The sequence below is a fragment of the Vicia villosa genome, unplaced genomic scaffold (assembly GCF_029867415.1).
Source record: "Vicia villosa cultivar HV-30 ecotype Madison, WI unplaced genomic scaffold, Vvil1.0 ctg.000175F_1_1, whole genome shotgun sequence".
Lineage (NCBI taxonomy): Eukaryota > Viridiplantae > Streptophyta > Magnoliopsida > Fabales > Fabaceae > Vicia > Vicia villosa.
The window spans coordinates 990,954-1,063,042 of NW_026705050.1; the positions used below are offsets into that span (position 1 = coordinate 990,954).

The window sequence follows — 72,089 nt, forward strand, 5'->3', positions numbered from 1 at the left end:
TATTATTTCTCTATTTCAATGAGTCACTTCTTATTTTTTCAGTGTATAAACATCCAAATACTATGTGACACTTTTAAAAAATGTTGGACTTTATACCTTTGTCAAAAAATATAGAGAACGACTAGTACTTAAGCTAGTGGGGGCTAAGCTGGATTTCGTTTTCCTAGCGCTGTCTTGCTTTGGACAAGGGATTCCTAGACTGTGATGCTTCGGTGTTGCTTGTCTTGCTTTTTGTTTTGGCAACAATATGTCTGCAGATTCTGTGTTTGTCGACACTCGGGTCATGGTTCGGTGGTTGGGTGGTAGAAGCTTTTTCTAGTGCAGAGGTGTATTATTTTGCTGGTTTTGACAGCCAGTGTTTTGTATTATTGTTCCTCATCTGCTTCAAAATTCTGTTTATTTTCTTCTTAACGCAGCTTGCGTGACTTCTTCGTTTAATATATTCCTTCTAGACAAATTCTAGTACTGAGGGCCAATATTTTTAAAATGGTTGAAACTTCAATAGCAAAACTGTTTTTTTTTTTTTTTTTTCCATCTAAGATGTGGAGGATCATGATTCATGAACTATTATTTTTGAAGAATATCGTGAGCCGTGAAAATTGGATCCATTATAGAACACCAAATACTTTAATTATAATTTAATAAGTATTTATTTGAGATTTTACAATGTGTAATTACTAAAAGTTTTGGTCACACTATAAAGGGCAATATTTAATGAATTCACAAAAGTTTTTAGAGAAATGCCACAAAAAATCTCTTTTCAACACTCTCTCAAATATTCTATTTCTTATTGATTGAAATATACTAGATTGTTGGCCCGTGCGATGCACGGGTATTTTAAAATTTAAATTTATAATATTAATATTTATTTTATTATTATAATATATTTATTATAATATATTAAACTATTTAATTAAAATATTATTCTGTTATATAAGGTTATTTTTTATTTATCATAAAAATTAAAATACTCATAATTCTATTAATTTAATAACACAATTTTAAATAAATATTTTATTAATATTAAAGTTAGTCTTATACTGCTATATATTGTAGAATTAGTACAATTTTATTAATATAAGAATTAGTATAATTTTATTCATAATAATATTAATATGATAACATGTGTGATTGAGAGAAGTAAAATAATATTAAAAAAATTCACAAAAAAATTAATAATAGGAAAAAATTCAAAAGACAATATAATAAAACATGATTATATTTGTACACAATTAAATCTTTGACAATTACTTTTTATATTTTACACTGAGTTTATAAATTTCAATTATCACTATTAAGTTGTCTATTTATTTGTAAGTTATCTAAAAGACTTAAATTTACCTTCTTATTTTGTTATCTATTTATTAAATTTTCTTAAATATGAAAATAAGCATAAATAAATGTAACATAAATATAATTATAAAATATATGAAATGATAAAAATAATTTAGGCTTATGTAGATTGAATTTTAAATATATTTTTATAAAAAATTTAACTAATTATTCAAATAAAAATAAAAATAAAAATTTATTAACTCTACTTCATCTTGGTTTTGTTAACTTTATTAATAATTCAAATAAAAATAAAAATAAAAATAAAAATTTATGTTTATAATTTTAGTTAAACTGTTCAAAAAATTATAAATAAATTTTATATCAAATGTAAATATTTTTACATATTCAAAATGATATTTTAGTCTTATACTAATTCTTTCTATATACAAATAAATGAATATTCTATATTACATTTTATTGTATTGATTTAATTAAAAAATAATAAGATATTTTTATTATTAACACATTGCAAAGAAAGTGGTAATAGTTTATAAATAAATAAATATTATCATAAATAATTATCTCTATTCTGTGAAATACAAATTATAAAAAAAAAGTTTGTGTCTAAAATTACAAACAAACAATGTTCTAAAAGTCCCACTAAATATACTATATTTTAAAATTGATGGTAGATGCTACCTCCCACTTAAATTTTTCGCTTGTTAATTTTTTTATATACCTCATATAAAATGAACCACCATGTCATCTGCATTTTTACAAAATGTGTATAAACCACCCTGCCTTATGCATTCATTCAAAATACCCTGCCATGCAGTCATTCAAAATGCCTATAATTAATGTAGCATATTATAAAATATATATAAAAAAATTAATAGAATATTATCACCATTGTAGTGAAGAAAAAACAACATACTAATAAAATAAAGAAAATATAACAAATAAAACTTATTCTATGATATGTAAAACTATTATTTTATTATAGCTTGTACCTCATGCTTAAATGGTATTCATAGTCTTCACTTCTAATATTTTATTCTTCTTGTATTTGAAGAAAACAGAGGCCACACTAAATTACAAAAGTTTGAGAAGTAATTGTCTTTGAGATTTCATTCTTATTAAATGGAATATTTATGAGGTGTATATTTATAACTAATTTATACAGTCGTTTTTTAATCTTATTTATGGTAAAATTGAAACGTCGAGAGTAAGTTTATAAATATACGTTAAAAAATGATAATTTACGTACATTAAATATATAATTGATGGTATAATTCAATGTAGATTTTTAATTCATTATTTAATTGGGAATTCAATTGATTATTTAATTTGGAGGTTGGGCTGATCCACTTTTCCGTTTTTCTTCTTTTCCGATTTTTTATTTTGATTATATACTGAATTAAACATAAAATTGACTATTTAATCCTAAAATGTAATATATATATATATATATATATATATATATATATATATATATATATATATATATATATATATATATATATATATATATATATATATATATATATATATATATTGAGGTTTTCCTATTATTCGTAGGAGTATTCTTAAACCTTAAATTTTAAATACTTATTTTAAAAATATATTCCAAAAATTTAAATACTTATTTTTTGAAGTTTTTCTATTATTCGTAGGAGTATTCTTAAATCTTAAATTTGAAATACTTATTTTATAAATATATTTTAAAATTATATATATAATTTAAATACTAATTTTTTGAGGTTTTTATATTATTATAAGTATTATTAATATTTATTTTAATATATAGAGTTTGTATAATTTGGATTTGTATTTAGAATTGTTATCAAGTGACATGTGGCTAGTATTATTTTAATTATTTTAATATAGAGTTTGTATCATTAAGGTTTGTATTTAGAATTATTATATTATTAATTAAATATTATTAAGTTGTGGTATTATTATTATTATTATTATTAATAATAGTGGTTATATATTATATTATTGTTATTCTTAATAGTATTATTATTACTATGATATTAGATATTATATTATATTATTATTATTATTATTATTAATAGTGATGGTTTAGTTTTATTATTATTATAATTATAATTATTTCATTATTTATTTTAATTATTTTAATATAGAGTTTGTGTAATTAGGATTTGTATTTAAAATTATTAGCAAATGATGACACGTGGCGAAGATGGTTACTAAGATGACATGTGGCTAGGGTTGCCATCATGACTTCTTTACATTTAGATTAAGTAGATGTGGGTAGGGATGTCAATGGGGCGGGGCGGGGGCGGGGGATACATTCCCATCACAATCCCCGCCCTCGAATTTATTCCCCATCCCCACTTCGGGTCCCCGCTACGGGGGAATTTTCTTCCCCATCTCCGTCCTCGCGGATCCCCGCGGGTCCCCACGGATCCCCGCGGTTCATACGGAGATCCATAAACATGATTTTTTATTTATTATTTTAAATCAAATTAATAGTAAAAGCTTCAAAAACTAACCCCAAAAAATTTAGAAATTATTCCTTTATAATAAATATATTGTTTTAACAATATTTAATCTATAATATTGAGTGTCATGACCACCAAAATTTCAAAAAAAAATTGAAATAATCATTTAGATCCCACTCTTTTACAAACAATACATATGTATTTTTAATTTTTGTATAAGATTAATCATATGAAATGAAAAGTAAACTTACATAATAATTTAAAATTAAACATAAATTCAGGACATTATGCTATTTTAGGCGGGGCGGGGATTCCACGGGGCGGGGGATATTTACGCCACCTCCGTCCCCGAAGTGTCTTCGGGGAGACTTTGTTCCCCATCCCCGTCCCCATGGGGAAAAAATTCCCCGTCTTTGGGGCCCCAAATGGGGAATCCCCACGGGGATCCCCGCTGACGGAGGCAAGTTGACATCCCTATATGTGGGTCCTATCACTTTATGTGGGACCTATTTTTAAAGTGACGGATCCACACATATTTCAACCAAATAAAAAATAAGTGTTTGAGAGAGTGTTATTTCTTATTGATTGAAATATATGTGGGTCCTATCACTTTATGTGTGACCTATTTTCAAAGTGACGGATCCACACATATTTCAACCAAATAAAAAATAAGTGTTTGAGAGAGTGTTAAAAAAAAGTGTTATTTGCACTCCTCAAATTTTTATATATTAAAATAATGAAAAGATTCACAAAATTTATCAAGAACACATAGATGAGATAACATGGTTTTCTTTCAGTTTAATCAGATGTCTTAAGTTAGAATTCAGTCATTAATAAGTAACAATGTTAAATCTTTTAAGGAGAGTTTGCCGTATATTAAAATCCTAAAAAAATAAAAAAAAGATGATATGTACTATTGCCACCAATGTTTTAAAAGTCCAAACTGTATGACTTAACTGTTCTCTATAACAAAATTATATATTTATTAAATCGGTCAAATCAGATAATCGTGTGTCTACAAAATATAAAAATACTTATAAAATTTCAAAATATAATAATTTCACATGTTTATTCTTTAAATTCAAATTCTAAATATAATCATCACTCACAACAAAATAATACAAAATACAAATTTAAATTAATTTTAAACCAAATTTAATTGCAAATAAGAGAAAGTTATTCCAAATAAGTTTTGAATAAAATCTTATTATATTTTAAAAAAAAATATCAAAACGACGCCGTTTTGTTTGAGAAAAAAATATAAATTTGAACCACAGGTGTACTAGTTTTGACCGATTTCCACTAATTAAATAACATATTCAATTCAACAATCACACCAGCCAGTAACCCCTATAATTTCCAATTCGACCGGTCAATTCAATCCTGTTATCAAAATACTTATTGACATAAATAATTTTACACAACTTCTGATTAGAATGTAGTACGAGGACTTGACAAAAAAAGTAAAATAAGATAATTATTTTAAAAGAGGATTATAAAATAGATTTTTTGTTTTTTGAATAAAGGTGTAATATAGATCTACATCTACATGGTAATTCATGAATGTATTATGAGATACTTATTTTAAAAGACAATTATAAAATAGATTTACATGATAAAATGATAAATTTCTATTTGAATAATTGTATAAATCATTTTAGATCATCAATGTCAGTTATACTAAAAATATAAATTAATTACTTATCAAATTTTATATATATATATATATATATATATGAGAATGCTATCTTTATATGAGAATGTGAGAATGACTCTGAACCATTGAATTTTAAAATAAATGGTGGAGATTATGAGTGAATTTTTTTTCTCTCCTACATCATTTATTTCAAAATGTAGGAGGGGGCATATCATATGAGAATGCCTTCTTTATATGAGAATGTAAGTATGAATCTGAACCATTGGATTTTAAAATAAATGGTGGAGATTATGTGTGAATATTTTTTTCTCTCTCCTCCATCATTAAAATAAGAGATTGAAGAGAGATAAAAAAAATTCACCCATAATCTTATTTTAAAATCCAATGGTTCATATTAATATAAAGATAGCATTCTCATATGATATGCCATATATATATATATATATATATATATATATATATATATATATATATATATATATATATATATATATGCATGTTGCTGGAAGATGTAAAGACAAGCTAAATTTCATAATAAATGAAGGTTCTATGATGGAATTGAAATTGGCTAATTTGAACAATGATCTTATTTCAACAACTATAGATGAAGTAGAGGATTTTATTGGTTCCAATGTCCCTAAGGAAATTCAAGTTCTTCCCCTTGAACCTTCAAATACTAAAGGATGTGGAAAACAAATTAAAGGCGGAAAAGAGATGGCAATGGAACAACAACAAAAGAAAACAAGACTTTGTAGAGTTTGTAAGCAATATGCATACCACGACAGTCGAAATTGTCCCACAAAAATCTCTTCCTGATTTTATTGGTAAAATGCATTATAATTTCTTTCTTTTTATTGGGAGATTTACAATCATATCATTTGACTTTGTGATGTTCTTATTCATATAAGATTTAATTGACTGTAGAATTTTGTTGAAGACAAATATGAAGCTTTTACAAATTATTTATGCTAAAGGGTTGATTCATATCCCTATTCGGAAAGGTAATTATGTTCTACTTATGTAACTTTGTCTATGACAAACAAAACTAAGCCACAATTTCTTTATTTTTTTAATGTCATTTATGGTGCAGGTTTGGAAGGGAATAATAGACTGGCTCAGAATCTCAGTTCCTAATGCATCTGATTCGATTAATGGCTGCCTTCAGCAATTCAAATGCAGTCTATTTCGATCGGTAAGTTAGAATTTTCCCTCTTTGTTCTGGTTATATCTTTGCTGGAGTGTGTGGATAACTAGGAACATGTTCAATAATAGGAAGAAGAGGGTGAGAGATGTTATTACTCTAGTCAAAACTTTTGGCTTGGGACTGATTAGCTATTAATTTTAGAGGTATAGGATGTTTAGATTAGGAGGTGTGAATTATCAATCCCTTATTCTTTGTGAGTTAAGGGTGGCTTGGTGTGTTGTTCGTTTTTTGCGGAGCTATTATGTAGCGAAGGTGGCGTGAAATTGTAGTTGATCTGTTAAATTCTTCTTGATGTTGAGGAAATAACAGTGATGCGTTGTCGAATTTGTCTTTCTCCTCGTTACAACAACATCACTATAGTTTCAGAAGCGGTTTGAGCATTTACCGGCGGCGAAAATAAATTATCAGTGCGTTTAAAATGAGTGAATTTTAAAGTTCGAGAAGAAAATTCATGGAAAGAAGATTGGAAAATTGGGGCTGGTTTCAATTGCGGCTTGAGATTCAAGGGAGAATAAGATTCATGGAAAAAGATTGAAAATTGGGACTGAGTTCAATTTATGCTTTCGATTCAGGGAGCAAGAAGATTCATGGAAGAAAATTGAAAATTAGGGTTTGGTTTAACGATGATACCGTAGCTCAGTTAGTTTTCCAACTAGGAATTAACAAAATTAAAAGTCACGTGATTCATTTAATCCATGTTATAATCCTAACCATTCATTTTAATCTAAAGGTTAAAATTACATCCTCTCACTCTCACATAAAAAGTGTCTTTCTCACTAGATACATTGCATGCTACTCCGTACGGAAACTCCAAAACGACAATGTTCATGTCGTTTTCATCTTTTCCATTTCACCTTCTCTCTTTTTAACCTAGGTTTCTAAACTTTGCTTCAACCTAACTCAAATTGGGTCGGAAACATAACCCAGACCCATAACAAATGACCAAAAACTAAATAAAACTAATCCTGCAACTTCAAACGAAATTCTGGAAAATATTAGCTCCAAATCTGACTTCGACTCCAACTTAAAAGTTGTAGCTCTTTCTCTTAGCTTTCCGGCGATTATTAGAACGCATCAATCTGATTCCTAGAGCTCCAGTTATGATCGTTTTAGTGCAGACTGCTAAAGCTAAAAAATAAGTACGAAAATCAAATAACAATAAAGATAAAATCAAATATAAAAACATAATAAAATAGAAAAATAAACAAACCAAACCATAGAAATGCCTAAGTACAAACATAAAGGAACGTGCATCAAAATGCACTGATCAACGGCCAAAAGAAGATTTGGTAACAAGTCTCAAGAAGCGTGGAAAGCAAGTTTATCCAAGATAACACGCAAGCATGAAAGGCTAAGCTAGCCTATTATCCAGCATAGGACGAAATCTTCAAAACGCTATAAATAAGAAGATCATTTGAAGAAGAAAAATGCAACCACACGAGAGAGCTCATACATGATATAAACAACTCAAGCAAGATACAAAGTTAGCACGCTCAAAAAGAAAATATCTCATACTTGAACACTTATACTGAGAGAGAATATTATTATTCAAATTATCAGTTCAAAGTTCATCTTCATTGTACTAAACTTAGTGAAAAATCACAGTTGTGATACAACTTAGATTAAGAAGCACTTAAGATCACTTGTTTGAAATTCTGTCTGTAATTGTTTCTTGAGTAAACCAAGTTGTGGTTAGGATTCTCAAGAAGTCAAGTTTGTATTCCTTGAGTAACCAAGATGTGGTTAAGATTCTCAAGAAGACGTTGGCTGTTGCCTTTGTGGATTGTTGTAATCAATTTTTGATTAGTAGATTAAGTCCTCGACTGAGAGAGGCGAAATCACATTGGCGGGTGGACTGGAGTAGTTAAGTTAGAACGAATCAGTATAAAAATATCGTGTCATTTTTATATTGCAAAAAGAAATCACTTATTCAACCCCCTTTCTAAATGTTTTCATAACCTTCAAGAAAGAACGAACATTGGGTAATGAAAGAGAAGATATTGGATCCTCTCTATGTGTGGTTTAACAATTCATCCAATTAATTCTCTTTTATTTTAATAAAAGAAAAACCAAGTGTCATGGTAGGATTGGTTTGGAGTAATATTTTGAAAAGTAGAAAAAAAACTCTCCCCGTTGAAGCATTAGCAGCGCCTCCTACTTCCTATTTCTTTTCATTTTACTCTATTTCTTTTTATTTCTTTGTCTATTTATTTAGACTTAGGTTATTGTGGATAACTTGATTTGGGCTTTTTAATCACGTCTTGCTTTTCAACCTACACCCCTTTAATCTTGTATCATTTTTTTTTTTTTCATTTAAGTTAGTTTTAACTTGTTAATTCTCAATTATAGAAAACACAAAAATATCTTAATATGTTAGATTTATTGGATCTTGCTCTTCTATTAAAAATATAAAAAATATGTTGTTTATTTTAATTCTCCTTTAGAATTTAATATGGTTTATATTTTATATTTTTTTATTATTTCTTATTTGTTTATATTTTTCCATTATTCATATATCATCTTATACATTGTTATTTTGCTAACATTTTCTTGTTTATGTGAGGTACTACCATCTTTGAGGCACTGGACTCTTTCTTATGGACATTTGCAATTTTAATTAATTTTATATATATTAATTTTCTTTTTTAGCTTTAATTTTTTATAAGCTAAAGAAGCTATGACTGTGGATCATCCGACTACAACCTCCAAATGTTGTTTTCTAAGCTCTAACCTAAGAAAAATGAAGGTGATGACTTTGGGAAAAAATACCACAAAGCATAACCCTAAAAAATTTGATTTTTTCCTATTTAATGACTTTCCAAACCGCCCAGAACGCGCGTCGCGCGCTAAGCCCGCTTAGCGCTCTATACCAGAACTTGAAATCTTATTTTGGGCATAACTTGAGAATCGTAACTCCGATTTGCGCCCGGTACGAAGCATTGGAAATCTTATTAAATTTCCTATATAATAATGAATATATATCAACAAAATTGATGAATTTTTTCATATTTGTTTTAAGCCTTATCCTTTGACGAGTTGCTCAAACTCGCGCGTTTGAAGTCGTGTTTTCGACACTTTATTGCTCATGCTCCAAATACACATCAATACCTACAAAAAGACACAAAAACTATCAAATGGTATAAAAGTATATGAAAATACAAATATTCACAAAGTATACAAATTTACAAACAAAACGGAGAATTATTCAAGCGGTATTAACAAAAAGTATCGATAAGTGAAATAAATTATATACTTAAAATAGCGATATTTTTGCACTTATTAAGACCACAAACTAGGTTACCCAACATAGAAGTATTATCCTTTATTTCTTTCCAGATCTCAAGACCACCCATCTTTTTAGGCTTACTGATTTTATTTCAACCAACGAGTTGCACACCAGAGTTAGAATTAACTTTCTACAAAAAAATTCCTAGCCATCCTATCAATAAACTCACAAGTTGGTTGAGGTAGCCAAACCACTTGCATATAATAATTTGGGATAACGTTCAGGATAGACCTTACCACTGTCAAATGACCATCCTTGTTTAATAATTTATGTTGCCAAGATGCTAACCTCTTGTTGATTTTCTCCTCTAGAAACTCAAAATCCTTACTTTGAATACAATCATGCAACATAGGAATAACCAAGTACTTCTCTAGAGTAAGAGTTCGCTTTCTACATGAGTCGTTGACAATTAAATTCATTTTACTCCTCTTAATGGTAGCGGAGAAAAACAATTTTGATTTAGCAACATACACTTTTAGGCCAAAAAACATCGCAAAACAATTTAAGATATAGGAAATGATCCTTGCTCGGGAGTTAGAAACTTTCGCAAAAAGAAGAACATCATCAACAAAAAATAAATGCGATACATGAGTCTATTACGAGATAACCTGACATGTTTCCAATAGCCTTCATCAACCGCCCTAATGATAGTCTGCAACAAAGATTCCATACAAATAACGAAGATATAGGGTGAAAGGGGTCACATTGACGTAAACCTCTAGTCGGAACAAAATTCGGTAGTTGTCTCTCATTCCAATGAATATACATAGAGAAGTTAGTTACACAGTGCAGGATCAACTTTATAATGATGGATGAAAATATGTTTGGCTTCAAACAAAATTCTAAATAAAAGCGACAAAGATGGTTTTTATTATTTTCCATACTTTAAGCCTAATTTTTTTTAATTTTTTTGTTCTATTCTATGGTATTTGATGAAGATGAATTATTGAACCCAACCACCTTTCAAATGAGTCTGAGTATTTTTGTACATCCCTTTATTGGAATATGATTTTAAATGGAAATAATCTCGTTTCTAAAATATATAAGTGCCCCGGAATTCATATGATAAAGTAAAACTAATTTCAAAATTTTCAAAAATATATTCAAAATAATAAAGTAAAAAACCAAAACATTAATACATTACCAAGAAACTAATTTTTTAAAGCGTTAAAGTCCAAGAAAAAATTTAGTGTAAAAAAATTCGTATTCCTCTTATCTTATTTACTTTAGTACTTCGTTTAAGTTAAAAAAAAGTAGAACATATACACTTTTGATAAACAAACAATCAAAATGATGAACAACCAAAATTGTAAACTCAAATAAACAACCCACGTAACAATATTCAAATTACAACAAAAGAATTTTCTATTGGCCATCAATTTTTCTATATCAACTCCTTCAATATTCAAATTAATCCCGAATTTTAGAATTATGATATTTTGAACAACCTTCTCATATGACTCTCCGATCCTAGTTATCATTTCATCCATAAAAACCACGTTCTTTCCGGTCCCTTTCTAGAATCGACTCTTAATTAATAACGATTTTCACTTTATTTCTCTGTCGCAGTCGACTGGTTCTTCATAAATTCTTGACTATCTTTGAGAAAAGATATTTTATTCTTATTAATTTTAAGAGATGTCTCTTTAATATAGAGGAAGAGATATAATAAAAGAATGATTATATGATTATAGATAGAATTACAAACATAAAAGATAATGGAAAATATGTCAAATATCTTTAAATAATTGAGTCGAAGAGTCATATGCTAAAAAAATCCCTCAAATATGAATAAATAAATTCAAAAGAAAATTTAACATATAATAAATTTTCACTCATGAAAATTTTGTCTTCTTCCACTTCTTCAAAAGATAGCTACAAACTTTCAGAATCCATCCAAGTATTGAGAATAAAACAATATAATAGAAATGCATGTTATAATAAATTTTACTTAAATAATAAACACCTAATTAAAACAATCTTTTTATTATCATTAAAATCATAAAAGTATAAGAGAACTATCACAGTAGACAATACACTTTACCCATTTGATTTTCATGAGATTCCATAACAATATTTTAATTTAAGAAAAATGTTTGTAATTTTAATTTTTTTCAACTTTAACATAATTTCCACATATTTTATAAAACAATTTCTATTATGTTATGCGCCATAGACACTACTAGAGAAATGAATCCTACAAAATATAAGGACATAAAATAAGAAAATAACAAACATAAGAAATAGAAAGAGTTAATAAAGAATTCTAAACATAAGAATATAAACTCAACCTATTTATCTCTGATAAGAATTTCATGAATGAATTGTAGCAAAAACAAACCATAACAAAAGAAACATAATAAAAATTCCTTGTATATAACCTTGATAGCATAACAAACATAAATGGGTAAGAGCATAATAAATAATAATAGTGTACTAATATATGAAGTGAGTAAAAAAAACATGAATAAGATAAAAATCACTCATACAATTTGCACTTTATATAAAAAAAAAAATTAGATACTTTTAAACCAACTAAATTGATAATTATGCATGATCAGTAGTTCAAGTACAAATTACTGACGAATTCACGACATCTCAATATTTACCTTTAAAAATTTAGTCACTAAAATACTAAAAAAAATATTTAATTTGTCAATCTAATCTCTCTCATGTCGAAAACAATTGACCACAAAATAAAATGAAAAACGAAAACTAAAAAAAAACATTAAAAAATCGAAATACTAAAAAGTTCTCAAGTCAACAACTATTCAAGTTCTGGCCTGACCCGGCCCGGCCCATATAATAAATAATATCAAGCATTAAAAAAAAAAGAAATAATAAAAAAAAATGCATGAAACCAGTTTTAGCAATAAAGCTAGAACCTGACAAATAATGAAATGCAAGCAGCATTGTAACCAAAATCAGAAACTTCAACAAGCGCGTTTATGCGTGTAAGAATCACTTTCATTTCATCTTTCATTTCAACTTCATTTCAACTTCATTTCATTTTCGTTTCAGCATGACTTGAACCAACCCATTTCAAAATATCACAACCAACCAACCATGCTATTTTCACTCCACTCTCTTCTGCATGCTACTCCGTACGATAACTCCAAAACGACAATGTACACGTCGTTTTCATCTTTTCCATTTTCACCTTCTCTCTTTTCAACCTAGCTTTCTAAACTCTCTATCATATCATATCATAATCGTGAAATTTATAGTAAGTTTTTGTACTTTATACTAAGTTTTTGTTAATTTATTTTTGTGTTTTGTTTAATTTTTTTTTTTTTTTTTGATGTTTCAGGTTTTTGTTGAAATGCCACCTTCATCAAACCGTTGTTGTGAGGAAGAAGGTGTTTGTGATTTTAAGTGGGGGAATAGGAAGGGAATTGATGCTGGAAGCAAAGATACAGTGTTGTATGAATCGTTTGTTTACGACGGTGTTGAGTATTTTCTGTATGATTGTGTTTATTTTTACCACACTGATCATGTTGAGACTTCTATTGGTAAGCTGGTGAAGATGTTTGAGAGAGATGGGAGAAAGATGATTGATGTTGTTTGGTTTTTCCGGCCTATGGAAATTCGGAATTTCCATGGGAGTTATAAGCCTTTTTGGAATGAGTTGTTTTTGGCGTCCGGGAAGGGAATAGGTGTTTCCAATTGCAATTTATTGGTAATTTTTTAGTTCATTCTCTTGGTTTTTGTTGATTGTTGTGTGATTGTTGTCATTATGTGGTTTTTGTACTGTAGTTGAAGATTGAGTTTGTCTGGAATTTAGGTTTAATGTGGGGTCTCAATGTTTGTGATGAAAATGGATCGAATGCATGTAATAATGAGTAGTGAAATGAACATCTGAAAAGATTATGCATGTGATTTTAATTTTCAACTAGATAAATCAATTTTTTACTTACTGTTTTTGCTTAATTTTCATTTTGGAGGGAGTATAGTATGTCTTTGAATGCATGTTAGCTTTGTTGGTTTTGTTAAGCTGAGGATGGTGATCGAACCTTTGAACTCCTTATCATTTTAACTTGGTAGGTTGGAATTGGTTCTTGTGTAACTTTATGATACTAGCTGAAATAAATTTGCTATTCTGCATAATGACTTGGTTATTTGTAACTTCTATTCATCATAAGATAAGAAGCTATTTTTATAACATGGGAGATTAAACATTTGTTAAACAATTTGTATTTTTGAGAGCTGAAGAAATAAAATTATAGGAAATATCATGAACTATGTTATGTTATTGAAGATATCCATAAGTGTTTCTTTACATGCATTTAGATGGTTGGATTAGGGTGTTTATGCAAGTTGATGTAATTAGAATTTTAGCTAACAATTTTTGAATGCTCTGTTATGAAAAAATCAGACTTTATTGTTATGGGGATAGCTAATGCTTCTTCTCCTTAATGGTAGTATTGTAGAGCTAGTATGTCAGATTTTGAATAGTTGAAAAGTGAGTTTGTCATTTCACACAAAGTTAGTTTGATGGTACTATTTTGTCCTTTCAAAATTCTGTTTTCAGGAATCAATTATTGGAAAATGCAGTGTTGTTTGCACTTCAGAGGACAAGAGAAATCCTAAACTGTCTGAAATAGAGCGAAAGAAAGCAGATTTCTATTTCAAATGTACTTTCAATGTTGATAGGTGTGCTATCGAGGATAAATTTCCTGATACAATTAATGGAATTGAAGGTCAGTTATCAATGTCTTGCATTTTTTTGCCTGTAACTTCATTGATTAAATTGGACACACCTTATATAGTAACTATTTGACCTGTTCATATGGTGCATTTGATGGCCGTTTGTTGTTTCCATTAACTACCACTCCATGTTGGTGTTTTGCAGTGGAGCAGTTCTTTAATAAGAAAGGGGATAAAAAGACCAGTGATAATCTGCATCTCGAGACAAGTAACATTCCTAGAGTGATAAAGAAGATAAAGATAAAGAAGAGAATTTCTGTGAGTGTTAAAGAAAATAATGAAGTTATAGATGAGGCTAGAACCAAGAGTGCTCCTTCTGATATCTTGCATCGGAAAGTTGAAGATAAAGATGAATTGACAACTTCTAAGAATGTGTCGCACAAGATACTGATATCTGAGAATTTCAGCGATGAAAATGACGATAATATTAAGACTGCTCCTTCTGGTATCTTGCATCGGAAAGTTGAGGATAAAGATGAATTGAGAACTTCTAAGAATGTCTCGCCAAAGACACTGATAAGGACATCTGAGAATTTTAGAGAAGAAAACGATGTCAATATTAAGACTGCTCCTTGTGATATCTTGCATAGGAAAGTTGAAGATAAAGATGAATTGAGAACATCTGAGAATGTCCCTCCAAAGACAATGATGAGGACTTCTGATAATTTTAGAGATAAAAATGAAGCAAATATTAAGACTGCTCCTTCTGATATGTTGTGCAGGAAAATTGAAGTTAAAAATGAACTGAGAACTTCCGAGAATCTTAGAAATAGCAATGAAGCCAATTTTAAGACTGCTCCTTCTGATATGCTGTGTAGGAAAGTTGAAGATAAAGATGAATTGAGAACCTCTGAGAATGTCTCATCAAAGATAAAGATAACTTCCGAGAACTTTAGAGATAAAGATGGAGCTAAGATCAAGATTGTTCCTTCTGATAGCTTGCATAGGAAAGTTGAAGAAAAAGATCAATTGAGAACATCTGAGAATGTCCCACCAAAGATAAAGATAGGAGGTTCTAAAATTTTTAAAGATAAAGATGAGGTTAGGACTAAGATGGCTCCTTTTGATATGTTGCGTATGAAAGTTAAAGCTAAAGATGAAATGAGAATTTCGGAGAATGTCTCGTCAAAGATACTATTGGATTCTCATCCATCTAAAAAGAGGAAGTTCACAGAAGAGAAGTCAGTCTTTGGTCAAGTTAACAAATCCCAAAAGAAAGAGGTATTTGACAGGAAGGAAGAATTTAGACAGGATGGAAATGTCAACCCAAACAGGAAAGTTACTGAGGTGACCGAAAGGCCAAATGCAGTAAGTTTCAAAATCATTATACTTATAGTAATTGTAATTTTGCTTGGTTTCATTGTTTTTGTACAGAATTTATTTCTTTCACCAAACAATAATCCTAGTTTCCTTGATAAGATGAATGAATTAGATGCGTTAGAGTGTATCTGCAAGTTTTGGTGCATTTAGAAATTCATCAGAGCAAATATATTCATGATTTCAAATTTTTCTTTCTTCACTTGATATAAATGACTTAACTTTATAACATGAGTTCTTAAGCAAGATAAAAAGATTGGGAATGTTGGTGGTAGCAAAAAAACATTAGCAATTTTAACTTGTAAATGTGGTTTCAAATATAATATAGATATGATTCTAGCCACCACTCTAATCCTTAACTAACTCACATTTTTATTGTTGCAGGAGAAAAGAAAGTGGTTCAAGAAAATGGTGAGTTTTTATTTCTTTATTTTGATTGTGGACTCTTTGTTCAGGTTTTGATCAATAGCATGAATTTATTAGTAAATAATTTTTTTTGCTATTCGGACAAAAGAGAAAAGAGCTTGTAGCTGTACCAAAATTAATATAATGTGTAAATTGTGTTTGTAATGGAGGGTTTTTTTGGACACTCTGTAATTTTCTTGGTCTAGCATCTAAATAAATTAACTTTTTCTCTAAGCTTTTTAGTTTCATTTATATTTTACACGTGCCGTTGATTTTTTCTCTATTTGATGATTAAAACTAAGCTATATTAAGCAGGTTGTGTTTGTCTTAATCTATAACTATCATCTGCATTATTCCATGTGTTTTCTTGTTTTACAAGGCATAAGAATATTTTTACTTCTTTTACTGGATTTTGGTTGACATTATCAGGTGTTTTGCTACATGGAATTTCTGGCATATTATCTTTTGTGAGAAATTAATTTTCCATGTGAAATGCTTGGATCATTATTTTATTTAACCCTATTTGGATTTGAAATCAATGAGGAATTCTGTTTATGTATTGCATACAAGGAGGATATTGCATAACAAAACAAAATGAAGTTCTTGTTCAATGAACATTGTATTGATTCCTATGTTTATCTCTGCTTCCAACCATGTTTGCTCAAAGTAGAATGTTTATACATATGCATGAAGTGATTGTTATGCTTGTTTAATTTATGATAATTTTGTTTGTAGCCTTGGGAAGGTAGACTACAGAAAGCTCAAGAGTTGGATACCCTTGTTTTACTGAATAATCTGGATCCATCCTACACGTCCTTTGAAGTTGAGGTATGTAGGACTCAGCTTTTTCTCCTGGACAATTAGTTGAAGGCTGATATAGTCCATGTGCTAATATTAGTTCAGGAAGTACTTTTGATGCATTAGAAAATATGCAAAATGTTGCGTGGGATTGTGATATGTGTGAATTCTTATGTGTCTAACTGTCTGGTTTCTTATCTACTTTTTATTCACTGATTGTTAAGGATCTTGTTTGGCATGCACTCAAAGAAAAGGTTGAGGCAAGGATGATAGAGTCGACCCCGACTTCCAATACATACTATGGTAGTTATAGATGTCATGATTTATTTTTATTGTTGCTCTTTCATTGTCATGATAAAAAACATCACATTCACTATTATATAATAGTTTTTGTTAAATCATCAATTGATTTTGTTTTACCGACAGGTAGAGCTTTGGTTATTTTCAGAACAAAAGATGCAGCTTCAAATGCAATATTCGAATTGACCAGGAAATGCCTTGTTCTTGAAGATGGGAGGTATTTCATTTATTGCTTTGTTTTTCAAGCTGAGTTTCTTTTCTAATATACGCATTAATTGATCTTATGAACCATTTGAGATCGATCGACTAACTCATATTACACCTTCACTAAATAGCCTTTAAATAATCTTCCCCGTTAATTTGAGATTGGACTACCAAGATCAATAACCACATCACGCAGTTACTGTGTTGAATCTGAATCCACTGCCTCAAATATTGTATTACAAAGTTGAAAACCTAGCAAATATCATGAATGATAATTCAGCTTATTGATACTAGAGATTCATATCAATGTTAAGGTGTTATCCCATAGCCTTGTACTTAGCTTGTAAGCTTTATGGTTTTACCTTACTATTAATATTCTAATCACTGTTTCCAACTTCCAAGTCAGAGAATTTTAAGTATTAAGGTAGATGCAAACCACATAAGACATTCTATTTCAGATTTGAAGTCATCATGGAATAATAGTTCTGTAACTTCAATTTGATTTTTTCACAGATTGGTTTTAACCAAATAAAATCAAAAACAGTGATTTTGCACTTAGACCAAGTGTGTAACCATGCAACATTCTGTAGTTGATTATAGGGGAAGTATTGAATAACAAACCATATGTATTCTTCCTTTGGCAACGGAAAGAAAGTAACAACATCTAGTAAATATTAGACTGGCTCTAATTTTTTTACAGCATTTGAACATTGTGATACATTGTTCTACGTATATAATGTTTCGAAGTTTCCTGCAGGGTTGTGACTGCCAGGAAGGGAACTGTAAGAGATCCAGTCAAGCAAAGCACATTCACTGGCCATCTGACTCTTAGTAGAGCCGCGCTTCACAAGCAAAGCCGAGAGATGGTAATCTTACTCAACTTGCTGATCGATTTTTCTTTTACTACACACTAGAAATTACGATTTACAATGTGTTCTTTGCTTTTTATAGAGAAATGCTGTATCAACATCACATTGTTCACAGCCCAATACAATTGAATACGCAATGGCTATCGAATGGGCACATCAATATGACAAGTCCGAGGCATGTTGGAAGGCCTTAATTGAGGTATAGTATTTTTTTTTTGTGCTAATGAATCCTTCTCAATCTTATTGATCAAACTTTTTTTTTGATTTGTCTAGACGGTTTAACTAAACATGTTTATTTTTTTACAGAAACAAATGAAGGAGATAGAGGCGGTAAATAGTAAATTTAAAACAGACAGGATTTTTTTTGAAGACTCATAGTTAAACTATATTTGATGAGAAAGATGTATCAATTTACAAAATCTTGTCATCTTCAATTACACAGAAAATATTATATTTGTGTTTCTGTAGATAAAAGGAAGCCACGGAAACCACACATGTTGGTACATTTGAGACTTAGAAAAATGTTAGGACATAGTATTTTGAACAACTTGATTGTAAATGTATGCAGTATTTCAATACTAACATTTATTGAAATTGTCCTCAAACAATTGTCTTTCATTCCTCCTAATTTTTTTAGTGATATCATTCTAAATCTTACCGGGTCTTTAATCATTTTATAATTACTCATTTATCAAGTTTTTTTCATTTCTGCAACATTAATCGAATTTCTTTTCTTGACGTTTTAACCAGTGTTTTAAAAACCGGACCGGCCGGTCGGACCGGAACCGATCAGGTAACCGGTTTGAGGTTTGGTTCAATAGTCAGATCGGGTATGCCATCAAACCGGTGGGAACCGGTGAAAACCGGCGGTTTAATTGCTTTTTTTTTTAAACTTTTTTTTAAACTTTTTTTTAAAATTTTTTTTAAACTTTTTTTTAACATTTCTTTTAAACTTTTTTTTAATCTTTTTTTAAATATATTTAGTAGTCTATTATTTAAATAGCATTCTCACGTAGTTTTTTTCGTTAGTGACATTAAAAATTTTATTGTCTATTTGTTATCTTTGCTAATAAATTTTCTTAAATAGCATAAACATATTGAATTTTATTTGATTTTCTTTTTAGGAGATCCTATTTTGAATTAAATTTGGTACACATTGGAGTTATTTTGTTATAAACTATTCAATTAGATTATGTTGTACTTAGACTTTGTTTGCAATTAGACTTTGTAATTTTTTACTATTTTGTTATGTGTGATACCTTTGTTTAAAATTTGAATTTAAGTTATGAAATTGTGAATTTATGATATGATATTTTTAAAAAATTTAAAAGCTAGTTATATTTTTTTAGAGACTGAATCATCCGGTTCGACCGGTTTTATACCTATATAATGACAGGTCTATTCAACCGAGTTATCCGGTTTAACCCGGTTTGATCGTGCGGTTCGACCAGTGACCCAGTGGTTCGACCGATAAACCAGTGACCCAGTATCCTCACCGGTTCGATGACCGGCCCGGTTTTTAAAACACTGGTTTTAACAAAGTAACCCCAAATTTCTCTATTAATTAAAATTATAAGGTAACAATTAGTGAATTTAAGATTATGATTCAACATAAACGATCAAGAATACTCTTATAATTCTATTGCCTCTGCATATATCTTTAATAAAAGATACAAAGGGAACCTTCTCAGAGGTTAAAAAAACGGTAGTTTGGCATTCCAAGCTTGTTGTGTGCATGACCAAAGGAGCAAGAAAGGAAGACAGAGTTCCAAACAAGAGGATGAGAGCTAGCCAGTCCCATTGAAGAAAGCTCATCAATACATTGGTTATCCTCACTGAAAGACAGAGTTCCAAACAAGAGGATGAGAGCTAGCCAATCCCATTGAAGAAAGCTCATCAATACATTGGTTATCCTCACTGAGGGATCTCAACCCTAAACCTCCTTGATCATAAAGGCCTACAAAACTTTTTCCAAGCCATAATAATTAACTTGGTTTCTTTAATATCCCCTGACCAAATGAAATTCTTGCAACACTTCTCTAACTCCTTGATCAAGGACACATGTCGGGAATACATAGAGAAGCTATGCAAAAGCTTAGTTGAGATTGTTGATTTCACCAACTAGACCATACCAGCAGAGCTTAGGAAAGATGCTTCCCAAGAACGAAGTTTAGCTTTAATTTTGTCAATTATAGGCCTAAAAGAATCTTTGGGCTTACCTTTGAAGATCGGCACCCCAAAGTAAGAGAAAGGAATAGAGTCTATTTTGAAACCTAACATGTTGGAGATCTGATACAACCTAGATTCTGATACTGAGTCTGCAAATATAGTTGGCTTTGAAGGGTTTACACATTGGCTAGAAGCTATTGAAAATATAGCAAGTTCGAGTAGTGTGGGTAAAATAGTCTCACATTGGATATAAATGTAGTGACTTGAGTATTTATAAGTGGGAGAACCCACACACCTATCACTTTAAGATTTTAGGTGGACAAGTAGTGTGTTCTCACAAAAGTGTGTTGCTCAAAGAAAAGTTCTACAAAGCAAGAAAGGTCCTCGATCGATCTTCCCCCAATTGTTGCACTAACAAATGATACCAGGGCATTCTCTTTCGAGAAAGGGACCCACTTGTATCAAAAAATTTGATTAATTATAAATAGCCACATTAATGTATTAACATTCTCTCTCTTGATGGATCAATGATTGATATTTATTCCTCTCACATGAGAATGAATCTGAATCATTAGATTTTAAAATAAATTGTGAAGATTATGTTTTATTCTTTTTTTTCTCTCCTCTATAATTTATTTTAATAATTGAGAGAGAAAAAAAAACACATAATCGTCAAATTCAATGGTTCAGATTCATTCTCACGTCCTCATATAAAAATGACATTCTCATATAATACGTTATATATATATATATATATATATATATATATATATATATATATATATATATATATATATATATATATATATATATATATATATATATATATGACTCAATTTTAAGATTCTTTTATAAATGAATCTATCAAAGCACAAAAAAACATCCTACATGCTATATGGGATCCGTACAATATGATTTTATCATGGCTCACACATTTTTGTAGAACCCGATATTATCATGGCTGACGATATTAGTACAACATGATTTTATCACGAGTCACGCGTTTTGTAGAAATTGATATTGTTGGATTTACGGTTAAAACTAAAGAATAGATCTAAATAAGTTAGTTTCTAGGAGTTGATTTACTTAGATTTCCTAAAATTTATTTTTCTTATTTTTCTCTATTTCACTCACATTTAAATCGTAAGACTTTATAAAAGCTACTGCAGTCTTTTAATTGCAATATCGATATTTTACCTTTTAATTTCTATTCTATTTATTTTATAAAGTATACATTTTTTAGAGTTTATAATTTTTTTATATTTAAATTGGTGATTATAAAAATGGGTAAGAATATAAAAAGACATAATATTTTATGACGATTTTCATGTATTACTATGACCTATCATATTTTACTCGTTAATAAAAAATTGTAATAAATAAAGAGATGGAAAACGTGAAAAACTAAAAAGTGATAAGTGCTTATGGAATAAAAAAGAGATTGTTATATATTTATAATAATTCAATCAAAATATATTATTATTATTATTAGAATTTGAATAATATTAAAAATAAAAAATAAAATATAGAAATATTAGTATTTTTTCTAGAGTTATGTATTTTATATGTTGTCTTTATTATAAAAACTAGACATTAATCATTGATGCACAAGTATATTAGAATATTTTATTGTATATATAAAAGAAAGAGTGAACAAAAGAAATTAGGAATCTGCTAGTATTTTCTTTCAATTTTTAATCGCTGTCTCACTTTATTCAATTTGCATTTATTATGCAAAGTGGAAAATGAAATTTATAATAGAAACAATCAATTGTTTTTATTTTTACATTAGTAAACATGGGTTATGTTAGCTATGAAAAATAGAAATACTACAATAACGCGGGTGTAGTGGGTTATGTGGTGGGTTTAACCATTTAACGTTTTAAATTAATTAATGGGTTATGTGGTGGGTTTAATCATTTAACGTTTTAAATTAATTAATTAAGTTAAAAAAGATAGTAATGTAAAATTGAGCATTAATGAAGGAGGTGACTTTTTCGTAAGTGGCGGGTTAGTTTTTTTTTAATTAGTTAGTAAAATTAATATTATTGTAAAAGAAAAAATAATTAATATAAAAAGTTAGTAGAAGTTAGAAGTTAGTTTATAAAATAAATATATCAAAAATGACCACAATTTTGATGCCAAATTTTTTTTAAAGAGACTTAACAACTTTAATAATAAGATATTAAGATATGTAAATTATTTATATAAATATATTATTTTATTAGTCTATGTAGTGTTTATGATTTTACATAAATAAAAGTTATTAATTTTTTTTTGAAATAAAATTAAAATATAGGAATATTAGTATTTTTTTTAGAATTATGTATTTTGTATTTATTATGTTGTCTTTATTATAAGGATATGTAAACATATATATTATTCACATATGTATTTTATATCTGTCTATAAATTTTTTATTTTTCTTTAATAAAAATGAGGGGGAAAATAATTTTATATTATATTAGAAAATATTAGACTACAAGATATTAAAAATACTTTTTATTGTTTCTATATTTAAATTTATTTATGAATAACATTACAAATTATTTATATATAATATATTATTTGATTGATCTATGTAGTGTTTGTGATATTAAATAAATAAAACCCACTAAGTTTTTTTTAGGAACAAATATATCATATATTATAAAAATTTAACTCAAATAAAAACTACATCATTTTAAAGAAAAAGTATATTGTAAGAATTAAATTCTAAAAAATAGATTATTTTATAAAGTATACATTTTTTAGAGTTTATAATTTTTTTATATTTAAATTGGTGAAATAAATAAAATTTTAGGATATCAAAGAATTTTTAAAATTGCAAAATTTTATATTACTATTATAATATAATTATAAATTGAATATTCATATGATGCTGTAAAAGTTATAGGAACTTATATTTTTGTGTTCTTTTAATACGCCATCAAAGTAGGATTTAGACAATGATACACCAACATAAACATTCAAATAAAAATAAAAATAAAATTTTTGGTATGGACAAGTCGATGATCCATGCTCTCACAACCAAAAACAAAGTAGGCTTCATCAATGGATATATTGAAGCTCAAAAAAACCACCTTACATAATATGCTTTATAGAATCACTACAACATGATTTTATCATGGCTCACACATTTTTTTTTGAACTCGTACAACATAATTTTATCATGGCTCACACATTTTGTAGAACTCGATATTGTTGGATTTACGGTTAAAACTAAATAATAGGTCTAAATATGTTAGCTTCTAAGAGTTGATTTATTTAAGTTTGTTAGAATTTATTTTTCTCTATTTCAGTTACATTTAAATGGTAAGACTTTATAAAACCCACTATAGTCTTTTGAATAAAGTATCAATATTCTACCTTTTAAGGTATGTTCTATTTCTTTTATTTGATATCAGAGCTCGAAAGGGCCTGATAAGAGTGATATACAGATGGAGTGTGTGAAAGGAAAAACATTGAGAGAAAGTAAGGAAAGTCTGCAATAGTGTTTGAGAGGAAAAACACAGAAGAAAGGAAAAGTGGCAGCAGAAAGTTTCTCAACACCATGCATTCCGAAGTTGGATGTTGACTATGATCGATGGAGCTTACTTATGGAAAATCTCCTCCGCTCCAAGGAGTACTGGAGCGTCATCGAACCTGGGCTCGAAGGGTTTAAGGGGACCGAAGTCATAAGCGCGAAGACACTCGACAAAGTAAAACTCAAAGATCTCAAAGCAAATAACTATCTTTTCCAGTCTATAGACAAGAGCATCTTGAAAACCATACCCATAAGGAAACAACCAAACAATTGTGGGATTCAATGAAAGTAAAGTATCAGGGAAGTGCTAGAGAGAAGCGCCCAGAGCTGCAACGACTTCGCAGAACATTCGAAACCCTTGAAATGAAATTGGTAGAAGGTGTGTTTAGGTACTTCACAAGAGTCATGTCTACGGCCAGTGACATGAGGAAATTTGGAGAAGACATGAACGATGTCAAAATTGTTGAAAAAATACTTCGTAGTCTCACAAACAACTTCAACTTTGTGGTATGCTCCATCGAAGAGTCCAAGGACATTGATGATCTCACAATAGATGAATTGCAAGCATCCTTGCTTGTACGTGAACAAAAGGTGATTGAGAAAAAGAGTTACGAGCAAGATCTACAGGTGGAGAATGAGAAAAGGGACGTACAAGGAAGATAGAGGCATATATCAAAGAGGAAACAATCAATTGGATACTTAAGCCAATCGATTCGCAAAACTTTTGTGAGACAACTAATCAATTGGAAAGAGCTTGAACGCCAAACAATTAAGACAACACCTTAATTACTTATAACAAGTCTATATCAAACATTTCCATGTTGGGCAAGGTAAACAATTAAAAATGACTAAACTAATCGATTGGAGCATTATGTCAATCAATTATCTCATCAATTCTACTCATGAATTATTTCCTTTTCTGATTTTCCAACTCCTGTATAAAGGAGGCCTGACTCCTCTTCATTTCATGCCACTTTCCAATGCATTAATATTTCTTTGGAATTTATCTTTCTATTTTCTTTCTTTCTCTCTCTAGAAATATTTCTTTTTCACTTAAAGTTGACATAGTGTTTTTGAGTGAAACTATGCTTATGAGGAAGAGTTTGTAAGTAGTTGTGTTGTTTTTTTAAATTCTTGAAAATGCGATACTCTTGAGAAGATTGAGTTTGGTTCATGAGATAAAACAGTCACAAAATCTCAGTTTTGGTTTATTGAGCTTTGTTGTAAAAAGTTTTGTTTTTGTTTATTGAGATCGGCCTGAAAATCTCTAAGAAGGTTCGTTAGCTTAGCATTTGGTAAAAGTTATCTTTGGTTGGGGATAAACCTGTAAAATATCAAGGTCATATTGTATAAAAGGTTTATATAGATAACCTTCAAAAGCTCAAAGTTTATAGTCAAACTCTCAAGAAGATCTCTTTTGGACAGTACTAGGCCAACATCTGGCCAAACTTGTAAAAATCCCTGGTGCAATCTCCATAAATCTATCCTTTTTAATTTCTGCAGTTTATTTCTACTATTTTATTTTCGTTGCTATTTACTCTTAAGAAACTACTAACACAATTTTAAGTTTAATCAAGAAAATTATAAAAATAATCGTGAACTTTAAATACCACAATTCATCCTCTTCTTTTATGCTTGTAGTCACTTGTTCAACATGGATTAGTTTCAGTCTACTACAGTTAGAATCAAGATAAAAATGATTACTTAGAAGGCCCCCCTCAATTCTATTGCTGGTAGAGTTTATATGGTGAGATCATTCTTTCATATATTATGGTTTATTCTATCCCCATTTATTCTCGATCTGTCTCTTTGCTAAGAGATATAGAGAAGTTGATCAAAAATTTCATTTGGTGTGGCGATATTGAGCATATGAAATCGGTAAGTGTGTCATGGAGGAAGATTTGGAGGCCTTAGGAAGAAGGGGGGATTGGACCCAGTCCTTTTCTACTCTTATTGATACATCTAATATGAAAATATGTTGGGATCTATTGCAATCACAAGAACAATGTGTAACACCCGGAATTTAATTATTTATTTAATTAAATTGTATAAGGAAATTATTTCCTGGAATTAGTCGAAGTTAGAATTATTGGCATTATTATAAGAGGCGTAATTGGAATTATGCGTTGTGTTGGGCGGATAAATTAATGATCGAGAAATTAGTCGGTTTAATCGGAGAATAATATAAGAGATAATATTACTATAATGGACTATTATTAATTTAAGTTGATTTAAGCCGTAGAGAATGATATTGAATATGTTGAGTTGGTGGTTCGGACGATTTATTTTATAGTCGGCAGTTAGTCAGTTGGTGGAGAGAAATAATAATAGAATTAATATTATGGATTATGAGAGTGTTTTATTTAAGTGGGCTTAGACGTTGCGTTGGTGATAGTAATCATGGGGGTGTTAATTAGTAAGCCCAAATGAAGATTATAATTATAATAATAATTATAATAAAATAAAGGAAATAAGAAGAGAAGTTAGGTCTCAATAGACGTGGAGAAAGAAGAAAAGTTGGAGAAAGAGGAGAGGTGAAGAAGAGAGCCATGGCGGAAGAGAAAAGTTAGAGGAAGTCCAATTTTCGCGGCAAGTTTCTGCAGTGAGACACCTTAGTAAAACAGACGTTTCTCCCAATCCAACCGTTGGATCGTCGCGGTTCTTGGACACAACGTTCCATACTCGTAGAGGTAACTTCTGACCGGAGCGATTTTTGTTTTGATGATTTTAAGTCCGTCTGACAAAGCGATTTCCGAACAGGTTTTTGGTGCGTCTCTGCACGTTGTTAGAAAAGATTTTCGGAGAAAAGTTGGAAGCGGAGGCATAAGCTATGGCAACCGGGAGAGTAGAGCAATCTCATATCCAAGGTAAGGGTGAGGTTCTAGCTCTATAAACGAGATTATGATGAATGATATGTGGGGCTTATGGTTGTATGATTGCCTCGGTTTTGTGTGTTGTGATTGTATTGTTGAATGTTGAAATTGATTGACGTCGGTGAATAAGGTTATAAAAGTTCAATCAATGGTTGTGGGAAATTAACCTAGGGTTTATAATTATTATTGAGGAATTAGTTGTATAAAATTGCTAGATGTGGTGGAGTATAACTATAATATTGCTATGTTCCTGTGATGGTCGAAATTGAATTGTACTGGAATCGAAGGAAGAAAATTGAGTTTTAATTTTGTTGGAAGATGCTGTCAGCGCAGGTAAGCGCCAAGGTTTAGACGCGGCGCGAACTAAAGGTTTCTGTGGTGTTCGCGGCGCAAAGAGAGATTCGCGGCGCGTGCTATACGAGTTTTAGAAATATGTTTTGATTTCTGACTGTTGATGTTTTATGTTGGTTGTTGGGATCAAGCCTTAGTAGGATTAACTTGAGAAGAATTATAATTATCATTAGTGAAGAAATTGGTTTAAATTAATTAGAATATTATACCGTTGGAATTGATTAATTTAATTTGTAGAAATTATAGTGATGATTCTTAGTGATGAGATATGTAGTTAATGGATTAAGTTGTACAAAGATGGAATTGGTGTGAAGAAGAAATAGCAGTAGTAATAACGATGATATATGTAGCAGGCTGAATTAGTAGCATAATTGGAATTAATAATAGAATTAACGAATAGTAGAATTGGAATTAGAATGATAAGAATTGTTGGTAGTAGATTAATTAATAAATTGAAGAATTAGTACCTAGATGTTTAGGGGTTATTTTGTAATGATTAAGTTGATGCAATTGATGCATGTTTAAGTTGTTGTTTTCGTTGCTGTTGTTCTGGTTATTGTTGTTGATACGTTGATTAAGTTGCAGGTCTTATGACCAATGTTGTTTAAGTTACTGATGATGCGTTGATTAAGTTGCAGGTCTTATGACCAAGGTTGATTAAGTTGTTTGCGGTTTTTGCATTGTAGTGTTGTGACGTTGTAGTTGTTGTTATTGTTGCATGCATACATTTGCATATTACGTTGGCCTGGATTGGCAAAATGTTTAAGTTGGCCTTGATGGCACCTGTTTAAGTTGAAATGCCTCGATAACCTGACATATGTTTAAGTTGGGAGTTCTGCTCCAATGGTACCACATGCATTTGCACAGTTGAGTCGCATTTGAAGTTGTTGTTATTACGTTGTTGTTGTTATTACGTTGTTGTTGCTGTTATAAGTTGTTGTTGTTATACTTGTTGTTGATAAATAATTATTATAACCGTTGTTGCTATTTGTTATTATAACTGTTGTTTGAATAAGTATGAAGTGGTGAAATTGTATGATCTAATCTTAATATATTATTTATCATACGCTTGTTTATATTGTTGGATATCTCACCCCTTCTGAATGATGTTTCCCTACCATGGGAAATGGACAGGTACTCAAGATAGCAGTGGAAGTTTGAAGTGATTTTATGAAGTCTTTAGTTACTGTTAGTTCGAGTTGGGTCTTGCTCTGATACGTAACACTCGGGGGGATGAACGATTGTCTTTTAATTGTTGTTATAACTATAAGTTGTTAACTTTTAAGTGGAATTTATGAAGTAATATGACGTTGGTGAAGTTGTTTTAGTTTAATAAAAATATTATGCGAAGTGAAGTTGAATAATTGATATTACTACTATTATTATTAATAAAAGTTGTTTTATTTTTTAAAAGAGTAAACAGGTTTTATCGTTTCATCCGAGTTATGTGCTATGTATCTATGATATATGTGATTAAGTTGTTTGTTGTTTTACATTGAATGTGACATCCCAATTGTATGTTGAATTTCCGCACTCTGATTTTATTAAATATTCGTTGGGTAGAGTTGGGGTGTTACAATTGGTATCAGAGCAGGTCGGTCCGTCCGTCCAGAGTCGTCTAATGTTGGTTATTCCTCTGTACGCGACAATTGTGTGAAACACTGTCAGTACTTGTTGTTTTCTGGTTGTTGCAGGTATTAGTTTGAGCGAACTGGGGGAGAAGAGTTGCTTCTCAGATGTGTTTTAGTTGGAAGTTGCAGAGAAGATTGTTATCTTGGAGTTTCGGAAACTGAAGTTCACCGAAAGAATTGGCTCTCGAGTTATAAAAAGTTTGGGAGCGAGGAGTTATGTTAAGGACTGTTTGGAAAGTGATTAAGATGAAGAGAATGAGTTTTTGAGTGAAATTTCCGTAAGAAAAACGTAGGAAAATTTCTGAATCATTGTGAAACTTCGAAAATTCATAACTAGAGTTCTGGACGTCCGATTTGAGTCTCGTTTGATGCGTTGGAAAGCTAACAAGATGAATTTTCTTATAAAAATAGTGGCAGCATCTGTAAAAAATTTATTGGTGGCAGGATTATGTTGGAAAGAAATGAAATTGTCCGTTTGAGTAGATATCGTGTCAACTGTTGACGAAGGGACAATGATTAAGTGTAGGATTATTGTAGATCTTGTTATGGATTATTAGTAAGTAATTATAAGAGTTGTTGCAGTTGTTAGAAGTACGAAGAGCATAACTTCAAGAATGAGGAGTGCTGATGATGATAGCACAAGGGAATTTTGTTCTGATAGTATCACAAGGCGTGTGGTAGTATGAAGTTGTAAGACGTCGGTGTTAGCGGATTCAGATGGTTTTGCAGATGCTGAACTATGATGCTTTTGGTGGTGTAAGTGCAATTTCTGAAGGAACATTTTGTAGTTGGTAATAATGGTTATACTCCATTACGATTGTCGGATATTTATTGACAAATTAAGGACTTGATCACCCTTAATCTCTTGTTGATAGTAGACAGAATTGTATTGGATGTTATAGACTTATTTTACTATCTCGATGATGCAAAAAGCGGTTAATGTTGAGGAAAAAAAAACTAAGGCTCGGGTAAAGCTTGTAAATTATAAGTTGATAGAAACTCTAATGAGGACAGTGAATTAAGATGGATGATCAGAGTTGCGCAGCTGAAGCGTGATGTGCCAGAGTTTTGTGTTTTATTGTAAATAGTGCTGATTGAAATGGGATTTCTTGCAAGTCATTGGTCAATGATGAGTTGAGTGGTTACCGGTCAAGTTATGTTGTCAGATTAGTATTATAATAATTTAGTCGTTGTTGCAGTAATGTTGTTGTTGGTTACCATAGGTGGCGAATTTAGTCGTTATTATGGGAGTGACCTGACAAAATGATGATGTGGAATGAAGTTGAGGTTGGAGTTGGTGGATAGAATTTTCGAGGACGAAAATATTCTACGTGGGGGAGAGTTGTAACACCCAAAATTTAATTATTTATTTAATTAAATTGTATAAGGAAATTATTTGTTGGAATTAGTCGAAGTTAGAATTATTGGCATTATTATAAGAGGCGTAATTGGAATTATGCGTTGTGTTGGGCGGATAAATTAATGATCGAGAAATTAGTCGGTTTAATCGGAGAATGATATTAGAGATAATATTACTATAATGGACTATTATTAATTTAAGTTGATTTAAGCCGTAGAGAATGATATTGAATATGTTGAGTTGGTGGTTCGGACGATTTATTTTATAGTCGGTAGTTAGTCAGTGGGTGGAGAGAAATAATAATAGAATTAATATTATGGATTATGAGAGTGTTTTATTTAAGTGGGCTTAGACTTTGCGTTGGTGATAGTAATCATGGGGGTGTTAATTAGTAAGCCCAAATGAAGATTATAATTATAATAATAATTATAATAAAATAAAGGAAATAAGAAGAGAAGTTAGGTCTCAATAGACGTGGAGAAAGAAGAAAAGTTGGAGAAAGAGGAGAGGTGAAGAAGAGAGCCATGGCGGAAGAGAAAAGCTAGAGGAAGTCCAATTTTCGCGGCAAGTTTCTGCAGTGAGACACCTTAGTAAAACGGACGTTTCTCCCAATCCAACCGTTGGATCGTCGCGGTTCTTGGACACAACGTTCCAGACTCGTAGAGGTAACTTCTGACCGGAGCGATTTTCGTTTTGATGATTTTAAGTCCGTATGACAAAGCGATTTCCGAACAGGTTTTTGGTGCGTCTCTGCACGTTGTTAGAAAAGATTTTCGGAGAAAAGTTGGAAGCGGCGACATAAGCTATGGAAACCGGGAGAGTAGAGCAATCTCATATCCAAGGTAAGGGTGGGGTTCTAGCTCTATAAACGGGATTATGATGAATGATATGTGGGGCTTATGGTTGTATGATTGCCTCGGTTTTGTGTGTTGTGATTGTATTGTTGAATGTTGAAATTGATTGACGTCGGTGAATAAGGTTATAAAAGTTCAATCAATGGTTGTGGGAAATTAACCTAGGGTTTATAATTATTATTGAGGAATTAGTTGTATAAAATTGCTAGATGTTGGTGGAGTATAACTATAATATTGCTATGTTCCTGTGATGGTCGAAATTGAATTGTACTGGAATCGAAGGAAGAAAATTGAGTTTTAATTTTGTTGGAAGATGCTGTCAGCGCAGGTAAGCGCCAAGGTTTGGACGCGGCGCGAACTAAAGGTTTCTGTGGTGTTCGCGGCGCAAAGAGAGATTCGCGGCGCGTGCTATACGAGTTTTAGAAATATGTTTTGATTTCTGGCTGTTGATGTTTTATGTTGGTTGTTGGGATCAAGCCTTAGTTGGATTAACTTGATAAGAATTATAATTATTATTAGTGAAGAAATTGGTTTAAATTAATTATAATATTATACCGTTGGAATTGATTAATTTAATTAGTAGAAATTATAGTGATGATTCTTAGTGATTGTCGCGTGAAAAAAAATCAATCGGGGATGAGACACCTGATGCCTTCTTTGGGCTTGGGCTCAAGAAAATGATTTTTGTTTTTTCGACCAAACTTTTTATTGTTTCCAAAGTAGGAAAAGGAAAAAAGCTGCAATAACCTTAAAAGTGGGGGGAGAGATCTTTGGGTAAGAGGGTTGGTTATACGAAGGGAAGGTATTAGCACCCAACGTATCTATAGTACTCTATAGGTTTCTTTGTTATGTCCATTTCATTCTATGCTATTGGGGTTCTGTTGTGAGATAGGTGAGAAACTAAGGTGTTTGTTTGATTATGCTCGCAAAGATCATCGCAATCTTCTGCATACATATCCCTTAGAGGGAATCAGAGCATCTGTAGCTCGGGTCTACGGGTGCTAAGGTTTGAGTGGTTTGAGGGAGAAGTTTTGCTCGCCAAGGATACGACCTTGTGCCTACGTATTCTCAAAGGGATGTTGAGAAAGTCAGAGCAATCGTAGTTCCCACTTATGCTAGTGGAAGCAAAGGAAAAGAGACAAATGTCATCTCAATGTTCGATGTATCTAATCTATATCATCACATACATCTGTTTGATTTTGTTTGAAAATCTTTTCATTATAAGCCCTGGGCCATGCCACTTATGGTGCTTAGAATGATAAAGATGTTTTTTAGCCAGCCTTGTAGCAAAAACTTTCAATGAAGTCAGCCTTGTGACAAAAAGTTTTGATTAATCAGCCAGCCTTGTGGCAAAAGTTTCAATGAAGTCAGCCTTGTGAAAAAAACTTTGATTAATCATCCAGTATGGTGGCAAAAAGGTTTGATTGATTAGCCAGCCTTGTGGCAAAAAAGTTAAGTTGATTGATTGATTGATTGATTGATTGTGATGATATAGAAGAGATACTCCTATCATAGAGATGATAAATGTCTAATCTCCTAGGGTTTTTGATTTGGATATTGGGGATGCTTATAAGAAGCCCGTGGGTCCTTGTACGAAACCCAAGAGGAGGCTATTCGAGGGTCCTTGCATTGTAAGCCCAAGAGGAGGCTATGGGAGGGACTACCGAGGGTCCTTGCATTGTAAGCCCAAGAGGAGGCTATGGGAGGGACAAGTCGTTTGTACGAAGCCCAAGAGGAGGCATGGTATAGTTGGTTTGAGCTCTTAGAGCGATTTCACCGGGAAACCATACTCTATGTCCTAACCTAAACTAGGGAGATTCTTTGCACGAAGCCCAATAGGAGGCTATGGGGAACCTAGTGTTGTACTAAGTTGAACAAGCATATATAACATGAACAAACACATGAACAAGTATGAACAAACATGGACAAACATGAACAAGTATGAACAATTACATATATATGTCAAGGTGTGTGTATACAATGGAGTTTATGAAGGAAATATACCTGTAAGCATGATCCGTTTGTATGCACGGGGGCTCGGGACTTATACTCGGGGAGAGGCCCATTGAGTGTATTCATGGCTATGTAAACAAATATTTACAAGAGGGGCTTGGGACTTATACCTACATGGAGGCCCATGGTATTTTTGGGAAGATTTAAAGAAAACCTTCATTTTTGATTTGTTATTCGAGGTTAAAAATCAAATTGATCGAGGTATGTACAAAAAGGTGTATGTACAATGAAATACCTAATTTCATGTAAGGGAATGGGACTTAAACCTATGTGGAGGCCCATGTTTTATTTTATAAAACATGGTTGATTGTTTTGTTAAAAAGCGAGGTTTCGCTGTTTGAAAAGTTTGAAAGTTTTGTTTTGAAAGAAGTTTTCTGTTTAAAGAAAAATTGTACAAAGAAAAAGGAATGGGACTTATACTCTCTAATATTCGAGAGGCCCAGTGTTTGAAAATCAATTGATCAATCCAAAAATATTTGATCAAGAGTTTTTTTTTGAAAAGAAAACCAAAAAGAAATGGTTTATTGTTTTTTTGAAAAACTTTGATCGTTCGTTTTAAAACAGTTTTGAATTTGAAAGAAATCAACTTAATTAAGATAAAAACAAATTTTATGCTTAATTAAGACCTAAGTGATTAGGGTTTAATCACAAAAATAATTACAAGTGATTAAGTTTGAAAATCAAGTGAAAAAAACTATTTTTTAAAGTATTAAAACATTGAAAAAACAAGTCATTTTAAACTTAATAAAAATATACCAAATAATAAATATTTTTTATGATTTTTATATATATTCATAAAATATATATATTAAATGAATAATGTACAAAAAATGAAGTAAAAATGATGAATTTTGATTGGTTAATTAATTGATTGAAGTTGTGAAGAAAAAATAGAAAAATAGTGTTAAAAAAAAGAGGTTTTGTCTTCCAAAGGGCTTGAACCCACGCCCTTATGCTTATCAGCCAAAACAACAACCAACTGAGCTGCGCGCGCAGCTTGTTAATGATACACACTCATTTAATTATATTTAAAAACAAGTGTTTGAATTTTCTGAACAAAAAATGGCGCCAAGAACACCATCCCCATTTGATTTTGAAAATCTTTGAAACCGGATTGTTTTGATCAAGTAGATAGTCTATCTTGCTCGATTTTTCATAAGGAACATGATTGTAACCTTTAATTTCATTTATTTCCACTCTAAGGCTATCAATTTTCTGATGAACACGAAGAACCCTAATATGACAAATCATTGTGAAATCGTGTATGATCATGATATGATGCAATTGATTGAGGGTTATTATTCAGTGATGGTGCAGAAACAAGATGGCAAAGCAATATTTCATTTATGATGCATGATTCATGGAGTTTGAAGTTCATGAGCACTTACCTAAAAAATGGCAAAACTGGAAATCGAATTTGAGCCTAGAGGTGTTACAGATGTTGCTGCTTGATCTGGACAGCTTCAATGGATCTTATAGAACATGTTTGGATGCTTGGAGTGAATTGAAAACACCTGGAGCAGTTGGTGGTACCCGATCTGCAGTAGGAGCAAGTGAGAATTGAGCTTGATGATTCTGATGTTTCAGGTTGATGATGAGTGTTTGGATAGTTCATATGTGATATATATGAGATGTTAGAAGTGTTAACTTGGACAGAAATGAGCTAGAATGGATTTTGGCATGATAAGGTTCATTTTATGTTCATATGGAGGTTGAAGAGTGATTCTGAGTTTTAGGGTATTTTGGGGTGTGTGAGTGGATCAAACACATCCCATATGATGTTTATGGAATGTTAGAACCATCACTTTGGCCATAACTTCAAGGGTTTGGAGGTTGGAAATTCTACCTCTTTGAAGACTATGAAACTTGCAATTCAAGAAAGAAGAAGAAAACCTATGATTATGAGGTTTTGGTGTGATTTTGAAAGTGATTTGAACCTCTATTTATAGGCCAAGGATTCTGAATACAAAGCCTTGAAAGTTGATCAAAGAATGGTGATTTGGCATTTGGAGATAAAGTGGAATCTTTCACATTAAATGCAAATGGTTAAAATGACTTAACCATGGTTAATCTTCTAAGCTTCTTATCTTCTTCCATTCTGATCTTCAAATCAGAAATATCTTCCAATTATTGCACATGTGTATCATTGCTTGCATCATTTGGTAGAGTAATGCATAACTTTGGCAAAAATGGCTTGTAACTTCAAGTGAAATGATCACTAATGGCAAAATTCAAAACCATAGCTATGCTTCATATTTTTTCATGCTCTTGGACATTTTGGAAAGCTCATGTTACACACTTCAAAACCCTAGTTGAAAGTTTCTTCAAGACCTTTAAGGAAATGGGTGAAAAAGATCCATGAACTTTGAAGAAAGTGAGATTTTAAGTGAAATTTTCAAAAGATACCAACTTTGAAGCTCCATATCTCTTAAATGGTTGATCTTTTGGAAAATCATTTTATGTGACAAAGTTGTTTATTGGATCAAAATCTACAACTTTCATGTTGGAAGTTTTTTTCAGTTTGTAGGTGAAATTTTGAGTTATTCCCTTCCAAAGTTTGGAAAAAATCATTGAAAAACACTTAGAAATTTTTCTAAGTATGAAAGTCAAACTTTTGACTTTTTGATTCTTGATTGATTTTCTTGATTTTTCTTGATCAAATGACTTCATATATCATATATTGATGATTCAAAACTTCAAAAGTCATGGTTGACCAAAATTCCCCAAAAGTCAATGGTGATCTTGTACAGTTGACTTTTTCAGACGAATCGCGTTTCTGGAGATTTCAAATGAACCAGGCTATCCTCACCAAATGAATGGTATGAATGGATCACATTGAATTATTGGAGGACCTTGAGCCATTGTTTAAGTTTTGGCACCATGTTCTGATTAAAAAGTCAGTGGTTCAGGTGAATTAGGTCAAAAACCCTAATTGTCGACCTGATGAGATTGATGACTGTGGATCTTGAATTGAGATGTAATTTCCATTGGATATTGTCATAGGGATTATTTGAAGATGATTGAAACCTTTGAGTGATCCCCTGGAGCTTTTTAGGGTTTCCCAAATGTGATCCCTGATTTCAGTCCCTGATAGTTCAAAAACCCTAATCTGATGATTTGAAATTTCACTGTTGATCAGTCCCTGTGTTGGGGATGTCTTGAGTCAATAGATTAGGTCAAAATGATGTACTTGGGGTCTTGAGGTCATGTCCCACGTCATTAGGTCAAATCCTGAGTAAAAATTAGGAGTATGCTATCTTCAGTCAAAACCCTAATCTGATCGATTCAGAGCCTTTGAGCTTGTTGAAATGGATCTTTGAGGACTAAATGTTGATTGTTGATGAAGATAGTTCCTTTGAGATGAAGGGAGAACAAAACCCTAATTGTTACTTGTACTGATGAGTGATTTCTTGTTTAAACCCTGCTGAGTCACAAGTAACAAACACAAACTATGCAATTTGTTTGAGATGCAAATGATGCATATGCAGATGATACGAGGTGGTATCTTAGGTCAAAAATTGGGGTATGACAGATGCCCCTATTTAAGTTTCTTCAACCTGAGATATGAAGATTGAAAATCTTCGTTTTGATAGGGTAGAAGAGACTTAAATATCAGAAGACGCGAATTTTGGACCTAAGATACCAAAATTGCGAATGATGCAAGGATGTCTTTACCGAGGGGATATCAAGAACTGACTCCACTGGGGACAAGAGATCGGGAAGGATGTCTCAATCCGTTTTAGGAAGAGAATCCGTTTTTCTTTTTTTTGGGAAAGCAAGTGTATGCTTCACCGGGGAATGATAGCTTTGTGAGAGAAGCACAGGGATAGACTTGTTAATAATGCGATGGTGAAAGGTATGAAACTGCATTACCGACTATCAGCATGGTGATAGACTTGACATGGTAAAAAGAGTTTCAAAGGTTCGGTTAATATTACCGACTATCAGCATGGTGATAGACATGTTTAATAATATAACCAGAACAAAAAGGTTACCGACTACCAGCCTCGTGATAGTGGTTCTAAAGACATGATCAATTATCAGCCGAGTGATAAAATGATTCTGGAGACTTTGCTAGGGAAATTACTGGTTATTCAGCCTTGTGAACAGTAATAAGGCCCTGATTGTCACGTGGTCTTCATGATTGATTTCCTAGAGAGGAAAAGTCTTTTGGAAGAGACATAAGCTGCTCAGATGATGAAGCTATTGCTTATTGTCTGTTTTTCACGACTCTATTTGGGGAATCGGAATTTGAATATTTGGTAAAGACATGGTTCTAACCAAGAATGATTTGGAAAGAAACGGTCAAACAAGACTTTGTACCCATGAGGAATGAACTCGAATGGGGATTTTCTCATTTGTTTCGAGAGGAAAAACTGAAACAACCTTCTTCCACGAGGAATGATCTCAGTGGGGAACTGGAGAAAGAATATGTTCTTTTTGCTTATGGGTGACAACCTACTGAAGAGATGACACGCCCGTACCTGTTTCTCTTTTTTTTTTTTTTTTTGAGGATAGATATATCCTAAACAAGTGATTTCGAAGCAAACATTGAAAAATGCAAGAATGCATAAATGATGCAAATATGTATGAATGATGAATGTCATGAATGTAGCATGCATACTAACGAAATTGACGGACAAAGAAGTGTATACTGGAGACGGACCGACGTCGCAATACAACCAGATACTTGGCAAATGTTCTTCAACACGGTGCAGATAATACAGTTGATGAATGGTGTTGCGTGCTTTAAACTTCTCTGAGGAAGATGAGCATCTTTTCTTATTGAGATGGAAGAACTTCTTCACTGGAGATAGAAAATCTTCGTCACTGGGGATAAAAGACCTTCTTCACTGGGGATAGAGGAGCTTTTCCTATCATAATCTTTGATTCATCCTATGGAGATAGCTGTTGATGTTCCTTCGGTTGTTCACCACTCAAAGGAAAGTTTCGCTTTTATTTTGAAAAAGAAAAGTAAATTCATTTAAAACTTTTTTTCTCTTTTTTTTCAAAAGTGAATAACACAATTAAAGCGTCATTTTGCAAGCTAGAAGAAATCAAGAATTGCAAACAAATGGGCACAAGGCTCAAATTTATTTAATAGGATGGTAACCAGCTAAAGGCGTGATTCCATGGAGTATTTACAAAAGATGGAAATGGTAAATATGCGGAAAAGGTTACATGGAAAGCAATAACCACTATTCTCCCTAACAACTTTGAGTTCCAATTGTGCTTGTTGCTTGGTGTCATACCCCAAAATTTGCCCTCACATATTCGTGAATGCCATTTTATTACGAATCAAAGTAGTGACACGATTGGTAAGAGGTTAAAGCTTACAGGTATAAGTTCACGGGTTTGAATCCCAGTTCTCGACACTTTTACCTTATTTTTTTAATGTGATAATTTTTATAATTAGGATTTTAATTTTAGTAATTTTTAAGTTTAGTTTTTAACTGTCACGTTTTAAAGGTTAGGATTATTAATTATTATTATTACTATATTATGAATTAATTTCCTCTTTTTTTATAGGTTTTTAGTTATTATTATTATTATTATCAAGCTTTATTTTGTTATATTATTAGTAATAGTTTTATTAGGCTTTTTTCTTCTATTTTAGGATAGTATTATAATCCCTTTTCCCTTGTTAATTTATTAAAGAAGAAAATAAAAATAAAAATAATAATAAAATAATAAAGAGAGAGGTATGAGTTTGGATTGTAAAGCAAGACCCGAAAAAAATCTCTCCCAGTGTGCACCAGAAACAACTTTCGGTTTCAATATCTCAAAACAGAAACAAATCTCAATTATTCTCAATCAACATTCAATTAGATTCAATCAAAATTTATTCTTCAAGACCTAATTTGACATTATAAAAGCGGCATAAAATTGACAATGCGGGGGGGTTTTTTTTCGGTGGCTGAGAACCCTATTCTCAAGTTCAACAAACGTGAACTGAGGTTGGAAGCAGAGACCGAGTTTTGATCGGATTTAGGCTACTCCAAATGTCCAGCACGGTTCCCCCGTGTTCTCTGAAGAGTTTTAACCATCACCTTCAATCTGAACACACAGAATCAATCTCTTGGCAGTCATGGTTTTATTGATTATGCTTTAACCATATCTGTTAAATTATGCTATTTGAATGATTTATAACCACACATACATGTTCCTGAATATGTTTCGGTGATGATTGAATCATTAATTGCACGGTTTGGTGTTGAAATCAACATCTACCATTGTTAGGTTTCAGAGCTTTGAATTGGGGTTTTTTTAGTTTGAAGCAAAATTGATCAAATCGATGGCATCACTGAAACCTTGGCATCAATTCCAATCGGACCATGTTTTTACCTTGAATTTACACTGGTTATGCTAATTTATGAAAGTTGCAGGTTTAAGAAAACACACAAAAAGCGTTGCTGTTTCTAAAACACCCAACGAGGAAGATGAAGGGAAGCTGGGCGTGAGATTTTTGTTGGTTTAATTAGCGATTTTTTTTTCTATATTATGGTTGTTGTTCAGGTCATTAACAGCGAACGAAAAACGTCCCAGCGGAGAAGGAGTGCGCCTTAAGTTCTTGATGTGCAAGGGCAGGGGTTCGATCCCTGCCTCTTGCGTTCTTTTTGAAACATTTCTCTGTATATTCCTGCAGATAGATCCAGCGCGCCCAGTCAAAACATACATACGGTACACCCTCAGCAACGACTGCAAGATCTTAACTAGCCACAGATCAGATGGACCAAAACGCTGCCCCATGGTGATCCCTCACCAGCATACCACACGGGATCTTAATTTAATTTGTTTTTATTATCATTATTAATTTGTTTTTTAGTTTAAATTAATTTAATTTGTTTAAACTATTTATCTACTTTCATTAATTTTTATTAATTGATTAAAATATATATTAGGGTAGTAATTTATTCGAAACCCGGTTTTCACTGATTTAATTAATTGGGTTGAAAATCAGCAATTAATTTGTTTTATTCTATTAATTATGGCTAACTGGTGCCCTAATCAGGGTTTACGAAGATCATGCGTACACTCAGAATTTTCTCTTTTCTTTTCTTTGTGTAGCTTCAGGGTTAGCAACAGGATTTCCTCCGACTACGCGCCACGCCCATTACGAAGCTAAGTCCCGATTTAACCCTTATTTAAATATTTTTTTATTTGTTTTATTTATTTTAGGGTTTACCTTTAAATATAATGAACTCCGCCTACACTCACGTTTTTGTCGTCCTTCATTTATTTTTGCCCTTTTTCAGGGTTAACCCCGAGGCTTCCCGCCAACCATATCAGATCAAATTCGAAGCTAAGTGCCTATTTACTTTATTTATTTTAAATTTCTTTATTCTTTATTTTTAGGGTTAGTAACGTTTGCCTCCGAACTATAATGCACTCACCTTATTTCTGTTTGCCATTTTTCCACTTTTTCAGGGTTTGCTAAACGCCAAAGCTTCGCATAGTCGGTAACCCTAAACCCTAATTATTACTTATGTTAGACTTATTTGTTTATTACTCCGCTGGTTTCGATTCCCCTCTCCTCCGCTGGTTACAATTTCCCTCCCCCGTTATCGTTACTTTAATTGCTAATATTAGTTGTTGTGGTTAGTAATGTTAGGAAGTGATAACCCTGAATTAAATTAGAATCACTTGACTATAAGATAAATATCTGAATCTGACCACGTGATTGGTGCACACACGCACGCTTTTGGGGTAACCTCTTTGCTGCCTTGTTGCCTGTTGCCTTGTTGCCTTGTGTTTTTTGCAGAATAGCCAGTCCCTCGAATACGAGGATACCTCAGCCATGTTTCCTTGATTAAAGATCATGGTCCCTAATGATGCTGCCTTCGATACACGTGATCTCGACCCTCGGAAGTTGCCTACGAAAAGGCTGAGGTATCCTCTGGCTGCCTACAAAAAGGCTATTCTGGTTCTTCCCTTAGACTACCTGCCTCCCTATGGCATGGGACAGTCTTATGGCAAACGAACTCTCGATGACCCTTCAACCTCCAAACGAAAGGCTTCCTGCCCTCTTATGGCATGGATAGACCCTTTCATCCTGAAAGGCTAAAAGAAACCTATCATCTAAGTTTAAGGTAATTGCTCCTAATCGCCTTGCTCTGGCTAAAACTGTTTTCTCATATTCTTTCTCATAAATCTTCAAAATGGCTACGCTCATTTACGAGCTAAAGTCCATATTCTTCTTCTACATTTCTTTTCAAAAACGAGCAAAGCAATTAAGAGCCCATGGAAAACCATGGATGCAAAGGGTGCCTTACACCTTCCCTTTGCATAAATTACCCCCTGAACCCTGTTTTCTTTAAAAGGTTTTTTTCTGTTTCTTTTAGCCTTTCTAACTTGTTTGGATAAAATAAAAGTCGGTGGCGACTCTTGCTTAACCGCGACATTTCGATTATAAAAGTCAGTTCACCGTATTACACTTGGCAATGATTTGATTGAAGATCCTTTGATGGAAAGACTCTTCAGGTGACGAAGTACGGACTAATGCAGTTACTTTGTCATAATTCCTTAATTTTTGCCTAGATTGCCCTTTCAGGTTTTCAATCTACCAGGATAAATTTTTCTGTTTATTGTCTCTAATTTTTGCCTGGAACGCCCTTTCGGGTTTTCAGTCCACCGAGACGCTCATTTTTGCCTAAGTCGCCCTTTGCGGGTTTTCGACTTACCGAGCTGTTCTTTTGTATTTTTTTAGACAAAGTATTTCTTGACTGCATCAGCATTCACAGGATGTGGGAGTTCATCACCATCCTTGGTTGCAAGAGTCATGGCGCCGCCAGAAAATGTTCTTTTGACAACATACGGGCCTTCGTAATTAGGAGACCATTTGCCCCTAGAATCTGGTTGAAAAGACAAGATCTTCTTAAGCACGAGGTCGCCTTCTTGAAATTCACGAGGTCGAACCTTTTTGTTGAAGGCTTGTTTCATCCTTGCTTGGTATAATTGTCCATGGCATAGAGCAGTCATACGTTTTTCTTCGATTAAGTTCAACTGATCGTATCTGCTTTGGCACCATTCAGCCTCTGATAACTTAGTCTCCATGAGGACTCTCATTGATGGGATTTCAACTTCTACGGGGAGCACAGCTTCCATGCCGTATACTAGAGAAAAGGGAGTTGCCCCTGTTGAAGTACACACTGAAGTACGGTACCCATGTAAAGCAAATGGCAGCATTTCGTGCCAGTCTTTGTAAGTGACGACCATTTTCTGGACGATCTTCTTAATGTTCTTGTTAGCAGCTTCGACGGCGCCGTTCATTTTTGGTCTGTAAGGAGAAGAGTTATGATGCTCAATCTTGAATTCCTCACATAATTCTTTCATCATCTTGTTGTTCAAGTTTGAACCATTGTCAGTAATGATCTTGCTGGGAACACCATATCGGCAAATGAGGTTGTTCTTGATGAACCTGACAACCACTTGTCTTGTAACGTTGGCGTAAGATGCTGCTTCGACCCATTTGGTGAAGTAATCAATTGCCACCAAGATGAAACGATGACCGTTTGAAGCTTTCGGTTCGATCATTCCAATCATGTCGATACCCCACATGGAAAAAGGCCATGGAGATGAGAGAACGTTGAGTAGAGTCGGTGGCACATGGATCTTATCTGCGTAGATCTGGCACTTGTGACATCTCTTCACGTGTTTACAACAATCAGATTCCATTGTCAACCAATAGTATCCTGCTCTTAAGATCTTTTTGGACATTGCATGCCCATTTGAATGAGTTCCAAAGGACCCTTCATGCACTTCATGCATTAACATGTCTGCTTCGTGTCTATCCACGCATCTGAGCAAAACCATGTCGAAGTTTCTTTTGTATAGCACATCTCCTTTCAGGAAGAAACTGCCAGAAAGCCTCCTTAGAGTTTTCTTATCTTTGTTTGATGCCCCAAGTGGGTACTCTTGAGTTTGAAGGAAGCGTTTGATGTCGTGGAACCACGGTTTATCATCGATGACTGCTTTAGTTGCAAACACATAGGCGGGCCTTTCAAGGCGCATAATTCTGACTTTAGGCATATCGTTCCAATGATTGACTTTGAACATGGAAGATAAAGTAGCCAAGGCGTCTGCCATTCGATTCTGATCTCGAGGTATATGATGCAATTCAACCTTGTTGAAGAAAGTCAACAGACGTCTTGCATAATCTCTGTAAGGAATCAAGCCAGGGTGGTAAGTTTCCCACTTGGCTTTGATTTGGTTGATCACAAGGGCTGAATCTCCATATATGTCTAGGATCTTGATCCTTAAGTCAATGGCTTCTTCGAGACCCATGATACAAGCTTCGTATTCTGCGATGTTGTTGGTGCAATCAAATAGCAGTCTGGCGGAGAATGGGATATGAGTACCCTTGGGAGTGATGATGATTGCCCCAATTCCATTGCCAAAAGCGTTTACTGCTTCATCAAAAATTAGGCCCCATCTTGATCCAGGATCAGGACCTTCTTCAGGTAACGGTTCGTCACAATCTTTCATCTTCAAGTACATGACATCTTCGTCAGGAAAGTCAAACTTGAGAGATTGATATTCATTAATTGGCTGATGCGCCAAGTGATCGGCGAGAATGCTTCCTTTGACCGCTTTTTGAGCACGGTACTCGATGTCATATTCGGATAACAGCATTTGCCATCGGGCAATCCTTCCTGTTAAGGCAGGCTTTTCAAAGACGTACTTGATCGGATCCATTTTGGAGATTAACCAAGTAGTATTATTGATCATGTATTGGCGGAGACGTTTTGAAGCCCAAGCCAAAGCACAACATGTTTTTTCGAGCATGGAGTAACGAGACTCACAATCTGTGAATTTCTTACTCAGGTAATAGATGGCATGCTCCTTCTTACCGGTTTCATCTTGCTGTCCAAGCATACAACCCATGGATTCTTCCAACACGGTAAGGTACATGATTAGTGGTCTTCCTTCAACCGGAGGAATCAATATTGGTGGTTCTAACATGTATTCCTTGATACTGTCGAACGCTTTCTGGCAATCTTCAGTCCATACAACCCCTTGATCTTTGCGGAGAAGCTTGAAAATTGGCCCACAAGTAGCAGTCATCTGAGAGATAAATCTGGAGACATAGTTCAATCGTCCGAGAAATCCTCTTACTTTCTTTTTAGTTTTTGGTGCAGGCATCTCTTGAATAGCTCTGACTTTGTCGGGATCTACTTCGATACCTCTTTGGCTGACAATGAAACCCAAGAGTTTTCCAGATCTAACCCCAAAAGTACATTTGTTAGGATTCAAGCGAAGCTGGTATTTCCTTAGTCGTTGAAACAACTTCAAAAGGTATTCAATATGTTCTTCTTCTGTGCTGGACTTGGCTATCATGTCGTCCACATAAACTTCAATTTCTTTATGCATCATGTCATGAAAGAGAGTAGTCATTGCCCTTTGGTAAGTTGTGCCTGCATTCTTTAATCCAAATGGCATCACTTTGTAGCAAAATGTACCCCATGGGGTGATGAAAGATGTCTTCTCCATGTCTTCAGGAGCCATCTTGATCTGATTATAACCGGAGAACCCGTCCATGAAGGAAAAGACGTTGAACTTAGCGGTGTTATCAACCAGCATGTCGATATGTGGTAATGGAAAGTCATCTTTTGGACTGGCTTTGTTCAAGTCACGGTAGTCAGCACACATTCTGACTTTTCCATCTTTCTTCGGAACTGGCACAATGTTGGCCAACCATTGAGGATACTCAGAGGTGACTAGAAAACCTGCGTCGAGCTGTTTTTGAACTTCCACTTTAATCTTGTTAGCCATATCAGGGTGAGTCCTTCGCAATTTCTGCTTAACCGGCGGACATTCTGGCTTCAATGGCAAGTAATGCTGAACAATATTGGTATCCAACCCAGGCATGTCTTGGTAGGACCAAGCAAATACGTCAACATATTCTTTGAGAAGGTCTGTCAACTTACTCTTGATATCAGCATCAAGCAGCGATCCAATGGTCACTTCTTTTATATCTTCTTCAGAACCCAAATTGATTCTTTCTAAAGGCTCTTTGTGAGACAGAATGGCTCTTTCCTCGTGCTTAAGTAATCGAGAGATCTCGTCTGGGATCTCCTCTTCTTCCTCTTCTTCGGCTTCGAACACAGGAAACTCAAAGTTGGGAGAGGGCATAGGGTTATTGCATTTAATGGGTTTATTAATAGTTAATCTGAACATGTGATTTATGCTTATTTCAGAAAAAACTGTGAATGCAATAGTGTATGCAGATCATTGAAAAAGTTTTTTTTTTTGGTTTTTTAGGATTACCATTTCCAGAAAAAAGCAAAAAATAAAACACATAGTGTAGGGAATTCAAAATGACACTTTATTTATGATTCATTTTTGAAACAAAGCCCTAAACACAAACTCATTTGTCTTGGGAAGGACAAAGAGGTAAACTTTTAAAACAAAGCCCTATACACAAAGTTATTTGGGCGGAACATTTAAAAGCAAAGCCCTATAAAACATCTCTCTGCTTTGGGCAAGGCAGGAGGTCAAAATAACAGCGGGGTGATTACTTTGAGCGGCGAACAACATTCGGAACGTCGACAGCTTTCCAGTAGCAACGAACTCCTCTGTGTATTATGTATTTAGGAAAATTCCCCTCAAAATTATCTTCAGTATTGACATTGACCGCTGGTCGAGCAGGATTTGAAGGTCCTGGTTTGTCAACCTTGTTCTTTGTAGAGTTGAAACGGTCTTCTTCTACTTCTTGAAGAGCATAAGATGAGTCACAATCTTCAGAATTTTCAGGATGTATTTCCCAATCCTCAGGATGAAGAGACTCATTGTCAGAGACACTTTCCGAGTCAACTGCGGGGCCATCTTCCCCTTCATCTTCAAAAATGGCATTTATGTGATAATAACCATCTTCAGGATTATAAATCTTGGTAGATGCGTTGAAGCTGAAATCTTCAGTAATTTCAGGCTGCTGAGAAAATTGAGAGGGCTGATAAACCTCTTCTGGTTGACTATTATATTCAAAGGAATCTCCCCATCCAGTTGGTTGGATATCTTCAATCGCAATCTTTGAACTTTCAGGTGCAGTATATTTCACCATATAGTCATATTTGCCACTTGGTTGTCCCAAGGTGTCCCAGATCAATGCAGGAATAGGCTCAGTTTCTTTGCCTTTGGATTTCTCTGAAGGAGGATATGGTTCTTCCGGAGATATGTATCCCGAGTCATTGAGATAACATTTCCATTCTTCTTCAGGACCGGGCAGACCTTCTTCGATACATTCTTCGATAAGGACATTAACCTCTTGAGGAATTGGGTTAAGGAATCCTCCACTAATGAATGTTTCTTTGATCGGGCGAAGGGTTTCATCCTTATTGGTGCAGTTTGAGAATGTTGGTGAACATCCGAGTCCTACTCTGGTTTCATTCTTGGTAGGGATCACAACTTGCCCCCAGCCAGTGGTAGTTCCATCTTTCAATACTTTTACTGCCTCTTTGTAAGAAGAGATTGGCGCTTTCTTTTTGGAAGATTCGTCTTCTAAAGAGATACCTTGGAACTGAGTTCCTTCCACATCATCAGCACCAATGAAAGAGAAATTGGATAAATGACTCACCATTAAGGCTTGTTCCCCACTTATCGTTACCAATTTTCCATTTGTTACAAATTTTAACTTTTGATGGAGCGTAGAAGTTACTGCCCCTGCTTCGTGGATCCATGGTCGTCCCAACAGACAGCTATAAGCAGCTTGAATGTCCATGACCTGGAAGGTGATTTGAAATGAATGTGGACCAATTGTCATGGGAAGGTTGACTTCGCCGATAACAGATTTTCGCGATCCATCAAATGCTTTGACTACTACACCACTGAACTTCATAGGCATTCCTTGGTAAGATAAACGAGCAAGAGTCGTCTTTGGCATCACATTCAAGGAAGATCCGGTGTCTACCAACACATTGGACAAAGAGTCTGACTGACAATTCATAGAAATGTGGAGAGCAAGATTGTGATTTCTACCCTCCTCGGGGAGTTCTTCATCACAGAAACTTAAATTGTTGCAAGCTGTTATGTTGGCTATTATCCCATCAAAATGGTCAACAGTCACATCATGATCCACAAAAGCTTGATCTAATACTCTCATCAAGGCTTCCCTATGGGCTTCTGAATTCAACAACAATGAAAGTATTGAGATCTTTGAAGGAGTCTGCATAAGCTGATCCACAATCTTGTATTCACTTCTTTTGATAAGCTTCAAAATTTCATCAAAGTCAGGATTGACATTGGTTCCACTGGATTGACCAACATCAGTGCTTGTATTACTGATAGGAGTTTCCTCACGATTCCCTACCGGTGTATCAACATGATTTTGCCTGGTTCCAGGAGCAACAGGCTGCTTTGGAGGTAGTGGAGTATACACGCGTCCACTTCTTGTTACTCGACTCACATCGGCAATATTCACGACAGATGAAAGAGTAGGTAAAGGAACTTCTTGTCCATTCTTTATCATTGTTGCATTGTAATTGTATGGAACTGCCTGGTCAGAGTCATAGGGAACATGTCCAGGTAGACAAATGATCAGAGGAGCAACAGGGATCTTTGGCTTGTTGTAGGTGACTTCTATGCGCTCGGGCATGTTGAAATGAGGAACGATGATGTTAACTTTAGGCATTTCCGAGTTGATATCTGAGACTAAAAGCTCATACGAATAACATCCTATCATGTTAGCTTCATCTTCATTCCTATTTCTGTAGATCTGAATAGTACCATTATCTAGCAAAACTTGAAGATCTCTTCTCACAATCGAACATCCATGAGGATCTACACAACATATGCTACAGGAACCGTAGTGATGTTGGCGAAAATTCTGCCCTTGACAGAGAGTAGCGTGCATTTGTACCAAATTTGCTCTTAAGAAATTGATGTCATAGATTCTGTATGGACCAGGACATCCATACACCATGTTTACAACCTGCCCTCCATGATTGGGGAGCGGATTTGCTTGCACATTAGGATTCAAATTTCTAAAAGAGAGAAGATTAGATCTAACCAACCTCTGAACTTCATATTTCAAAGCTATGCAATGCTCAAGATCATGGCCAGGTGCTCCTTGATGATAAGGGCATGAGACCTCAGCTTTGTACCACCATGGTAGTTTCTCAAGTATTGGTGGTGGTGCTTTAGTTTGAACAAGACCTCTTTCAATCAAAGCAGGGTACAACTCTGTGTAGGTCATTGGAATTGGATCAAACTGTGGAGCTCTTTGTACACGATTCTGATTGTTGTTAAACTGTTGAGCCTGTTGTCGAGGCTGTTGTTGTTGAAACTGCGGGGTAAATCCCGGATTTGGTGATGTATTAACGGCTGGTGCGATAGCAGCAATCTGTCGTTGACGATTGATATTTCCTCTTGGCCTCCCTTGGGATACCATGTCAACACTTTGTTCTTTCTTCTTTGGGAAACCACTTCCGAACTTTTTGGTTCCGCTTGAAGATCCACCTTCTTTAGTCAGACGTCCGGTTCAGACTCCTTCTTCTAGACGCATCCCCATGTTTACCATTTCGGTGAAATCACTTGGAGCACTAGCAATCATGCGTTCATAGTAACATGGGCCAAGAGTATTCAAGAAGATCTTTGTCATCTCTTTCTCTTTTAACGGTGGATTAATCTGAGCAGCAGTTTCTCTCCATCGTTGGGCATACTCTTTGAAATCTTCATGGTCTTTCTGAGCCATGGATCGAAGCTGATCTCTGTCTGGATCCATATCCGAGTTGTATTTGTATTGTCGGACAAAGGCCTCGCCTAGGTCGTTGAAAGTTCGAATGTTAGTGCTATCCAATCCTGTGTACCACTTCAGTGCGGCACCAGTCAAACTGTCTTGAATGTAATGGATGAGCAACTGATGATTATCTGCATAAGTAGACATCTTCCTAGCATACATCACAATATGGCTTTGTGGACAAGAAGTACCTTTGTACTTCTCAAACTCAGGGACCTTGAATATAGCTGGTATTTGTACACTGGGAACCAAACATAGTTCCTGGGCATTCTTTCCAAACAAATGTTTGCCACGAATAGCTTTGACTTCCAGCTGAATCTTGTTGAACTGTTCTTGGAGATCTTCCACAAGATTACGCTGATTTATGCTATCACCTTGTTCATGATAAATCTCATTGCCTTCATAAGGAACAGTGTGAACCATAGGAGTCGCAACTGTCATAGTGGGTTGAGAGAGTGCCATAGTGATCTGAGAAAAAACTACCCCCTGATTTGGAGTGAACAGTGAACTTTGTGCAGCGGGCGCTTCAGTTGTGGATGTTGGAATCCCAGAGAAATTATGGCGAAAACCCGTACCAAAGCTGAAAGGCGTGCCCCAACCTTCTGGCATGGAGAAAGATGGAATGCTGAATGCAACTGTAGAGACTGGAGTAGTGACTTCAGATGTCACTGTTGCTTGACTGTTGGGTGGCGGCTGCTGATTCTGTGCGGCCATTAGGGAGTCAACCAGAGTAGTGAGACTTTCCAGTTTTTCCTGAAGGGTGGTCACTGTACCACGGAGCTCAATATTCTCTTGTTCAGAGTGTTCCATTACTCTTCTTCTGCTTGAACGAGTATTGTATATGTGATCTGATTGCGAGCGCGGTCGAGAAACTTTGAGACGCGACAACTTGACGATCTAATGGAGGAAAATCCAAAAGATAAGACTCTAGACAACAAACTCGATATGCAAAATGATGTATGCAAAAAAGAAGTTTATGATTTTTTCCAAATATTTTAAAGATTATTTTCTTGCAAACATTGAAACACAAACTGTGATTTTATTGAAATAATGGGAAAATGTTACAACATTGGAGCGTAGCTCCTTACAAAAGCAAATGATAAGTAAAAAGCTAAACAATCCTAAGCATCTTCATCAGACGAAGAACCAAATGCGTTGTGCAGCTTGAGCTTCTAGATTTCTTTCCCATAGTGAGCTTTCAATTCGGCCTTTTCGGTCCTTAGCTTGTTAACAACATTCTTCCAATCGTCAGGAGTTGGAGCGTTGCTTGTTGAGCCTTCAAGCTTTTTCTTGCTTTCTTTGATGTACCTCTTGATTGCAGCGTCTTTCTGACGGATCTTCTCATCTTTACTCATGAGCCATCCATCTTGACAGTAGAGGGTTTCCTCGTGATCTTTCACTCGTTTCTTCAACCTTCTGTTTTCCACATCGGTCTTACGAAACTTATCTTCCCAAGCATCTTTCTCTAACCTCATCTTGGCTAAAGTGTCTTGGTATTCCTCCATAGTGGGAATGTTGGGCAGTTGAGATACCACAGGAAACATGGGTTTTTCATAAGCATAAGGCATTTGAAACTCCTTTGCTCTTTTCTTTACCCAGCAGGTGTAGGCGTCCATGGCAATGCAATTTCTTGCCTCACCTTTTTCTTTCCATCGGACGTCGTACCAATCTCTCACCATTCTTGTTTTCAACCTTTGAGGATCATCCCCTTCTTGATAGAAGTAGCCTTCCACTGTGGGACCAATGGGTTTAGTTGAATTTGCATACCCGAGTTGTCATTGGGCTAAAACTGGATTGTAGTTAATTCCTCCTTGTGTACCAATGAGGGGTATGTTGGCGAATTCTCCACAACTGTCAATGGTTTCTGTACCACAGCGAGCCAAGGTATACCAATGAATATCATGATTAGTAAGAGACATAAGTCTTCGAGGCCAACGCAAACCTTCTCGGTTTTCCGTGAAGATAGGAGACTCAGGTAAGTGTGAAACAATCCATTTGAACAACAATGGAGCATAACATACAATGACTCCACCGCCTTGGCGATTCCTATGATGAACAGAGAAATACATGTCACCAAGCAAAGTCGGAACAGGATTTCCAATCAGAAAGATCTTTATGGCGTTGATATCAACAAAATCGTTGACGTTGGGAAACAGAACCAACCCATAGATGAGCAAGGCTAGTATAGCTTCAAAAGCTATCATGCTACCAGTTTCGATGAAATCAAAGGCTTTCTTTATTAGGAAGTGTGAAGTTAAACCCGGGAGGTTTCCTTTGGTAGTCCAATTACTCTCTACTTTAGATTTCTTCAAGTGGATATTGCTGCAATGACGTGTGACTTAGGAATGACTTAGGCAAAAGCTTTCCATAACTTTTCCTAAAATCGGAAGGATCTTGTACAGAAGATGCTAACTCTCTTAGTTTTTCCACATCAGGCGCCTTGAAACCGTACTTTTTGGTATGCCTTTTTACCCCTTCCATAACTAAATCCTATAATGTTTGCAAAGAAAATTCTCTAAATTTTTGGAAAAAATCATGTTTTTATGGAAAAAGATGGTTTTTTTAATGAATGTATGAATGCATGGATGCATGGATGCCACATATTCAAACATGGTAAAGCAAACATGGTAATGCAAACATGGTAACGCAAACATGGTACTGCAAACATGGTAATGGTAATACAAACATGGTACACATAGGTTCAAAGTTCCAGCGTCACGAGCATGAGGTCAGAGAACCAAACATGGGATAGTACTAGGGGTTAATCACCTGCACAACATGTTCTACTGATACGTCAGAGTCTACATTTTTCTTTCGGATATTACCGGCTTGCACGACTGAACTTGTGAGCCAGCAATATTCTCAAGAAAAACTCGTCTGAGTGTGGCTCTCCGCATGACAACTAATCCAAGTCTACACCTGAATAGTTTCTGCGCCACAACCTAATAAGGCCAGGATGGGTTGGGGTTCTACGGCCAACTCAGCTTTTACAGTTCAATGAAAGCAATAATGTCTTCACTACGAAACATGCTAAACATATATTACCAACAAGGAACCTCCACTGAGCGGAAGGATTCTCACGTACGCCTGTACATGACTATACCCTCCACCTAATTCTTATGTGTACTTAATCCGGGTTAGGATTTGTCCATAATGTATCACTTGTAACAGAACCACACATGTAACAGAACCAGAACCACACATGTAACACAAATAAAAACATAACAATTTAGAATTAACCCTTCCTTTGGAAACAATAAAAAGATGGTCCCCAGTGAAGTCGCCATTTTTCTGTCGTGTGAAAAAAAATCAATCGGGGATGAGACACCTGATGCCTTCTTTGGGCTTGGGCTCAAGAAAATGATTTTTGTTTTTTCGACCAAACTTTTTATTGTTTCCAAAGTAGGAAAAGGAAAAAAGCTGCAATAACCTTAAAAGTGGGGGGAGAGATCTTTGTGTAAGAGGGTTGGTTATACGAAGGGAAGGTATTAGCACCCAACGTATCTATAGTACTCTATAGGTTTCTTTGTTATGTCCATTTCATTCTATGCTATTGGGGTTCTGTTGTGAGATAGGTGGGAAACTAAGGTGTTTGTTTGATTATGCTCGCAAAGATCATCACAATCTTCTGCATACATATCCCTTAGAGGGAATCAGAGCATCTGTAGCTCGGGTCTACGGGTGCTAAGGTTTGAGTGGTTTGAGGGAGAAGTTTTGCTCGCCAAGGATACGACCTTGTGCCTACGTATTCTCAAAGGGATGTTGAGAAAGTCAGAGCAATCGTAGTTCCCACTTATGCTAGTGGAAGCAAAGGAAAAGAGACAAATGTCATCTCAATGTTCGATGTATCTAATCTATATCATCACATACATCTGTTTGATTTTGTTTGAAAATCTTTTCCTTATAAGCCCTGGGCCATGCCACTTATGGTGCTTAGAATGATAAAGATGTTTTATAGCTAGCCTTGTGGCAAAAACTTTCAATGAAGTCAGCCTTGTGACAAAAAGTTTTGATTAATCAGCCAGCCTTGTGGCAAAAGTTTCAATGAAGTCAGCCTTGTGACAAAAACTTTGATTAATCAGCCAGTATGGTTGCAAAAAGGTTTGATTGATTAGCCAGCCTTGTGGCAAAAAAGTTAAGTTGATTGATTGATTGATTGATTGTGATGATATAGAAGAGATACTCCTATCATAGAGATGATAAATGTCTAATCTCCTAGGGTTTCTGATTTGGATATTGGGGATGCTTATAAGAAGCTCGTGGTTCCTTAAACGAAGCCCGAGAGGAGGCTATTCGAGGGTCCTTGCATTGTAAGCCCAAGAGGAGGCTATGGGAGGGACTAGTCGTTTGTACGAAGCCCAAGAGGAGGCATGGTATAGTTGGTTTGAGCTCTTAGAGCGATTTCACCAGGAAACCATACTCTATGTCCTAACCTAAACTAGGGAGATTCTTTGCACGAAGCCCAATAGGAGGCTATGGGGAACCTAATGTTGTACTAAGTTGAACAAGCATATATAACATGAACAAACACATGAACAAGTATGAACAAACATGGACAAACATGAACAAGTATGAACAATTACATATATATGTCAAGGTGTGTGTATACAATGGAGTTTATGAAGGAAATATACCTGTAAGCATGATCCGTTTGTATGCACGGGGGCTCGGGACTTATACTCGGGGAGAGGCCCATTGAGTGTATTCATGGCTATGTAAACAAATATTTACAAGAGGGGCTTGGGACTTATACCTACATGGAGGCCCATGGTATTTTTGGGAAGATTTAAAGAAAACCTTCATTTTTGATTAGTTATTCGAGGTTAAAAATCAAATTGATCGAGGTATGTACAAAAAGGTGTATGTACAATGAAATACCTAATTTCATGTAAGGGAATGGGACTTATACCTATGTGGAGGCCCATGTTTTATTTTATAAAACATGGTTGATTGTTTTGTTAAAAAGCGAGGTTTCGCTGTTTGAAAAGTTTGAAAGTTTGGTTTTGAAAGAAGTTTTCTGTTTAAAGAAAAATTGTACAAAGAAAAAGGAATGGGACTTATACTCTCTAATATTCGAGAGGCCCAGTGTTTGAAAATCAATTGATCAATCCAAAAAGATTTGATCAAGAGTTTTTTTTTGAAAAGAAAACCAAAAAGAAATGGTTTATTGTTTTTTTGAAAAACTTTGATCGTTCGTTTTAAAACAGTTTTGAATTTGAAAGAAATCAACTTAATTAAGATAAAAACAAATTTTATGCTTAATTAAGACCTAAGTGATTAGGGTTTGATCACAAAAATAATTACAAGTGATTAAGTTTGAAAATCAAGTGAAAAAAACTATTTTTTAAAGTATTAAAACATTTAAAAAACAAGTCATTTTAAACTTAATAAAAATATACCAAATAATAAATATTTTTTATGATTTTTTTATATATTCATAAAATATATATATTAAATGAATAATGTACAAAAAATGAAGTAAAAATGATGAATTTTGATTGGTTAATTAATTGATTGAAGTTGTGAAGAAAAAATAGAAAAATAGTGTTAAAAAAAAGAGGTTTTGTCTTCCAAAGGGCTTGAACCCACGTCCTTATGCTTATCAGCCAAAACAACAACCAACTGAGCTGCGCGCGCAGCTTGTTAATGATACACACTCATTTAATTATATTTAAAAACAAGTGTTTGAATTTTCTGAACAAAAAATGGCGCCAAGAACACCATCCCCATTTGATTTTGAAAATCTTTGAAACCGGATTGTTTTGATCAAGTAGATAGTCTATCTTGCTCGATTTTTCATAAGGAACATGATTGTAACCTTTAATTTCATTTATTTCCACTCTAAGGCTATCAATTTTCTGATGAACACGAAGAACCCTAATATGACAAATCATTGTGAAATCGTGTATGATCATGATATGATGCAATTGATTGAGGGTTATTATTCAGTGATGGTGCAGAAACAAGATGGAAAAGCAATATTTCATTTATGATGCATGATTCATGGAGTTTGAAGTTCATGAGCACTTACCTAAAAAATGGCAAAACTGGAAATCGAATTTGAGCCTGGAGGTGTTACAGATGTTGCTGCTTGATCTGGACAGCTTCAATGGACCTTATAGAACATGTTTGGATGCTTGGAGTGAATTGAAAACACCTAGAGCAGTTGGTGGTACCCGATCTGCAGTAGGAGCAAGTGAGAATTGAGCTTGATGATTCTGATGTTTCACGTTGATGATGAGTGTTTGGATAGTTCATATGTGATATATATGAGATGTTAGAAGTGTTAACTTGGACAGAAATGAGCTAGAATGGATTTTGGCATGATAAGGTTCATTTTATGTTCATATGGAGGTTGAAGAGTGATTCTGAGTTTTAGGGTATTTTGGGGTGTGTGAGTGGATCAAACACATCCCATATGATGTTTATGGAATGTTAGAACCATCACTTTGGCCATAACTTCAAGGGTTTGAAGGTTGGAAATTCTACCTCTTTGAAGACTATGAAACTTGCAATTCAAGAAAGAAGAAGAAAACCTATGATTATGAGGTTTTGGTGTGATTTTGAAAGTGATTTGAACCTCTATTTATAGGCCAAGGATTCTGAATACAAAGCCTTGCAAGTTGATCAAAGAATGGTGATTTGGCATTTGGAGATAAAGTGGAATCTTTCACATTAAATGCAAATGGTTAAAATGACTTAACCATGGTTAATCTTCTAAGCTTCTTATCTTCTTCCATTCTGATCTTCAAATCAGAAATATCTTCCAATTATTGCACATGTGTATCATTGCTTGCATCATTTGGTAGAGTAATGCATAACTTTGGCAAAAATGGCTTGTAATTTCAAGTGAAATGATCACTAATGGCAAAATTCAAAACCATAGCTATGCTTCATATTTTTTCATGCTCTTGGACATTTTGGAAAGCTCATGTTACACACTTCAAAACCCTAGTTGAAAGTTTCTTCAAGACCTTTAAGGAAATGGGTGAAAAAGATCCATGAACTTTGAAGAAAGTGAGATTTTAAGTGAAATTTTCAAAAGATACCAACTTTGAAGCTCCATATCTCTTAAATGGTTGATCTTTTGGAAAATCATTTTATGTGACAAAGTTGTTTATTGGATCAAAATCTACAACTTTCATGTTGGAAGTTTTTTTCAGTTTGTAGGTGAAATTTTGAGTTATTCCCTTCCAAAGTTTGGAAAAAATCATTGAAAAACACTTAGAAATTTTTCTAAGTATGAAAGTCAAACTTTTGACTTTTTGATTCTTGATTGATTTTCTTGATTTTTCTTGATCAAATGACTTCATATATCATATATTGATGATTCAAAACTTCAAAAGTCATGGTTGACCAAAATTCCCCAAAAGTCAATGGTGATCTTGTACAGTTGACTTTTTCAGACGAATCGCGTTTCTGGAGATTTCAAATGAACCAGGCTATCCTCACCAAATGAATGGTATGAATGGATCACATTGAATTATTGGAGGACCTTGAGCCATTGTTTAAGTTTTGGCACCATGTTCTGATTAAAAAGTCAGTGGTTCAGGTGAATTAGGTCAAAAACCCTAATTGTCGACCTGATGAGATTGATGACTGTGGATCTTGAATTGAGATGTAATTTCCATTGGATATTGTCATAGGGATTATTTGAAGATGATTGAAACCTTTGAGTGATCCCCTGGAGCTTTTTAGGGTTTCCCAAATGTGATCCCTGATTTCATTCCCTGATAGTTCAAAAACCCTAATCTGATGATTTGAAATTTCACTGTTGATCAGTCCCTGTGTTGGGGATGTCTTGAGTCAATAGATTAGGTCAAAATGATGTACTTGGGGTCTTGAGGTCATGTCCCAGGTCATTAGGTCAAATCCTGAGTAAAAATTAGGAGTATGCTATCTTCAGTCAAAACCCTAATCTGATCGATTCAGAGCCTTTGAGCTTGTTGAAATGGATCTTTGAGGACTAAATGTTGATTTTTGATGAAGATAGTTCCTTTGAGATGAAGGGAGAACAAAACCCTAATTGTTACTTGTACTGATGAGTGATTTCTTGTTTAAACCCTGCTGAGTCACAAGTAACAAACACAAACTATGCAATTTGTTAGAGATGCAAATGATGCATATGCAGATGATACGAGGTGGTATCTTAGGTCAAAAATTGGGGTATGACAGTGATGAGATATGTAGTTAATGGATTAAGTTGTACAAAGATGGAATTGGTGTGAAGAAGAAATAGCAGTAGTAATAACGATGATATATGTAGCAGGCTGAATTAGTAGCATAATTGGAATTAATAATAGAATTAACGAATAGTAGAATTGAAATTAGAATGATAAGAATTGTTGGTAGTAGATTAATTAATAAATTGAAGAATTAGTACCTAGATGTTTAGGGGCTGTTTTGTAATGATTAAGTTGATGCAATTGATGCATGTTTAAGTTGTTGTTTTCGTTGTTGTTGTTCTGGTTATTGTTGTTCTGGTTATTGTTGTTGATACGTTGATTAAGTTGCAGGTCTTATGACCAATGTTGTTTAAGTTACTGATGATGCGTTGATTAAGTTGCAGGTCTTATGACCAAGGTTGATTAAGTTGTTTGCGGTTGTTGCATTGTAGTGTTGTGACGTTGTAGTTGTTGTTATTGTTGCATGCATACATTTGCATATTACGTTGGACTGGATTGGAAAAATGTTTAAGTTGGCCTTGATGACACATGTTTAAGTTGAAATGCCTCGATAACCTGGCATATGTTTAAGTTGGGAGTTCTGCTCCAATGGTACCACATGCATTTGCACAGTTGAGTCGCATTTGAAGTTGTTGTTATTACGTTGTTGTTGTTATTACGTTGTTGTTGTTGTTGTTGTTGTTGTTGTTATAAGTTGTTGTTGTTATACTTGTTGTTGATAAACAATTATTATAACCGTTGTTGCTATTTGTTATTATAACTGTTGTTTGAATAAGTATGAAGTGGTGAAATTGTATGATCTAATCTTAATATATTATTTATCATACGCTTGTTTATATTGTTGGATATCTCACCCCTTCTGAATGATGTTTCCCTACCATGGGAAATGGACAGGTACTCAAGATAGCAGTGGAAGTTTGAAGTGATTTTATGAAGTCTTTAGTTACTGTTAGTTCGAGTTGGGTCTTGCTCTGATACGTAGCACTCGGGGGGATGAACGATTGTCTTTTAATTGTTGTTATAACTATAAGTTGTTAACTTTTAAGTGGAATTTATGAAGTAATATGACGTTGGTGAAGTTGTTTTAGTTTAATAAAAATATTATGCGAAGTGAAGTTGAATAATTGATATTACTATTATTATTATTAATAAAAGTTGTTTTATTATTTAAAAGAGTAAACAGGTTTTATCGTTTCATCCGAGTTATGTGCTATGTATCTATGATATATGTGATTAAGTTGTTTGTTGTTTTACGTTGAATGTGACATCTCAATTGTATGTTGAATTTCCGCACTCTGATTTTATTAAATATTCGTTGGGTAGAGTTGGGGTGTTACACAATGGGCATTGATTTTTAAAAGTAGAGTTCTAAGAGGTAACTGATGCATTAAGAATTATATCTTTTCGTCCATTTGGAGTGGTATTAAGCTAGAGTTCATGATGGTAAGTGACAATTCTAGCATTTTGATCGGTAATAGGGAGACCATTGATTTTTGGTTGGACAAATGGCGTGGTGAGCATAGACTTGTTGATTTAGTACACATCCCATATATCTAACATAATTCCCTCACTAATGAAGTCAGTGTTTTTATTCAAGACCATTAATGGCTTATTCCTCTAGAAATTGCTGAATATTTTTCTACCTTGACGTCATTCATTGATCATGTTATTGAAGGATAGAAAAACACTTAGAAAGGGGGGGGGGGTTTGAATAAGTGTGACTTTAAAAACTCTTAAGATAAAAACAATTGCACAATGATTTTTATCCTGGTTCGTTGTTAACGAAACTACTCCAGTCCACCCCCTTAGAGTGATTTACCTCACCTGAGGATTTAATCCACTAATCAATCTTGATTACAATGGTTTTCCACTTAGATACCCTCTAAGTCTTCTAGAGTATTCTGATCACAACCTGATCACTCTAGGAAATCAATGCTTAGATACCCTCTAAGTCTTCTAGAGAATCCGATCACAACTTGATACTCTCTAGTACCTTTACAAATGAATGTAAACAAATTCTTACAAGAGTGTTACAATGCTTCTTAATAAGCTATAATCACAACTGTGATATTTCTCTTAAGTTCTAAGCTTAATCTCACTAAGATATTACAACACTAATGAAGTGAGGTTGAAGATGAAGTTTGAGAGCTTTTGAATTTGACAGCGTTTCTGTATATTGCGCAAGAGTGTTGTGTTCAGCTTCTCACCAGAACTTCTATTTATAGGTGTTTTGAGAAGATGACCGTTGGGAGCATTTAATGCGTTGCGTGATCTGTACAGCATTGCATTTAATGTTTCACTCTTTTGTTAACTACCTCGAGCCTTGCTTTTCCTACTTTTACTGACTTTGCCTTTAATAGCTTCTAACGTTCCTTTTGTCAATCAGCATAGCCTGCCATCTTGTACTTGCTTCTGATCTGATCTTTGTAGATACAACGTTTGAATTAATCAGAGTCAAACAACTTGGTGCAGAGCATCTTCTTGTCTTCTGACTTTGAAGTGCTTCTAGCGTGATACCATAAGAACTTCAGTGCTTCTGCTTCTGATCTCAAGTTCTTCTGATGCTTCAATAGATCATGTTCTGATTCTGCTTGACCATCTTCTGATGTCTTGCGAGAGCATGTTCTGATGTTGCATACTGAACCTTCTGAGTCAGTGCTTCTTGCGCTGAATTGTGCATACTCATCATATATTTCCTGAAATGAAAAATGCATAGGATTAGAGTACCACATTGTCTTATACAAAATTCATATACACTGTTATCATCAAAACTAAGAATATTGATCAGAACAAATCTTGTTCTAACAGTTATCATTCCTTTGGTGAACAAATCTATTTTCTTAATTTGGACCGAAGTGGATTTTGGTAACTTGTCCCTCAAGAAAGTTTACTCCCTCAAATCGAAGATGAATCCTCAAACTCGTTGGGATAAGAAAATATGAAGTAAAAACATACCTCTATCAAGTTCAATGGTGGCTTAAAGGCTCATGTATGATAAGCTCCCCACATATAATAAATTCAAAAGAAGAGGATACAACCTTAGTTCCATTTGCAATATTTGCCTATGCAACAAAGACTCATCATTCCATGTTTTCTTTGACTGCCCCTTTGCCATAAACATTTGGACTTGGTTCTTCTAGGTAGCCAATATAAGGCTCTATTTCAACTCTATTGAAGATATATGGAAACTATGTGACAAAAAATTTAGACTCCACAATGCAAAATAGTGGTGCATGCCTCCCTAGTCAACATTCTGATTCAATTTAGAGGTGCGGAATTTTAGCTAGATTTCAAGGGTAGGCTACCAGAAGGAAGTAATTTGGCAACTCTCAATTGACAATTGGTTCAAATTAATAATAATGGCGCTTCATATATCATCACAACTGCTTACGGGGGCGTGTTTAGAATCCAATAGGCTGAATTCATTGGTGGATTTGCAAAAAAAAAAACTTAGGCTTAAATACTGCTTTATATGCTAAGTTTGCTTCAACAATAAAAGCAATTGAGATTGTTCACCTCATACAGTGGACCAATCTTTGGTTGAAGACGAATTCTTCTTTGGTAGTGTTAGCCTTTAACTTTTCATCTAGGATTCCTTGGTCGTTAAGGAACAAATAGTACGATTGTCTAACTTTGATTAGAAAGGTGAATCTTATGGTCGCTGATATTTAACAGGAAAACAATGTTTTTGAAGACTTATTAACATTGACCTAGGTATACATATAACAACACATTTTGGGAGGAAATGTCTTCTCCTGTTTGTAATAGTTAGAGGGTCAGACTTTGCCCACCCGTACCCCTGTTTATTTTTTAAAATTAATTTTTAAATATATTATTTCATTAATTTAATTTCCCTATATTGCTTTTATTTATATTATTATAACTTTTAATTTATATTATATTATTTTAGAGATAAATAACATATTTATTTTCTTATAATTTCTAATCTATCTATAATTTAGAATAATAATTTATTTAAAAAAAAAATAAAATATACTAAATTTTAAGATTAATTTATCATATCATGTTGTAATTCTAATAGTAAAATTTGACTACTATAATTTGAAAATAAGACTTTACATATTAAGAATCAAATAAATACTTTATTGTTTAGTTTTTTATTACATTTGTCTTCTATTTTTATTATATTATTTTTTTAAAGATTCGGTTCACACGCACGCACGCACATACATAATTAACTAGGAAAAATAAAAGTTAAATTATATGATAAAAATTCTCTACTTATTAAGATCTAACATGATCTTTTTAATTTTAAAAATATTTAATGAATTTTTATTCTATGAATGGGTTGATACTTATGATAGGTAAACATATCAATAAAACAGCTGATGATACCAAAACATATGGAATTATTCATTAAGCAGTATGAGGAATTATCTTTCTTTTATTCCATGGAAAAAATCATCTTCACTTTCTTCGCATTAACTTTCAAGTATACTATTTAATACTTTATGAACAAAAATAACAATAGGCTAAATAGAGTGTTGGAAAACGTGGAATACCATTTATGTTAAATATTCATTTTAATTCATTTTGCACATATAATGGACCACTTAAGAGATTCTCTTGGCTCTTAGAAAAACGTGGGCATACGCCTAATTCCATTGCTAATTAACAAGAGACTAATAACAAAAACATTTTGTAGTATTTAAATTATTTTATTCAACTAAAAAATCCAGCTTATAGTGGAAAAAATTAAATATTGACCAACCATTTTTTAAAACATTTAGTATTTAAAGTTTAATTGTTATAAATTATTATATTATGCATCACAATCATTAAAAAGTATAATTATATAAATAATTAAATATTTTTTAATAATTTTAATGATTGCAATTTACTAACAACATGAAACTTTTTATAGTATATAAATTAAATTATATTTATATATTAAATATTATAAGAATTTCTAGAAAAAAATATTGTAAGAATTTTAATTGAAAGAATATAAAATTTTATATATATATATATATATATATATATATATATATATATATATATATATATATATATATACGAAATTTTAATTGATATACACTTATTAATATAAAAATACACTTCAATTCATTTATCAAATTCTCTTTAAATATAAGCTATAATGTTCTTAGGCTTAGAATAGGTCAGACCAATTAACAGAGATTTATGACTTAATTTATAAAACTTTAAGTCAAATTAGATTTTTTTAAAAGTCTATTTTGTTAAAAATGATAGGCCTCATACTAATTTTTTTAAAGTATAAGAGACCGGTATATTTAAATAAATGTATAATTTTATTATTATAATTATATTAAATAAATATATAATTTTATTATTATAATTATTATTATATTGTATATCATACTTTAAATTAAAAATAAAAAAGTTTTAGTTATCTTAAAACATTTATAAAAATTTGCTGAACACACCTTATAAATAATGTCATAAGTTGTTTTTATAAGTTTTTCAAATAGTTTAACAAGACTCATCTTACTAAGTAAGCTCATGTCAGTTGATTCAAATAAACTTCTAGGATCATTGATCTTTTAGTTTTTAGTTTATATAAATATTAATTGAATATTTTATTTATATATATTCAAATAAAATATGTTTTTCAATAGGTTAATCATGCATTCGAAAAGGTCATACTAGGACCTAAAAATAAGTCTATAATAAACTACAAGTTAGATTTAGATTTTGACAAATAGGGCAAGCTTAGACTTCGCAAAGTCCAACTCGCCTTTTTTTTTCTTCTTTTCACAATGCCATTGTGCCATAAATTTATGGTATAAAAACTATGGTTTGTTTCTTCATTGCATTGCAACTAAAAATGAGACTCTAAGAGAGTGTTTAGTTTAAATTGTTCTATTAAATCATTTCAATTGATAGTTATACAAAGACGTCATACATGCGTGCGCGCCAGTGGCGGAGCCAGAAATTTTACGGAGCCTGGGCAAAAAAAATTTATACCTTGTTTTTACTAATTTTACATCCTGTTTATACTAATTTTATCCTTAATTTTGTCTAAAAATTTTACCCTTAATTTTGTCCAAAAATTTTACACCCTGCTTTTAGTAATTTTGCCCTTAATTTTGTATAAAAATTATTAATTTTGCCCCTAGTGCTGTCTAAAAAATCAACTATTAGGTGGGGAGTATACAACGAAAGGAGGGGTTGAGCCGGGGCGCGTGCCCGGGCTCGCTGGGCTATAGCTCCGCCCCTGGTGCACGCGCACGCGCGCGCATATATATATATATATATATATATATATATATATATATATATATATATATATATATATATATATATATATATATATATATATATATATATATATATATATATATATATATATATATATATATATATATATATATATATGAATTTGAATCCACCACATTCTATTTGTTTATTTTTATAAATTGAATTCTAACCATTAAAATACATGAAAAAAATACTTAATTTTAATTGTCATCAATATTTTAAAACAAACAAAAAAAGAAATACTTGTATGAAAATGATTCTTAAGTCTATTTTTTTTAGAAATAATTAATAAAGAGAAAAAAATTTAAATTTATTTAAAATTTAATTTCTTTTTTAAATAGAATCCTACAATGATTGTCGTAATGAGCAAAAAGAATTTTTCATTTTTATTTTTTTAATTAACAAAAATAGTATTAATTAATTATGTGGTAAATGTTTTGAAACAAACAAAATAGAAATGGTCCTCATGGATTCCATCACATGATCACTGTGTCTAGTATTAATTAGGCCATTAAATCTTTCTGGAAAACGAAAACGAAAAAGTCTTGCATGGGCACGCACTTTGGACACAAAATTTGGGCACACTCCTAAAAAAATAAATTAAACTATAATATTATTTGTTTATTTTTAATTTGAATGTCCAAATGATGATTTGTTGGGTTGTGACCAGGCAAGTATTTCTCCTTGAAAAACAAGAAATATATTTATGAGAAAAGGGGATGTGCACTGACAGTGTAAATTAGTTTTACACTGTCAACCAATGACAACCATGTATTTTACCAAGTCAGCTTTTAAATTTTAAAATATTGAAATGATTTGGCACTTTAAAATAATTTGATTGGACGTCTGTGTAATACTTCTTTACACTGACAGTGCACTATCATTAAACTCTATATTTATTATACAAATATTATTTTAATTTCAAATTCAAGTGCATTTCAAACTTTTAAAACTTAAGTGGGAGAAATTTTTGTTTTCTAATCCCAAATTATTTTATTATGTTTTGAGACATTTTTTAATGGCTTAAAAAAGTTGAAATGAATAAAAATTTACTTGACAGCTAAATCATTTAAAAAATTATTAAGAAAAAAAGTTATATGACAACGCTACATCATATTTTTTACAAACCAATTTTATTGAGGATTTAAAGTGAATAAATCTTCAGAGTAAAAGGATAGGAGAATCTGTATTTATTTTACAATGTCATTTTCAAAACTCAAAATGATATTAGAAAAATTTAATATAAATCATTTTCTTAATAAAATAATTGAAATATTGATATGATATTTCTGTTAAGTAAAATTATGATGTCCTTCTTGTCATCTCCAGCACATCTTGTATTGAATGATATGCTACAATAATTTTATTTCAAATATAAAATTTAATAGTAATTAAAAAAATGCTTATAAAAAAATAATTAAAAATAACATTATGATATGCTACTATAATTTAATAGTAATGATTTTATTTCAAATATACCACTTCTCATGCTAAAATATTTGATTTAATTATCTAAATTCTTCTTTTTGGTGCTGATTCAATTATATATATATATATATATATATATATATATATATATATATATATATATATATGTATATATATATATATATGTATATGTATATATATATATGTATATGTATATATATATATGTATATGTATATATATATATGTATATGTATATATATATATATATATGTATATATATATATAGGGGACGACTCAAGTGAGAACACTTGGTTATTATGAGAAATGAGAACAATGAATCACAACCATTAGATTTAGATTTGTTGATTTTAATGGACATGATTTGTTTCTCTTTCTATGTTGATTTAAAATAAATAATAAGAATCATAGAAAGAGAAACAAATCATGTCCATTTAAATCAACAAATCTAAATCTAATGGTTGTGATTCATTGTTCTCATTTCTCATAATAACCAAGTGTTCTCACTTGAGTCGTCCCCTATATATATATATATATATATATATATATATATATATATATATATATATATATATATATATATATATATATATATATATATATATATATATATATATATATATATATATATATATATATATATATATATATATATATATATATATATATATATATATATATATATATATATATATATATATATATATATATATATGGAACAACACCAAAGTATTAAAGTTTAGTTTGACATTAAATCTCAACTGTTAATAAAACTTAATCAAACAGTTATATAAATAACCTATAAAATAGGAGAAAAATAGGCTCTATATTTTTTTAATCATTTTATTTTATTTAGTATCACCGTTTGATCAATTCCGGTTGAAATTTAATATCAAATTAAACTTTAACACCTTAGTGTCATTTGATCCTATACCATATATATAATTGTATTATAAATTATAAATATTAATAATTTTTTATAAGTTTTAATAGATTTTTAATCTATTTAAATTTGCTTGTTTTTTTATTTATTTTTAAAAATAATTCATGAATGTTAAAATATTTTTATTTGAATTCTTACAAATTTAATTTTAAATATTAAAATTAAATAAAATTAAATATTTAAAGACTTAAAATAAATTTAACGTGAAAAAAAAACTATTAAAGCCTTATATAAGAAAATAAAAGTAAGTATATTAATAGTTGCACTTATCTAATTCAAATAACCAATGTTTTAAAAACGAAACCGGAGAAATAATCGTTAAAATATGCGGGTCATGGTTCAATCGGTTCAACCGTAGTTAAACAGTATATTAAATTTAAACTAAAAAATTAAATAAATAAATTATTAAATATCTTAATAAAATTAATTTATCTCATAATTTATAAAATAAAATTCTCAAATAAATACGATACTGATAAACAAGCTTACAAAATAAGAAGAATGCAATGTAAGACCCAATAAAAAATCATAAAAGTAGTTAATGACCAATATGTATATATTTGTCCTAATTGCTTAATTCAAATTCATAAATTTTTCATCAGGATAATTTTTTACATCTCTTTAAAGACCAACATCAGTTATCTTGTGTCCATAAACATTACATTATTTCTTCTCTTTCTATTACAATTACCTTGTATCTTTCAATTTTATTCTTTATTTTCCATCTATAAAATTTTAAATGTTTGCTATAATTAATTTTTTAGATTTAAATAAAGAAATAAAATGAAGTAAAACATAAATAAAAAAGTTTCACAGAAATAAATTGATTAGATATATTTTTTTAAATATCATCTTAGGTATTTTCTTATTTAATATAAATTTTGTGGATATTAAAATTTAAAATTATTTTGAATAATTTTTTTATAAAAATCAGTTTTTAAATATATATTTTTTTAAAAAAAAATTGACTTGACTACGCTTTAAATTTTAATAATTTTTATTTAAGTTACTAGAGCAGATTTCAAATTAATTTTTTATTTAAAAAAATTGACTTGACTACGTTTTAAAAAAATATTACATAAATATAACTAATATAGACTTGTTAATTAGTATAAAAATACACGTTAATTCATTTACCTAATTCTCTTAAAATATAAGTGTAACGTTCTTTGGCTGCGGCCACACCAATATCTCCGCTAGGTTCGTGCTAGCTACTGTTAACTGATTTTTTTGATTTTTTTTTCGCAGCTTCATTGTTCTATGAATTTATGGTATAATTTGTTTTTAATTTGTTTTTTCATATCATTGCATTGAATTGCATGTTAAAGACATTGATTTTGTAGTATTTGTTTTTTGAACGTGTGAAACTAGTACACTATAATTTTTGTGATGATGATGATTATTTTTGTGGATGAATGCAGAGATGGAGAGCTTGAGAACACCTTTCAAGGGTATTGTAGATGATTTTAAGGGAAGAGCATTGCACTATAAAGATGATTGGGTTTCTGGTTTCACTTCAGGAACTGGGTTAGTTTCTTTACATGCATGTGATTGTGGTTTAAATTACTGATAAAATGCCGCTGCGAATTCAGGGTGTACTATATGGATGCTGTCGATGCGGTTGCAATTACAGTTGCAGACAACAGTTTAGAACTATGCGTATGAGTAGATTTGTTTGTATTAGTAATAATTATTATATAATATGATGATATGATATGACAGGATATTGGCACCAACTACGTATATTTTCTTTGCTTCTGCTTTACCTGTTATTGCTTTCGGCGCGCAGCTCAGTAGAGACACAGGTTGGTTCGTTGGTTGGTTCATTGTCGTTTTGATTCTTTTTCTTGATTATTATGTACGATTGTATTATATGGTGAATAATCACTTTGATTATGCTCTTGAAGTGTCACCTATGCACATTTTTTGGTAATAGGATTGAATAATTTCTTGTTTGTATGTAGATGGAAGCTTGAGTGTTGTAGAAACATTGGCTTCTACTGCAATTTGTGGAATCATACACTCCATTTTTGGTGGGCAACCTCTACTAGTTCTAGGAGTTGCAGAACCCACTATTCTTATGTACACATATTTGTACAATTATGCCAAAAATACGGAGGGCTTGGGACGAGAACTCTATTTGGCTTGGGTAGGATGGTAAGAAAAACAATTTCTCCTGTTTGGCTTAAGTAAAAGTTATATTCCTATAACAGATATAAAAAAGTCAAAGTATATTCTTATGATTAGTTTTATGTTGTTTTCACCGGTTGTTTTTACAAGCTCTCGTGCGTGCTTATAGTTATACTAGTAGATAAGTTCAAATATGTCAATTCAAACAGATGAAAAGTTCGTGATGTAACATTGACCGATAGATGTTCATAATATTTCAGGGTTTGTGTATGGAGTGCTCTACTGCTATTTCTTTTAGCAATATTCAATGCTGGCAATATCATCAATAGATTTACAAGGATTGCTGGTGAGGTTTTTGGCATGTTGATTACAGTCTTATTCATTCAAGAGGCTATCAAGGTTAGTTAGATATCAATTATCAAATGAAAATTGAATTTGGCATAACAAATGGGAAAAAGACTTTGATGCAAGTTATTATTGTGTTTTATGTTTAGGGAATGGTAACTGAGTTTCAAGTTCCTAAAGAAGAGAATCCAACATTGGATAAGTTCCAATTTCATTGGTTGTATGCAAATGGATTGCTTGGTGTTATATTCACTTTTGGCCTTCTCTATACTTCTTTAAAAAGCAGAAGAGCAAGGTCGTGGTTATACGGAACAGGTTTGTCGAGTAAATTACGGCTAAATAGTATCAAACAGGTTTGTTCGAGTTTAGAATCTAACTGTGTTTGTTTATTGAGCAGAAACATTAAGAGGTTTCATTGCAGACTACGGAGTTCCTTTCATGGTAGTGGTGTGGACAGCATTATCATTCGCAGTAGTATCAAGTAAAGTACCTTCTGGTGTTCCAAGAAGACTCGTCGCACCTTTGGCTTGGGAATCTACGTCGTTACATCATTGGACTGTAATCAAAGTAAAACCATCTTGCATGAAATCAATTACAGCATTTCTTGATTTAGTAGTTTTGGAATTTAATGACATAATTTCTACTGTAGGATATGGGCAAGGTTTCTCCAACACACATTTTTCAAGCTTTTATTCCTGCCATAATGATAGCAGGGCTTTACTTCTTTGACCATAGTGTTGCATCCCAATTGGCACAACAAAAGGAATTCAATCTCAGGAAACCTTCTGCATATCACTATGACATATTGTTGCTAGGATTCATGGTATATTTTGTACAGAGTTGTTTAATTGCCACTCCTTTACGTCGGGGTCTAGAGTAGGTGGTTGGTGTAAAGGGTGTGTGAGTGTTGTAAAGTGTAGGTTACAGAGTTCGGTTCCAAATAATAATAAAAATTGCTACTTACGTTAATGATCCGAACAGAACTAAGGCTTTTTTTTTGAATCAAACTTTCAGACTTTGCTTTGTGGACTTATTGGCTTGCCTCCTTCAAATGGAGTTCTGCCTCAATCCCCTATGCATACTAAGAGTCTGTCTGTTCTCAAGAAACAGGTGAGTGAATGAGCATTGGAATTTGTAGAATAAGTATCATGATTGAATTTTATGCTAAATATGGTGATTTGTTGATCTTTGAATGGTAGTTGATCCGAAGAAAGATGGTTAAAAGTGCCAAGGAAAGCATAAGGCAGGAAGCTAGCAACTCTGAAATATATGGGAAAATGCAAGCAGTGTTTATAGAAATGGATAATAACCCTAATGTAAGCATAAGCCTTTGATCATCTTACCTTTGGTAATAAAACTATTTGATTGTTTTATACCTTTGTTATTATTAGTTCACATTATATCTTGATCTTGTTCCCATCCTTATAAAACTCTTGCTCCGAACGTGCTGACACAGACACCAGACACAACACACAACACAAATAACAACTAAATTACTAATTGTTCCTGAGCTTGATTGTTTGCAGAAACAGTCGGTGGTAAAAGAACTAGAGGATTTGAAAGAGGTTGTCCTAAATGGCAAAGATAAAGGAGAGAACAATAAAAGCACATTTGATCCTGAGAAACACATTGATACATATTTGCCTGTAAGAGTAAAGGAGCAAAGAGTGAGCAACCTTTTACAGTCACTCTTTGTAGGAGCAGCAGTGTTTGCTATACCTGCCATAAAAATGATACCAACTTCAGTTTTATGGGGATACTTTGCATACATGGCTATTGATAGTCTTCCAGGGAATCAATTCTGGGAAAGGATACTACTTCTTTTTGTAAGACCTAGTAGATGGTACAAGTAAGTGAAGCTACTTCGATTTCACCATTTTAACATAATCATGAAACTTCTATACTTCATGTTTAATGAATTACCAATACATACACGACATTGACACATCGACACTGATAATGTCGGACACAGACAATCTTCAATTTGAAGTGTTCGTTATCATTGAATTATGTTTCTAAAGCCTACCTATCCTTGCAGGTTATTGGAAGGTGATCATGCTTCATTTGTTGAGTCGGTGCCTTTCAAAAATATAGTCTTGTTTACACTCATCCAATGTCTGTATTTCTTAATTTGTTTTGGAGTGACATGGATTCCAATTGCTGGAATGTTGTTTCCTCTGCCATTTTTTTTGTTGATCATATTGAGACAACATATACTCCCCAAGTTCTTCAGTCCAAACCATCTTATGGAACTAGATGCAGCTGAATATGAAGAAATTCCTGGTGCTCCAAAACTAAGTCTCAGTTTATCCTTAAAGGTATACTAAGCTCTATGATGTTTGTTTTGGATTTAAATTGTCTGCAGTCGCAGTTTCACGCAGCAATCACATCGGTGACAGTTGAATCAATATATGGCAGTGTAAATTTTAAAATCCATCTGCTTTCTACTCAGTCAGATCTCAATTTATCGGATACCAATAGGATGACTACACGAATGCGTTCCACACAGTCAACGCATTGGTCGTTGGGTTGAGATAAGACAGTTCAGTTTTGAAGCTCGATATTTTAGAGTTAAAAATCAAAATTTGTTTTCTGCACTGTCTGATCTCGACAAAACGACTACTAATATCCTGACTACATGAATGCGTGGGATTGTGACAACAGTCAAACCAAACAAAATATTTTTCGATATTGCTTTTCGTCTCAATTATGTTTTACACACTAATCTAGAATATTAAAGAGGTTCTTAACTTTGTCACAGGAGGCTGAATCACCTAAAGTTGGATCAACAGACATAGATAGTGCTGAAATATTAGACGAGTTAACCACTAACAGAGGCGAGTTGAAGGTCAAAACTACTAGCTTTATTGAGGAAAGAAATCAACAGGTAACCAACCACAATGCAACTGTTTCTTATTTGTATGAATTGAAATTTAATGCCTGTGTTCTTTCTCTCAAAAAAAATGTTTCTCATTTTTTCTTATTGATGAGTGTTTGCAGGTTCATCCTCATGAAATTGATTCACAATCACATGTTGATGAGGAAAGGTGATGAATGAGACTTATACATATAAAGTTTTGCAATATAAATTTTCTATCTGGTGTTGATCAAATTTGTTAGTAACATTGGAAGTTGAATAGTAAAAAGCTAGTATTCTAGTTTGAATTCAAATTCTAGTTACATGTATATTCCCTATGCCATGCCTCCACACATTTTTGTTGTCAAATCTAATTTTTCCTACAATTTTTTGCATTAACAAATTTTTGTTATAATTTTACCAAAACTTAGTTTTTGTAAAATGAGATTTAATCAAACACGATTACACAAAATTTAAACCAAACAACTCATAAAATGTATCAGGAAATGATAATTTTATATAAATAAATTTATAAATACAAACATGTTAAAATAATCTCAAGCTAGTTATTGCTTGAGATATTATGTTTTTTACAAACATTTTGTTGGAAAATATGTTATTGCTTTAGAAAAACAGCAAATTAATGATATTTTCTTGTAATGTTCTACATAAGGTCAAAAGCCCAATTTGTAGACTATTAGGTCATTTTTTATATTCATTTACTTTTAATTTTTTTTAATTTATATGTTTTAATAATAAACTTAAAACAAAAAAAACAAAAAAACTAACACCTACCCGCTTCTCTAAATAATTTCATTATTATTAACTAACCTCCATTACTTTAATAAAAAGAAAAAAAAAAACTAACCCTCGTTATTTTTTCTCTTTATTTTCATGTTTTTCACATTATCACTTCTTTT

General features: G+C 32.7%; 3 protein-coding genes across 3 annotated transcripts; all 3 read left to right on the forward strand.

Annotated features, from left to right (window-relative positions):
- The first annotated feature begins 12,904 nt into the window (after nucleotides 1-12,904).
- On the forward strand, nucleotides 12,905-19,096 carry LOC131624930 (protein ANTI-SILENCING 1-like). Its single transcript, XM_058895854.1, has 11 exons — nucleotides 12,905-13,116; nucleotides 13,201-13,569; nucleotides 14,422-14,590; nucleotides 14,743-15,905; nucleotides 16,299-16,325; nucleotides 17,055-17,147; nucleotides 17,342-17,420; nucleotides 17,544-17,634; nucleotides 18,379-18,487; nucleotides 18,573-18,689; nucleotides 18,797-19,096. The coding sequence occupies exons 1-11, from the start codon at nucleotides 12,985-12,987 to the stop codon at nucleotides 18,866-18,868; spliced, it is 2,421 nt and encodes an 806-aa protein (XP_058751837.1). The 5' UTR covers nucleotides 12,905-12,984; the 3' UTR covers nucleotides 18,869-19,096.
- A 5,371-nt stretch (nucleotides 19,097-24,467) lies between these two features.
- Nucleotides 24,468-24,848, forward strand: LOC131624949 (uncharacterized). The gene has a single exon (XM_058895872.1). It carries the CDS (start codon nucleotides 24,468-24,470, stop codon nucleotides 24,846-24,848), a length of 381 nt encoding a protein of 126 aa, XP_058751855.1.
- A 42,353-nt stretch (nucleotides 24,849-67,201) lies between these two features.
- On the forward strand, nucleotides 67,202-71,482 carry LOC131624932 (boron transporter 4-like). The gene is made up of 13 exons (XM_058895855.1): nucleotides 67,202-67,364; nucleotides 67,560-67,642; nucleotides 67,802-67,994; nucleotides 68,228-68,366; nucleotides 68,462-68,627; nucleotides 68,710-68,879; nucleotides 68,962-69,135; nucleotides 69,327-69,422; nucleotides 69,512-69,628; nucleotides 69,839-70,161; nucleotides 70,351-70,630; nucleotides 71,074-71,199; nucleotides 71,313-71,482. The coding sequence occupies exons 1-13, from the start codon at nucleotides 67,249-67,251 to the stop codon at nucleotides 71,361-71,363; spliced, it is 2,034 nt and encodes a 677-aa protein (XP_058751838.1). The 5' UTR covers nucleotides 67,202-67,248; the 3' UTR covers nucleotides 71,364-71,482.
- Nucleotides 71,483-72,089: the final 607 nt, after the last annotated feature.

Bases quoted from the DNA above. Each gene is read 5' to 3' on its own strand.
- LOC131624930 (XM_058895854.1), top strand. From the start codon at position 12,985: ATGCTACTCCGTACGATAACTCCAAAACGACAATGTACACGTCGTTTT. The intron at 17,421-17,543 runs GTAGTTATAGAT...TTTTACCGACAG, and splicing joins GACTTCCAATACATACTATG to GTAGAGCTTTGGTTATTTTC. The intron at 18,690-18,796 runs GTATAGTATTTT...ATTTTTTTACAG, and splicing joins GTTGGAAGGCCTTAATTGAG to AAACAAATGAAGGAGATAGA.
- LOC131624949 (XM_058895872.1), top strand. From the start codon at position 24,468: ATGAAAGTAAAGTATCAGGGAAGTGCTAGAGAGAAGCGCCCAGAGCTG.
- LOC131624932 (XM_058895855.1), top strand. From the start codon at position 67,249: ATGAATGCAGAGATGGAGAGCTTGAGAACACCTTTCAAGGGTATTGTA. The intron at 69,629-69,838 runs GTAAGCATAAGC...GATTGTTTGCAG, and splicing joins AAATGGATAATAACCCTAAT to AAACAGTCGGTGGTAAAAGA. The intron at 70,162-70,350 runs GTAAGTGAAGCT...CTATCCTTGCAG, and splicing joins AGACCTAGTAGATGGTACAA to GTTATTGGAAGGTGATCATG.